Source organism: Podarcis tiliguerta, assembly GCF_965153285.1.
Source record: "Podarcis tiliguerta genome assembly, chromosome: 4".
Taxonomy (NCBI): Eukaryota; Metazoa; Chordata; class Lepidosauria; order Squamata; family Lacertidae; genus Podarcis; species Podarcis tiliguerta.
The window spans coordinates 3,394,202-3,464,975 of record NC_139537.1 but is presented as its reverse complement, the minus strand read 5'-3'; the positions used below and the strand labels follow the sequence as shown (position 1 = coordinate 3,464,975).

Below are 70,774 nucleotides of genomic sequence, written 5' to 3'. Positions count from 1 at the left end.
TTTTTTTTGGGGGGGGGGGCTAGTCCACCTCCTCGTGCAGCTTTGGAAAACCATTTGCACATTTTTCCTCTGTTGTGCAATGAGGCTGAGCGACGTCACACAGAGTTAAAGTCCCAGGGACTCCTTTGTTTGAAGAAGGGAGATTTCGTGGGAGTCAGGGATCCTCTGATCTGCAGGAAGGAGAGCGTGGCAGACCTGGCCCCTCCCTGGCAGGACCCTCTCCTCCCTGACTTGGGGTCCCCCCCCGCAGGAGCAGATCAGGCCCCCCAGGCCTCCTCCCCTGCTGCAGCCCTGGGACCCCCGTCTCCCCACTGCACCCTTGGGGGGCGGGGAGAGAGAGAGGAGACTCACCCATAGCTGGCAATCTTCCCTTTTTTTGCGGGAAATTCCCTTATTGCAGCGCCGTTTCCCGCTGCTTCCTGCTGCTATCCCGGATTGGTAGATATCCCGTAGACTGTCCCCGGGATCAGGCTGCTGATCCCTTATTTTCAAATCTGAAAGTTGACAGCTATGGACTCACCAGATCCCAGGAGGGGGAAGCGATTTGGCCCTTGCAGCAGAGACACCAAAGCAACACCCCCCCCCCTTCCTTGCAGAAAAGGACTGGGGAGGGAGGGGCCTTGGCTCTGGAGGACCTCCCCCCCCCCCCCCCGTGCTTCCTGGCCTCTCTAGGAAGGCAGCTCACTTCCCTTTAACCCTTGCCAAGCCGAGTCCTCCTTCGCTCAACCCTCTCTCAGATTCCTATTATTCCTTATGCATTTAGGGGGGCAGCTGCCCCCCTGGTTACGCCAATGCCCAGATATCCTTTTGGGGGTGAGGCTCTTGGCTGGACTCTGAGCATCTCCCTCCCTTGGCCAGAAACCAGAGGAAGAGCCTGCAGGGAAAAGGGCTTTGCAGGAGGCAAGGAAGCTCCTCCTAGAATTCAGGAGTGGAGAGACAGGAGGGGATCCCAGGGTCATCTAGTCCAACCCAAAGCAAGAGGGGGCCGGGTCTAGTTCCCTAAACAGGCAGCCCTGTTTAGGGAAGCTTTTAATGTTTAATAGGTTATTGTATTTTAGTGTTTTATTGGAAGCCGCCCAGAGTGGCTGGGGAAACCCAGGCATATGAGTGGGGTATCAATAATAAATTATTATTATTGTTGTTGTTGTTGTTGTTATTATTATTATTACTATTATTATTACAACCCCCAGCAATGCAGGAATCTCAGCTAAAGCATCCATGGCAGATGGCCGTCCGATCTCTGTTTAGAAACCTGCAAGGAAGGAGAGTCCACCACCTCCCAAGGGAGACCTTTCCCCTGCCAAACTGCTCTTGGATGTCCCTCAAGGCAGCGGGTCCTGAGTTCTAGCCCTGCTGAAACAACCGCACTGGGTTCCTGAATCGTCCGTGGGCTGGATTGAGAAGCCAATTGGGCCACATCCGGCCCCCAGGCCTTAGCTTGCCTACCCCTGGCCTGGGGAGCCACATTTTGGTTAAAGGAGGCCAGGATTAGCCCCAAGGCCTGGGATGTCCCTCCTCCCCTGCAGTAGGACTTGGAATCCAGGAGAAAAATCTTGGAACAGCCTTTCCAGGTGCTCAGGGACGGACTCACCTGTCCCCACGTCCTTCTCTTTGCAGATGTGCTGCAGTTGCACATCCCTCCCCCAGGGGTGAGTATTGGGGAGAACCAGAGCAGGGACTCAGACCTGCCCTCCTTGCCCCCCACTCTGCCCTCTCCGATGTGGAGAAGCCCTCCCTTCGTGAGGAACTGACAGACTGACTTTTGTCTTTCAGCTGCTGGAGGAAGACCAGCTGTACCTGCCGGAGGTGATTCAGAACTGGCAGACAGCTCAGCTCAGGGGGCTCTGAACCCTGAAGTGCTCCAAGCAGGAGACGGCCAAAGCCATCCTGGTGAGTGATGGGTGGTGTGGGGGACCCCCATGGGGAAGTGGGGGAGGGAGGGGCTTTGGAAAAGGGGTTGTATGTCTGCCGGAGAGGAGGACCCTACTGGCCTAGGTTCACGTATCCTGTTTGAAAGGGGAATCATCTTAGGGACTTCCTGTGAACATCTGGGTCAGGAATGCTGTTCCTGGAATGGACAAACACAAGACGTTCATCCATAAAGACCAAATGTCGGCTAGTTTCTGTTCCACATATGTTCATAAAGTCCAAATTGGGGACTACTACGAGAGTTTGTGGGGAGGGCTCTTCCCCCTGCAAGCCCATTCTCCATCTTGGGCCTGGGGACGGGCCCCATACTCCACCTCAGCATATAAGGCTCCAAGGAGGCCTCGGGACACTGCTGCTGCCACTTCGCCGTGAGTTGTGGGGTGGGCTCTTCCCCCTGCAAGCCCACTTCACCAGGCCAGGGGGCGGGGCCCACACTCACCATCGCCACAACTTCAAGGACACTGGTGCTGCTGCAGCAAATGTTTAAAATATTTTTATATATCTTAAAGTGTTTTAAAAGGGTTTTTACTTTTTACTTTGTTATACCACTATAAACGGTGGTTTTTATCCATGTATTTTGTTTTGTTTTGTTTTGTTTTGTTTTGTTTTGTTTTGTTTTGTATTGGGGTGGGGTGGGGATTGGTTTTGTTTTAGTGTAACTGTTTTGCCTGTTTGCTTGCTTTTATATTTTGTAAATCGAGGAGAGTATGAGGCTTGGGATTGCTACCGTGGTGGGGCGAGGGAGGTATGGCGGTGGGGGCAGATGTTATAGGCGAAGGGGATCGAGATACGGATATGCTTGTACCCCTTCCAATCTGCGCCCCATCCCGAGGGACGAGGGTAGGGTGAACAAGGATTACTCACCTCCGTCACTGGTGTTGTGCAATGCCAGGTCTATAGGCAACAAAACCGCCACCCTGCGAGATTTCTTCATCTCGCAGGGGGTCGACCTGGCTTGTGTGACGGAGACCTGGGTGCGCGAAGGCGATACTGTTACCTTACGACAGATGGCGCCCCCGGGTTTCTCCGTCCTCCACCAGTCGCGGACTGTGGGCCGGGGGGGAGGGGTGGCATTATTAATCCGGGAAGATTGTTCTTTCAGGGCTCTACCATCGCCATCGATCCCCGGCATTGAATGTGTTGGCCTAGTGTTGGGCTCCGAGGTGAGCTTGGCTGTCTGGCTGGTGTACCGGCCACCTAGCGCACCAGCAGCCACCCTGTCAGGCCTGCTGGAGGCTGTGGCCGGCTGGGCCTTGGAGTTCCCTAACCTATTGGTATTGGGGGACTTCAACATCCATGCTGATGCCACTCCCTCCTCACAGGCTCTGGACCTGGTGTCTTCCATGGCGACACTAGGGCTCTCCCAGTTTGTTTCAGGCCCCACACATCAAGCAGGTCACACGCTGGATTTGATCTTTGGCGTCGGTATAGATGTGATCATGTTTCCTTCGATGAAGGTGCCATGGTCTGATCACTACGCTCTGAAAGCCAGGATTGATGTTCCACCCCCACCCTGCTTAGGTGGCGAGCCGATTTGGGCTCGCCCGCAGAGGCTGATGGACCCTGATAGATTCCGCCAAGCCTTGCGGGACCTTGCTCCCCCTGGCGACTCATTGACTGAGCTTGTTGAGGGCTGGAATACCCAGCTCCTGGCAGCCATCGATGAGATCGCACCTAAGCGCCCTCTGCGACCCCGCAGAAACCGGGCTCCCTGGTTTACCGAGGAGCTCCGGAGAATGAAGCGGGACCTCAGATGGCTAGAGCGAGTATGGCGGGGGGCCCGTGACGGAGCTTCAAGAACATCTTATAGGGTTTTTATGAAAACCTACGAGATGGCAGTGAAGGCCGCTAAGAAGTCCTACTTCTCGGCCTCCATTGCATCCGCTAGCTCTCGCCCGGCGCAATTATTTAGTATAATTCGGTCTTTAACGTCCCTTGAAGGACAGCCAAATTTAAATAACAATTTGACACATAGCTGTGAGGCATTTGCAAGCTTTTTTGCGGAGAAGGTCCTGTTGCTCCGCCATGACCTCCCTACCAATTTGGATACAATAAAGGAACTGGAGGCCCCTCGACTGTCCTCGGGTCCAGTATTGGACCACTTTGACTGGATATCCCCAGCCGATGTGGACAGACTCCTCCGAGCTGGGAAGCCCACCACTTGTCCTCTAGACCCGTGCCCGTCCTGGCTGATTAGAGCGTGTCCAGACGAGGTGCGGGCCCCCCTGGGGGATATCATCAATTTGTCCCTTGGCACCGGGACATTCCCAGGGGAACTGAAGGAGGCAGTGGTGCGTCCGCTTTTAAAGAAAACATCATTAGATCCCTTAGATCTATCCAATTACCGCCCGGTTTCAAATCTTCCATTCCTGGGTAAGGTGATTGAGAGAGCGGTTGCTGAACAGCTTGGTAGGTTTCTGGATGAAACATCAGCTCTGGATCCATTCCAGTCCGGCTTCTGCGCTGGTCATGGGACCGAGACGGCTCTGGTCGCCCTAACAGATGATCTCCGCAGGCAGCTGGATCAAGGCGGGTCGGGGCTGCTGATTCTTCTAGACCTGTCAGCAGCCTTCGACATGGTCGATCACGAACTCCTGGACCACCGCCTTGCCGACGTGGGGATTCAGGGCACAGTCCTTCAATGGCTGCTCTCGTTTCTCTCTGGTCGGGAACAGAGGGTGGCGCTTGGGGGGGAATTGTCATCGCGCCACTCCTTGGTGTGTGGAGTGCCCCAGGGTGCGATACTCTCCCCGATGCTTTTTAACATCTTTATGCGCCCCCTCGCCCAGCTTGTCCGGAGTTTTGGGCTGGGCTGCCATCAGTATGCTGATGACACCGAACTCTATCTGCTGATGGATGGCCATCCTGACTTGGCCCCAGACACACTGATCAGATGCTTGGAAGCTGTGGCTGGATGGTTACGTGGGAGCCGGTTGAAGTTAAATCTTTCAAAGACAGAGGTCCTCTGGCTGGGACGGGACGATATGGGATTGAGGGGGCAACTCCCATCTCTAGCGGGGGTGCAATTAGTGCCAGCACCATCCGTTAAGAGTTTGGGTGTAATCTTCGATACCTCCCTCTCCATGGAGGCGCAGATTGCAGCTACAATAAAGGCGGCATTTTTTCATCTCCGCCAAGCTAAGCAGTTGGCTCCTTACCTCTCTCGCCCTGACCTAGCCACTGTGATCCACGCGACGGTCACCTCCAGACTGGATTATTGCAACTCGCTCTACGTGGGGCTGCCCTTGAGACTGACCCAGAAACTCCAGCGGGTGCAGAATGCCGCAGCGAGACCCCTTACGGGGTCTTCGCTGCGAGATCACATTCACCCGGTGCTATACCAGCTGCACTGGCTCCCGGTGGAGTACAGGATCAGGTTTAAGGTGCTGGTTTTAACCTTAAAAGCCCTATACGGCCTAGGACCCTCGTACCTACGGGACCGCCTCTCCTGGTATGCCCCACAGAGGAACTTACAGTCTTCAAATAAAAACATCTTGAAGGTCCCAGGCCTCAGAGAGGTTAGGCTGGCCTCAACTAGAGCCAAGGCTTTTTCAGCTGCGGCTCCAATCTGGTGGAACGCTCTGTCACAAGAGACTAGGGCCCTGCAAGACTTGACATCTTTCCGCAGGGCCTGCAAGACAGAGCTGTTCCACCAGGCCTTTGGGCAGGGTGCACTCCCTCCTTTGGCAATCTTTACAAAACTTTAGTTATTTATGGTTGCCATCAATTTTCAATTTGATCTTAATTAATTTTTTATAATGTTTTATAATGTTGCACTATTTTAGTGTTGTTAGCCGCCCTGAGCCCGGCTTCGGCTGGGGAGGGCGGGATATAAATAAAATTTATTATTATTATTATTATTATTACTACAGTTCCACTATAATGACAAGGTGTGATGGCCTGGGATTCAGACGTGGATGCTGAACCTGAGGGATTCCAGCCTGCACAGGATTCCCCACCACCATAACCAGCTGAGCCAGGGCTGGGGCATGAGCCTGAAGGGCCCTCACCTCTGCTGGATCCACAGGTGTGGGCACCAGCTGAGTCTGCTCTGCCTCCTGAGGTGATGGAGGACCCATTGCCTGCAGGTGCTCCACTCTCAGCCCCGTCAGAGAAAGCTGAGGTTGCCTCTGGGTCCGGTAACCCTCCAGCCACTCCTGAGCTGCAGAGGCTCAGGGTTAGAGAGGCGAGTCACCAGAGGATCGGGGCCGCTCGATGCCTCAGGGGAGATAAAAACCGGCCAGCCCCAGTCCCAAGTTGCGGGAGCAACATTGTTGGTTGCTAGTTCCTGCCTGAGCTCCTGACCCGTCCTGGCTCCCTACTTGCAAGCCTGTTCCCGACTTCACCCAACTCCCTCCCCTGCACCCAGCTCCAGCTACTACGGACGGCCTCCACGTTGCACATTTGACCACGGACCGGACTTGGATCTAGCCTCTCGGGTAACCCACGGGACCAGCACAGTTTGCTCCTGCCACAACCACATCCCCCCTTCGTTGGGGTGCGTTCGGGAGGAACCAGAAGCCATGGCTGACCAGGCGGCTGCGTTGGTGGCATTGGCTCAGGAAAACCAGGTCATGACCCACACCGTTCAGCAGCTAAGCAATGCAGCTACAGCGCTTCAGCAGTGTTTGGACGCCTTACCAGCTTCTGGTGCCGACACCCCAGCTTCTGACAAGTACCCAGTAGTCCTACCAGAGAATTTCAATGGGTCCCCGGCCAGCTTTCCCATGTTTCCTGCCCAGGCCAAGCTGTATATTCAGGGGTGAGCCCGGAATTTCCCCGATGACTGCAGTAAGGTGCACTTCCTGAACAGCTTGCTGAAGGACCGGGCGGCCAAGTGGGCATTGCCGCTGCTCCAGCAAGACTCTCCCTTGCTGACAGACTATACAACATTTTGCAACCATCTGAAAACCGCATTCTGCAACCCTCAGAAGGGGAGTCAAGCCAATCGGGCGATTCGGCAAGTCCATAGTGGCTGCCTACGCCACAGAATTTCGGCTGTTGGCACAGGACTTGTCCTGGAATGACTCCACCCTTCAGGACCAGTACCTCGAGGGGCTCTGGGATGAGTTACTGGAGCAGCTGGCCATGATGGATCGCCCCACCACGCTGGACACCCTCAGTCAATGGAGCCTGCAGATAGACAATCGGTTGGAGGACCGTCGCCAGGCTCAGGGCCGCCAGCACTCCCGGCTCCCGTCCTTCCCAGCAGTTCCACGGCCACAGCCAAGTCGCAGGAGGAGCCAATGCAGCTCGGGGCAGTGCGACCTTGCCTCTCTCCCTCGGAGAAGACTCGGAGTCTGGAGGGGAACCTGTGTCTCTACTGCGGCGGGAGTGGACACTATGCCCAATCCTGTCCCAAGAAAACGCCAGCCACAAGAAAATGGCCAACCCCAGTAGCCAATGGCCCAGGCTACCTGGGGTCCCAGACATCGCATGATGGGCCCTCACTGGTGGAATTGCCACACCTCATGGTTTGGGTGCATCTATACCCCCCCTGGCAGGCCCTGGTTTCTCACCCACGCTCTGGTAGATTCAGGGGCAACCCGCTCCTATATGGACTCTGCCTTCGATGCCCATCATCAGGTGCCACTCCAGGACAAGCCAGAACTGGAACTGGTGGAGGCAATTGCCGAACGGCTCCTGGGCTCGGCTGCCGTTACTCAGGAGACTCAGCCCTTGGTCCTGTGTCACCAGCAGCACCGGGAGGTGCGCACCTTGGACATTGCCACCATGCCCCGGTTTCCCCTGGTGCTAGGGATGGACTGGCTGGAGTCTCACAATCTTCAAATCGACTGGGTCAATCAGACTGTGCGCTTCCCAGACCCGTGTCCCCATGCTCGGTCCGAGATGCTGGTGGCCGCCCCCATGGCGGAAGCTGTGTCAACGCTCCCCGCTGCTTACCAGGAGTACCAAGAAGTGTTTGAGGAACAGGGGGAAGAGCAGCTGCCGCCTCTGTAGTAAAGTTAGTACTTTCCTAGTAGCTGTTATTTGGTCAAGTGGAGAGTGAGGCCTTGTGAGAAACCAGTAAGGATTATGAGAGCCGTCCTGTTGCTTTAATTTGTGGGCCCGTTGGCTCCAAGGGCGTGAGAGGGCTTCTATGTGAAAGGAATTGTCGGGCTAAATTGAAGGTTTAACACCTGTGTTCAAAGCTATGAACATACCCTCTGTAATGCTATCTATCCTTGATTGCTTGGGAATGTGCATCTGCCTAAGCACCACCAGTCTCCATGGGAAGGGAGGAAACACCTTGATCTAGGTTCTGAAGGCTTAATTGGCTCAGCTGCCACAAGTTAGAATTATTAGCCCACAAGCTGGTCATTGGAGAATTCAAATGTAATCAAGGGATTTTGATTGGTCCTGGGGTTTCTGATTCCACGTGCAAATTATGGATAAAAGATCTAGAGAATGGTTTGAAAGCGCGCTCTCTGCAATTCGCAAAGAATCGCCCGGCTGCTGACGTCCACCAAGCAGCCGTCCTTTCGTCCTTTTGTGCTTTTGCATTGAAGATTTTCTGAGACCTTTGGATGCGGATTTCTGAAAGACTAACCTATCTTTGCTTTAGAGTATAGAAGTAAGTACTAGCTAGCTATATTTTACAACGTTCTTATTTTTCTCTGTACTTGTAATTCACAAAAAGTTGTGCCTGCTTATTAGCATGTTCTTTATGCTTTTTAAATAAATTTTAAGAAAGAACATTGTTTTGTCTTGTGTGTGCCTATCCAGGGGAAGGGCTAATTCCAACGCCTAGACTTCTTGGTCGCGCTGTATCAAAGGATTTCTGCCTGCAAGCTTGTGGAAGCAACTTGTAGTTTGGGAGTTAGCCGGTAATAAAGGAGCACCCTGGGACGAGGGAGTGGTGGCAGCCCTACCAGTTCTATTATGTCCTGTTTCTGAAAAGTAAATGGGTTTGCCAGCCTTGCCCAAGAAACCTGATCTGGCCGGAGAGCAAAGACAGGTGAGGGAGGGGCAAGACACTGGGCGTCCGTTTACCACAGCCTCATTGGTCTTTCGACTGTGGCATAGACCTCCAGCCCTGGGTGCCCCTGCCTGTGAGCCGCCTATACTTTCTTACGGAGCCAGATCGCTAAGCCTTGCAGGACTTCCTTCGCAATAACCTGGAGCGCGGGTTCATTTGGCCCTCTACCTCGCTCACCGCTTCTCCAGTACTCTTCCTTAAGAAGTGTGGGGAGCTACGTCCCTGCCATGATTACCAGGCTGTGAATAAGATTCCACCAGCGGTCAGTGGACTTCCTCAGTCACCAACTCTCCCCTGATGGGGTGCAGATGGATCCCAGGAATGTGGTAGCAGTTCAGGAGTGGGCAGCACCCCGGAATCGCAAGGACCTACAGCGATTCCTGAAATTCACCAACTATTACTGGACCTTCATTGTGGACTATGCTCCACCCCGCTGACCCGACTGCTGTGCCCCAAGATACCGTTCTCCTGGGACAAGGAGGCAGAGGTGGCGTTTCAGGGGTTGAAAGCCTGTCTCCAGAGGGCGCCGCTTTTAGAGCATCCTAATCCCTCTTGTCCCTTCATGGTGGAGACAGACGCCTCCAGTGTGGCTCTTGGTGCCGTCTTGTCCCAGCAGCACGGTCCTGATGCGCTGCTGTTACTCTGCGCCTACTATTCCTGCCAGCTTCTTCTGGCAGAGTGTAACTATACCATGTGGGAGCAGGAACTACTGGCCATCAAGGTGGCCTTTGAGGTCTGGAGCCATCATCTTGAGGGGGCAAGACACCTGGTGGATGTGAGAACCGACCACCGGAACCTGGAGTACCTCCAGACTGGGTTGACCACTTGGCATTGGAGGCGTTCGCTTACAACAGTGCGGTGAACACCTCCACCCAGCAGACCCTGTTCCAGGCCATGTACGGTTACCATCCGTGTTTGTTCCCGGACGTGCTGCCAGCATCTGTGGTCCCCACGGTGACAGATTGGCTCCAGGAGCTCCAGTCTCAGCACCAACTATTGATGGAGCAACTGCGCCAGGCCAAGAATGCGTACAAGGTCCAGGCCAACCACCACCGCCAGGTGGGGCCGGAACTCTGCGTCGGCGAACCATGGGGCTATATAAATTCTAATTGGACTCTGTTTGAATTGGGCAAGTGTATCCAGGCTGCAATTAGCTTTTTGGTCACTTAGGAACAACCGAGCAACTTCCTTAGAGTGGAAGACCAGAGCCTATAATGATAAAAATCCCATAAAAAGGCCAAGGCAAAGACATCTCTCTCAAGAAATGTCCCAACCTGCGCCACTACAAGGTGACATGGTCAATATGAAAGCCCTACGGGGATTCACCAGGGATTGTTGCTGCTGTGATATGATGGAGGTGTGAGATCACAGGAGAGCTAGCTTTGACACCTGGGAACACACAAAAAAGGCAGAAACAAAACAAACTGCATTTTTCACTCATTATTTGACCTTCCCGCTAAGTGTAAAGCAGAGACCAGTATTGAGAATGTTTCTCCCAAACTGCTAGAATGCCACAAGTAATTTAGTACAAAATGCAACATGTGTTATTTTTTATGTGATATCCTATGTCCAGCTATGTGCACTGCAACACCTGCAAATAGCCTTAAGAGGCCTGACATGCAAGTCTCTTAAGATTTACATGAAGCCATCCATTTACAATATACCAGGTTATGATTTGTGGGGCAACAATATTTTAGAAAAAAAGTATATCCCCAAAGGGGGGAATTGTTATAAGAAATACACACACACACACACACACACACACCCCCCAAGCAAACACATATATAAATATATAAACCACATGTCCAAAACCCACAAGAAAAGTGTACGAACGGAAGTCAGTCTTTTCTCTTCCGCTCTGCTGTGCTTTTGCACTGTTCTTTGTCTCCCTGTCTGTTGCTGAAGAAGAGAGAGGGTGCTATTATGATCCGTTTGGTGTCGTCTGCAGATGTGATGAGCATCCCCTCAGTTCCTTCATCCATGTCATTTATAAAGACATTGTTCAACAACGGGCCCAGGACAGAACCCTGCAGCACCCCTCTTGTCACTTTTCACCAGGATGAGGAGGACCCATGAAGGAATCCTCTTTGGGTTTGGTCCGTCAAATCCACCTAACAGTTACCTCATTCAGTCTCCTTTTACCAGCATCCTCACATAAATATCACAGAGGACTTTGTCAAAAGCCTTACTGAAATCAAAATACACAATTTCCACAGCAGTCCACTGATCAACAAAGTTTATAACTCCATCCAAAAAAAGAAAAGCAGAGATTTCTCTGGCTTGGCTTGTTTTTGAGAAAGCCATGCTTTCATCCTGTATGTTTAGAATGTAAAATCTTCAAATGGAGGGCAAACAAATTTTAAAAAGGATAAATGAGGATATAGATGTGCAAAGGGAGGCGATTTATGTATTTATTTAATTTGTAAACCGCCCGACCCAGTGCGGCCAACTTGAATAAAATATTGGTGGGGGCCAGGTAAGGCCCGCCTTGCACTATCAACCACAAGGTGCATGCACACCATTTGAATGGCAATGCCTATAAACACGACTTTTTAAAAAAGTAATATTTTGAGCCCGTAGCTCAATTTCCCAGCAGCTCCCCTTGCCCCGGAGAACACTTCTAGCATTCCATCTCCTCTACCTGTGGCATTGTTCAGCAGTGGGGAAAGTGACCTCTTCACACCGGATGTCCATTTGGTATGGCCCTTTCCAGGTTTGTCTTTCCTTTTTTCTATGTGTGTTGCCAGTAGAAGCCAAAATTCTGTGGGTACTCTAGGTGGTGCAGAAAGCTGTTTTTGGACTACAACTCCCATCATCCCTAGCTAGCAGGACCAATGGGGAGGGATGATGGAAACTATAGTCCCAGGAGCTGCTGGGGACCCAAGTTTGGGGAAGCCTCCTTTAAAGCAACTGTTGTGTTTGGCCCCCCAAAGATGGGACCTGTCCACATTTGTATTTTCTTGTATTTTGTTTTTCTCATGACCTTTGTGCGGTTTTTAAAAATTTCTTAAAAGGGCAAATTGATAGCGAAATTGTATGGCAAGTTGTGGAAGAATAAAAGGCTGCATTTGAAAAAAACACAAAGAAAACCTGGGGGGTGGCCTCCTCAAATATTTTATGGGGGGGCAAAGACCCGTAGGAATTTAAGAGTGGTTGTATTCCCTACACCCACACGTCTCAGGATGCTTAGAACATAAAAACACAACATAAAATCACAAAACATCACATGTTAAAATAGCATTAGATGTCAATAAGAAAAAGGCCTGGTTAAAAAGGTGGGGATTTGCCTGGCTCCTAAAGCTGTATAATGGGTTTTCCGACCTTTGTATGGATTCTTTGATGTGAAGTGAGTTTAGAGCGAACAGTGAAGCTCTTTCCACATTCCACACACTGATAGGGTTTCTCCCCTGTATGAAGTCTCTGATGCCTAGTGAAATCGGAGCTCTGAGTGAAGCTTTTTCTACATTCTACGCACTGATAAGGTTTCTCCCCTGTATGAATTCTGTGATGGGAAGTGAGAGAGGAGCTATGAGTGAAGCGCTTTCCACATTTCACACACTGATATGGTTTCTCCCCTGTATGAATTCTTTGATGGGAAGTGAGATGGGAGCTATGAGTGAAGCTCTTTCCACATTCCACACACTGATAGGGTGACGAGGCCTGCTCGTCTTTTTGGGATGAGACAGTCTCTCACACCAGGTTAGCTTGAAAAGATCTCACACACCAAGATGGATTTTTGAAGGGCTCTCTCTCTGCCTCAAGAGCTGCTGCCCGCCTTTATTGTAGAGTTCAACAGAAACATACAACAATGTATCGGAAACTAAGAAAGTACAGTACATCACACCACCTCAGACCATGTTACGTGGACCAATCACTGCAGGGCATGAGCTGTTCACGCGTTGTCCATGCTCTTAAGCAGTGTCTTGCTTTGCCCTGCAATAAACTTTCTTTCCATGCCAGTATGCATAAGCAACCATTTTCCTACATGCATAAGCAACCATTTTCCTACATGCCCTCTTTCTTTATATATTTAAGCGCAAATGAAAACAACTTTAATCAGCATCATACACGGAATTTGCTAAACGTTTATATTGTGCCACATAAATCCTTCTAGTCAGCCCAGAGGCTGGACGTGGTTTATTCCACCAGGCACTGCATTGAGCAAGCAAAGAAGGTAAGCATTGAATGCAACAACAGAGAATTATAAATCCAATAATTAATGCAATTATAATCAACAAAATTTTTCTTAACCATTCACCATTAGGTAACCAAGAGAATAGCCATTCCCATGGGTCAAAACCCTCAGGTGGATTCAAAGGATTATGAGCTATCATTTGTTCCATGTGATCAATTGTTGCAGAAATATTAGCTGATTGATCAGATATATACATACAAAAATGAAAATGAATTAAAGCACAAACTCCAAAAACATATGGATAATAACCTAAAATTTTTTTTCTGTTGTGATTAAAACGAAAGCAATGAGACGCTGTTTCTACAAGCGACAAAAACACAGGAGATAAACTTGTACGACCATCATCCTTCATATTATTACTAATCTTATATGAAGCATTTACTGGAATACCATGCAATAATATGCCAGACCTCTGCATACATACCCAACAATCAGAAAAATTAAGCATAAAAGCAAAATGATTTATGTCCTTAACATAGATATTATTACTCCAAATCTGATGATATAGCTCAGGTTTTCTTGCTTTTTGTAAGGGAGCATCACGGAAGCTGATGCCAAACTGATTGTTCAGGGAGGCAATAAGGATCAGAATGGTAAATCACTCCAATGGCTGCTTCAGAGCAACCTGCGTGATATTTCGTGGCTCGATGATTGGCATGTAAAAACCACAATCCAGAAGGAGGAACACAACCATTTTTGCAGACACAGAAGCCCATTTGCTGTAAATAGGCTGCATTCACTGTTCCTTGTACTGAATCAAAATTCCACCCTCAGTTGTAGGTAGCAACACAAATGGGGTAGTCATTATTGGGGAGTAAAACCCAAGCAATTCCCCAGGCAAGATGCAGCAAAACTGTACTGGTACTTGGTAATCAAAGTGGCCTCCCAGGGAGTAGGAGGGCCAATGCGATAAGGACGAAGATGGCCCTTCAGCATGCCAGGAAACACTGGAACAGCTATAGAAGACACATTGGAAGGAACGTGGCGATGTCTCCAGCTGCAATGTGGGTTGAGGTCAGATGGCAGATCTCCACCGGCAGACAGCGTGAAGAATGGTTTCAAGACGCTGGTGTCCCAGGAAATCAGGGAAGTTGGACCTTTCCACTCCGGGTCTGGAAGCAACCTGTAAGACACTAAAGGGTGCTGCAACACTTCTTCCCTCCTGAAGTGAAGCTCAGCAGGTGTAAAATTCCTGTTGTGAGGATACAACAGATGATTTAAGGTGAATAACACTTGATGCACAATGTTAGGTATTTCAGGGACAGGAGCTGAACGACCTCCCAATTGCTTGTTAAGAAGGGTCTTAAAAGTCAAATGGGCTCGCTCAATGATTGCTTGTCCTGTAGAGTTGAAGGGGATACCATGAGTCAACTTAATATCCCACAAAGAGCAAAAGTCAGAAAAAGCCTGAGAAGTATATGCAGGGCCGTTGTCAGTCTTCAAGGCATGGGGTTTTCCCATAACAGCAAACATTTTAAAAACTGCTTTTCCTCTAAGACAAAAAAAACACGAACCAAGCCATCCTCTTGCAACAAAAAAAAAAAAATCGCTGTAAGAAACCAGAGCCGAAAACAAAGACGCTTTCGTTTCTCAGATTCAAGGCGACCTTGTCTGGGTACATAGATTTGCAACATACTTCTGGGAACAGAGCCAAAAAGTGAAAAGCAACATTTTATGTGAGAGTCTGTGCAGGGGGAGAGGAAAAAAGATTGTAAAATGTTTTCGGTGCGGCTTGTCTTTTGTGAACTGAATCACACAGGTGCCTCTGCCCCCCCCCCCCCCATGGCAGAAGAAAAACCACTTCAAGCTTTTCTCAGGTTTTGTCCTTAGCAGGAGTTTGAAATCCAGTGGAGGACAAAGCAGTGGCCAGTATTTCAGTGGTCACAGATTGGCAGGCCTTGAGCATATCTGCAATGGCTATATTAGGAGTTGTCATCAAAGAGCGTAGCACTTGTTTACAGTCCTTATTGGCATTGTCAATTGGCATTGTCGCAAGCTGACGCACAATCACTTCTTGGGCTGCCACATCCTGAACTTGCCTTTTAAGAGTGCCCCAACGACCCCCTCTCTTGTTTTTGTCATCTGGGACTGAAGCCAAAGCGTCCTGAGCGACGGCAGCGGTGGTAGCTTCCCAATACTGAGGATCCAGGGGGCAATTGCTGAGCAATGGTAAGGAAACTTCCCCCTCCCTTCAGTCCATCGAGAATCTCAGCCTGTGTAAGCATGACAGGGGCTGGAGGAGATGGCACAACGCCAACAGCAGCGGCAACAGAAGAAGATAACTCTTTTATAAATTGCAAGTCAAATTGTTCATGTCTGTGAAGCCCGCCACCGGGAGCAGCTGGAGCAAGCACAGGGAAAAGATTAGGTGTAGCACAATCAAATTCCAGCAACGGTACGGCTGTTCGGAGAGCTTCTTGAAAAGGAGTGGACGAAGGGGTGGAGGGGGCGCCGGGTGGCTGTGAAAGCGAAGGCGAAGGTGGGAGGGCAGGTGGAGGAGCAGTGGATAAGGGAGGATCAGGAGCTTTCGAAGAGACAGAAGCCGGCAGGTCCAGAATTTGTGCCGTTGGCAGGCAGGGACACAAAAACACGGAAGGTGCAGGAGGCTTTACTGCAAGGAGAATATATGCAGGAGTCAAAGGGGACATAGCCTTGTGAACTTGGCACCAAGCATGTAAAATTCTGACATCAATCTCTGCGTGATTTTGAAATAAATGTCCTATTTTCTCCCATTCCTTCAAATCCCACGTACCATCTTGGGGGTGCCAGGGAAAATAGGTGTCAAGAGCTTCAATTAAGGCTTTGAGATCAGCATCATTCACAACAAGATTGTTGCTGGCAAGAAGAAACTTAAGTTCATCAAAAAACTTCTTTTGTGGTGGTGAAAGAGACTGCCCCATGATAGCAGAACGTAAGGGAGCGCTCACCTGGGATCCAAAGAAGAATGGATGAAGGACGCATCTGAAACCCTTGCAGGGTGAGGTGAGCTCTGAGAAGCAACGTGAAGTCCGAAGTCAGTCACACGGGGCGCCAAATGACGAGGCCTGCTCGTCTTTTTGGGATGAGACAGTCTCTCACACCAGGTTAGCTTGAAAAGATCTCACACACCAAGATGGATTTTTGAAGGGCTCTCTCTCTGCCTCAAGAGCTGCTGCCCGCCTTTATTGTAGAGTTCAACAGAAACATACAACAGTGTATCGGAAACTAAGAAAGTACAGTACATCACACCACCTCAGACCATGTTACGTGGACCAATCACTGCAGGGCATGAGCTGTTCACGCGTTGTCCATGCTCTTAAGCAGTGTCTTGCTTTGCCCTGCAATAAACTTTCTTTCCATGCCAGTATGCATAAGCAACCATTTTCCTACATGCATAAGCAACCATTTTCCTACATGCATAAGCAACCATTTTCCTACATGCATAAGCAACCATTTTCCTACAATAGGGTTTCTCCCCTGTATGAATTCTTTGATGCTTAGTGAAACTGGAGCTATTCCTGAAGCTCTTTTCACATTCCACACACTGATAGGGTTTCTCCCCTGTATGAATTCTTTGATGGGAGGTGAGAGAGGAGCTATCAGTGAAGCTTTTTCCACATTCCACACACTGATAGGGTTTTCCCCCTGTATGAATTCTTTGATGGAAAGTGAAACTGTGGCTGTGAATGAAGCCCTTTTCACATTCCGCCTCTCCTGGTATGCCCCACAGAGAAACCTACGGTCTGCAAATAAAAACTTCCTGAAGGTCCCAGGCCTCAGAGAGGTTAGGCTGGCCTCAACTAGAGCCAGAGCTTTCTCGGCTGTGGCACCAATCTGGTGGAACGCTCTGTCACAAGAGAGTAGGGCCCTGCGGGACTTGACATCTTTCCGCAGGGCCTGTAAGACAGAGCTGTTCCACCAGGCCTTTGGTCAGGGCGCAGCCTGACCCCCTCCTCTGGCAATCTGCACAGGGTCTTGCTTGCTGGTTGCCATCAATTTGTTTTTGATTGATTTTATGGTGAAAAGTTTTTAGAATGTTGGATTGTTTTGACTGTTGTTAGCCTCCCTGAGCCCAGCTTTGGCTGGGGAGGGCGGGGTATAAATAAAATTTATTATTATTATTATTATTATTATTACTATTATTCCACACACTGATATGGTTTCTCCCCTTTATGAATTCTTTTATGGGAAGTGAAAGAGGAGCTACATGCGAAGCTCTTGCCACATTCCACACACTGATAGGGTTTCTCACCTGTATCAATTCTTTGATGGGAGGTGAGAGAGGAGCTATGAGTGAAGCTTTTTCCACATTTAAAGTTACAGCTTCGGTCAGCGGTAACTGCTTTCACTTTCTCTTCAGCGGAAAGGGATCGATCTCTGTGTTTAAATCCCTTCCAGTCCAATTTAATGTCCGAATGCAAACCCTTTTTACTCACAGTTTTCCAATCTTAATTTAGTCCGAGAAATTGGTCGCTCACGATCACCGGGCTTTGGAGCTTTGCGCAACGAAGGAAGCGAGTCGATTCCACAGTACTGTCTCCAGTCTCGCTCGCTCTCCCACGGAGCTCTTACTAGCGCTTACTGGGGAGCAGGGGAGTTGCTAAGGGTACCTGCCGGAGCACCAGGTTCTCAGAATGCTCAATCTGAGGTATTTTTCGGGTTTCCGCAACGCTCTCACGGTCACCCCAATCTTGAAAGTGCCGGGGCTCTTTCAGCCGAAAGAGCTTTCGTCCGCCATAAATCGGGCGGCCAACTGGAAGTTCTCCTCAAATATCTTATTGGGGGGGGAGACCCCCAGACCTTTAATAGTTGGCACCTATTCCCTACACCCACAGGTCTGAGGAATGTTACAACATAAAAACACAAAAAACCCACATGTTAAAACGGCAGTAGATGTCAATCAGCTAAAGGCCTGGTTATAAAGATGTGGATTTGCCAGGCTCCAAAAGCTGTATAATGTTTTTTCTGACCTTTGTATGGATTATTTTATGGGAAGTGAGATTGTATTTCTGATTGAAGTTTTTTCCACATTTCACACACTGATAAGGTTTCTCCCCTGTATGAATTCTTTGATGAGAAGTGAGATTGGAGCTCTTAGTGAAGCTCTTTCCACATTCCACACACTGATAGGGTTTCTCCCCTGTATGAATTCTTTGATGGGAGGTGAGAGAGGAGCTATCAGTGAAGCTCTTTCCACATTCCACACACTGATAGGGTTTTGCCCCTGTATGTATTCTTTGATGGGAAGTGAGATGGGAGCTCTGACTGAAGCTCTTTCCACATTCCACACACTGATAGGGTTTCTCCCCTGTATGAATTCTTTGATGGTAAGTGAGATACGACCTCTTACTGAAGCTCTTTCCACATTCCACACACTGATAGGGTTTCTCCCCTGTATGAATTCTTTGATGGGGGGTGAGAGAGGAGCTATGAGTGAAACTCTTTCCACATTCCACACACTGATAGGGTTTCTCCCCTGTATGAATTCTTTGATGGGAAGTGAGAGAGGAGCTATCAGTGAAGCTCTTTCCACATTCCACACACTGATAGGGTTTCTCTCCTGTATGAATTCTTTGATGGGAAGTGAGAGAGGAGCTATCAGTGAAGCTCTTTCCACATTCCATACACTGATATGGTTTCTCCCCTTTATGAATTCTTTTATGGGAAGTGAGATCGCAGCTCCTCCTGAAGCTCTTTCCACATTCCACACACTGATAGGGTTTCTCACCTGTATGAATTCTTTGATGGGAGGTGAGAGAGGAGCTATGAGTGAAGTTTTTTCCACATTCCACACACTGATAGGGTTTTTCCCCTGTATGAATTCTTTGATGGAAAGTGAGACTGTTGCTGTGAATGAAGCTCTTTCCACATTCCACACACTGATAGGGTTTCTCCCCTGTATGAATCCTTTGATGGGAAGTGACAGAGGAGCTACATGTGAAGCTCTTTCCACATTCCACACACTGATACGGTTTCTCCCCTGTATGAATTCTTTGATGGGAGGTGAGATAGGACCTCTTCCTGAAACTCTTTCCACATTCCACACACTGATAGGGTTTCTCCCCTGTATGAATTCTTTGATGGGAAGTGAGATCGGATTTCTGACTGAAGCTCTTTCCACATTCCACGCACTGATAGGGTTTCTCCCCTGTGTGAAGTCTCTGATGCCTAGTGAAAGTGGAGCGATCAGTGAAGCTCTTTCCACATTCTACACACTGATACGGTTTCTTTCCTGTATGAATTCTTTGATGGGAAATGAGATGGGATTTCTGACGGAAGCTCTTTCCACATTCCATGCACTGATAGAGTTTCTTTCCGATGACATTTTGTTGATGGGAAGTGGAATGGGAGCTCTGACTGCAGCTTTCTCCACACTCCAAATTTTTGTGTGGCTTCTCCTCTCTGGGGATTTTTTCGTGTTCACCTTTGTTCTCAATTTCCATTTCATCACAATCTGCAATGGAGACAAAAAGGGATTAGAGCCTCAGGAGCAAATGGAGAAGAACTGAAGAGAGTTGGGTGTGTGTTCATTACCTGTATTTTTTGTCATTAACCAACATATTTATTATGAGATTCTGATGTGTCGTTGAATGTTGCTTTGTTTGATATACAGTAGTGGTCAAAATTGCAGAAGCCTTTTGGAAAAAAGTGTATTTCAGAGGTTTGATGGCTCAAAACACCGCTCCTTTTGGAGTAATAATATAAAATTAAATATCAATGGAAAGATAATTTTATCAAGAATGCAATTCAACAAAGTTTGTTTAATAATTTTTTTCAAAAAATAATTTTTATTAATTTACAACAAAACAAAGCAAAACATACATTATTTTCCCATTTCAAATTTCAATTTCCAAGTCTTTGATTTTGGACTTCCTTCAGCTTTTCCGTAAATCTTTCGTAGTCACTATTAGTTTTCGCATTTCTTTCCTTAACCATTGTCATTAATTATATCTTTTTCCCTTCAAGCCTTTTAACAATGTCTCTCATATATTCACAGTGCTCCTTTAAAACCTTCTAGCGTTATTTGACCATCACTTATATTCTCCAGATACTTAACAAATTTCCCCCAGTTTTCTGTAAACTTTTGGTCTCTTAGGTATCTAATCTTTCCAGTCATCTTATCCAGTTCAGCATAATCTAACAACTTGGACCTCCAGTCTTCTATTGTCGGTATTTCCTGTTGTTTCCACTTTTGTGCCAGTAATACTCTTGCTGCAGTCACTGCGTATTGGAGAAACTTACTGTCTTTTCTCTTAATCTCCTTTCCTAAAATACCTGATAGAAAGATCTCTGGCTTCTTTGTAAAAGTATACTTCAAAATCTTCTTCAACTCATTATATATCATTTCCCAGAAATCTTTCACTCTCCTACATTCCCACCACATATGATAAAATGAACCATCTTTTTCTTTACATTTCCAACACTTATTACAAGTCTTGTACATTTTTGCCAATTTTACCGGTGTAATGTACCACCTATAAAACATTTTCATCACATTCTCTTTCAATGCCATACATGCTGTAAATTTTAGATTCTCCTTCCATAGTTTTTCCCAATCTTCAAGCTGTATATTATATCCAATATCTCTGGCCCAATGAATCATAACCGACTTTACTTCTTCATCTTTTAAATTCCATTCTAGTAACAAATTATACATTTGTGACAAATTTTTAACCTCCTTATTTACTATCTCTGACTGGAATGTTGAGTCTTTATCTATGTAACCCCATTCTTTAACATCTTTCCTGAACATTTCATTCACCTGAGAATAATGTAACCAAACATATACATGCTTTTTAACTTGTTCATATGGTCTCATCTTCCATTTTCCTCCTTCTTTCATTAACAGTTGGCTATATGTTGCCCAGTCTCCTCTCATATTGATTTTCTTTACACTCATGACTTCTAGTGGTGATAACCAGTGTGGTACTTTAGGTTCCATTAGGTTTTTATACCTATCCCAAACTTCAATTAGTGGACCTCGGAAGATGTGGTCCCCAAAACCTTTATGTACCTTTTTTTTGTCTTTCCACAGAGACGCGTGCCAACCAAATCTATTATCATATCCTTCCAAGTAGCAGTTCCTTGTTCTCTAGCTTTATCCAATCTCTCAACCAGCAAAGGCATGATGCCTCGTAGTATAATTTCAAGTCCGGCAGGGCAAAGCCTCCTCTTTCTCTTGTATCCGTTAAAAGTTTAAATTGTATTCTCGGCTTTTTGCCCTGCCATATATATCTTGAAATCGCTCTTTGCCACTCTTTAAAAAGACTACTCCCCTTAATTATGGGGATAGTCTGGAACAGGAACAACATTCGTGGCAACACGTTCATCTTAATTGTAGATATTCTTCCCCAGAATGAAAATTTCATTCTTCCCCATACTTCCAGGTCCTTCTTTATTGCTTTCCACACTGGTACATAATTGTTTTGAAATAAATCAATATTCTTCGGAGTTAGCCATTTTCCCAAATATTTCACTTTTTTAACCGCTTCTATTTCAATTTGTTGTTGCATTGTTTCGATTACACTTTGGTCCATATTCTTCACAATCATTTTAGTTTTTTTCCTATTTAGCTTGAAACCTGCCACTTCTCCAAACTTATCCATTTCCTCTATAACTTCTTTGGCCGTTACTGTTGGTTCTTCTATTGTTACCACCAGGTCATCTGCAAATGCCTTAATTTTATATTCATTTTGTCCTATCGTCACCCCTCTTATATTTCCATTTTGTCTAATTGAATTCAGAAGGACCTCTAGCACCGTTATAAATAATAATGGCGAAAGTGGACATCCTTGTCTTGTTCCTTTAGAGATTTTCAATTCTTCTGTGATAACGTTATTTATTATAAGCTTCGCTCTCTGTTCCGTATAGATTGCCTTGATTCCATTGAAGAACTCTTCCCCAATTTCCATATGTTCTAGATTTCTCAACATAAAGTCCCAAGCTATATTATCAAATGCCTTTTCTGCATCCACAAACATCATCATAGCTTGTTTATCAATCCTGACGGACAGATATTCCATTATATTAATTACATTTCTTATATTGTCTTTCATCTGCCTGCCTGGAAGGAAACCAGCCTGATCCTTATGAATATAATCTTGTAAGATTCTTTTCAACCTCCTTGCAAGTATTCCTGCAAATATTTTATAGTTTGTGTTCAACAGTGAAATCGGTCTGTAATTTTTAACTTGGGTTAGATCTGAATCTTGTTTTGGTAGAAATGTGATATATGCTTCTTTCCAAGTTTCTGGGATGTCTCTTTCTTTTAAAATGTTGTTCATAACCTCCTTCAACGGTGTTAGCACAATAGATTTCATTTCTTTATAGTATCCTGCGGTGAACCCATCTGGCCCCGGAGCTTTTCCCCTTTTCAGATCTTTAATAGCTTCTTTTACTTCCTCAATTTCTATTGGGGTGTTTAACAACAGTTTTTTCTCAGTCGGGATCTTTTGCACCTTTTTCTCCTTTAGATATCTCTCTATTTTCCTCAGATTATTTCTTTCTTTTTTCTTATATAATCCTCTATAGTAATCCAAGAACCCTTTTCTTATCTCTTTCAGGTTGACTATCTCTTCTCCTTCAACCATAATTTTATTTATAGTACTTTGTTCTTTCCTCTTTTTAATTTGCCAGGCCAACCATTTTCCGGATTTGTTCACATGTTCAAAATTATTTTGTCTCAATCTTTTAATATTCCACTCGACCTCCTTGTTGATCATCATTGCAAATTGGCTCTGTAATATTCTAATATTTTCTTTTGCCTTTTGATTGTTCGGATGCTTGATCAATTTTTGTTCATTGTCCATTATTTGTTTCAAAATTTCTTTTTTTTCCTTTTTCTCTATTTTTGTTCTTAATTGAATTCTGTTGGATGAAGAATCCTCTCATTACTGCTTTGCTTGCGTCCCAAACTACATTTATTTTTGTGCCTTTATTACAGTTGTCCACAAAGTATTCCGTCAATTTCTTCTGTGCTTTTTCTACAACTTCCTGGTCGTCTAACAGATAGTCATTCATCCTCCATCTGAAGGTTCTTTCCTCATATCCCTTCAATTCAAATTTTATTGGGTTGTGGTCTGAAATCACCTTCGGTTGAATTTCTATTTGTTGGGTTCTTGGTGTGAGTTCCGTTGAAATCCAAATTTGATCTATTCTAGACATTGACTGGTTAGGTTCCGAATAATAAGTGAACTGTTTGTCCAATGGGTGTCTAAGTCTCCAAATGTCTATCAGATTCAAATTCTTTGTCATTGAGAAAAAGGATTTTGGTAATTTCCCTTCTTTATTTACTCCATCTCTGAGTCTATCCATCTCCATTGAGACTACACCATTCATATCTCCCATTATTATTATTTTCTGATCCATATATTCAAATAATTTTTCTTCCAAAGTTTTGTAGAACTCAGTCTTATTTCCATTAGGCGCGTAGATCCCGACTATGATTAGATTTTCTCCTTGCCATTTGATTCGAACCGCAATTATCCTTCCGTCTTCATCTTTAAATATTTGTTGGGCTTCGATTTTGTTGTTTATATAGATGACCACTCCTCTTTTCTTTTGCTTATCTGAAGATACAAATTCATTCCCCAATCTTTTGTTAATCAATATCTTTTTCTGTCTTCTTGCCACATGTGTTTCTTGTAAACAAATTATATCTAAATGCTTCTTCTTTAGAAATTGTTCAATTCTGTTTCTCTTCTTTTTATCATTCATTCCATTGATGTTCCAATTCCAAATTTTTAGCGCCATATCTTCCAAATTTTAATTTTAATAATTTTTATTAAATAATTTTATAATTTGGCTTCTTCTTCTTCCTCCTCTTCTTCCTCATCTTTCTTCTTCTCCTTTTCTTCTTCTTCCTCTTCTTCTGATCCTCCTGATGCTCCTCCATCAACTCCTTTGTCTTCTTCTTTTTCCGATTTTAATTCCTTATACTTTCTCAGGAATTTCCCTATCTCTTCCAAACTTGTCAATCTGTGTCTCTTACCTCTGTATGCAAACGCTATCCCTTCCGGGAACTCCCATCTGAAGTCGATCTTATTTTTCTTCAGCGTCTGGACAAGAGGTTTATAGGGATCTCTTCGTTTAAGTAGTCTAATCGGAAGATCTTTAAATATAATTATGTAATTCCCATTTATGTTCAATCTTTTCTCTCTGTTCTTCTGCAGAATTGTGTTCCTCATTTCCCTATCTTTGAATGTAATCAAACAGTCTCCCATAAATTTCCTTGCTTTTGTTGATTTTACTCTCATTCTAAATGCGCTTTGCACTGTTTTTGCCATTTCCTCGACTGGAATCTCTAACCACTGTGCTAATTCCGCAATCAGCTTCTCTTTGATATTTTCTCCCTGTGTCTCTGGTACCGCTCTGAGTCTTAAATTCACTTCTCTCTGTCTGAGTTCATTCATAGCTATAAGATCTTTCATATCTTCTTGTGCTTTGCTTAACTCTTTCATCTCCATTTTCATTTTTTCTTCTTCCTTTCTCACATCTTTCATCTCTGATCTTGTCTTCTTCATTCCCTCTTCCAACGATTGTGTTCTTTTAGCCACCTCCTTCAATTGCCCTTTCAGTTCATTTACTGTTTCATCAAATTTTTTGTCCATTTTTCCAATTTTATTGTCCACTTGCTCTAGTTTTGATTCTAAATTTTTCTCACTCTGCTTAATTTCAGCAAACATTTTTAAAATCTCTGCTTTAAATTCTGTTTCCTGCTTGGACCCCTTTCTTTCTGATGGTGTCCCCTCTGCCCCTTTTTCCCCCAGATTAGACATTTTACTTCAACAGTTTCACACCTTTCTCCTTATTTTTAAATATTTTTTAAAGATTCCCACCGACCTCCCTCTTATACCTTTCTTAATTTTTCCAACTCAAATATTTAACAAAACAACCATAAAGTTATTTTAGTTCATCAATAGTTCCTCAATGGTCGGTCCTCTTCTTGCCTCCAATCAGGCTAATCCATTTTGTATAGATCGTCCTCTTCTTGCCTCCAATCAGGCTAATCCACTTTTGGGGTTAGTCAAATTAAGTTGTTTCCAAATCCCAGGGCCCCCTCCCAATGCAGTTTCAGTTGAAGACAAAAGCAGAGATGTCAGATTGGTCCCGTAACACAGAGAGCTTCAGGGTAGAGAACCAATCCACCATCTAGCCCCCCTCCAAATAGGGGGGATTTCCAAAGATTGTGTCCAATAAATTTGTGGCTGAGAACAGAAAAATAAGTTGTAGTTTCCTTGTCCACCGCTAGGGGGCTATCTTAGTGATGTGGCGTAGTTACAAAAATCAGCAATCGGAAGTTTTCACTCCAGGTTTCTAAAGCTGTATTAATTCAGTCCCAAAAAATGAAAAGTGCAATGCAAAAGTCCAAAAGTCATATACAATTGCAGTCCCAACTTCCAGAGTTATTTTAGTTTTTTGACTTCTTTAATTAAGTTGTAGAGAATGCTCGGTAGTTAATAATGGCGGCGAGGGCTTCACTTCCGTTCCATAGTCTTTTGTTCTTTCCAAAAGTGAAAGTAAGGAAGCACCTCTTACTTAAATAAAAACCCTCAGTTAAACAGAAAAGCCTCCTTTTAAACAGTCTTTATCTTCTGTCTCCCCCTTATTTTAAACAGGCTTGAGCTATTGCTTCAAGCAAATCACTTAGTAACTTTAAAGTATCTTATGGGGGAAAAGAAACAGTAACCGCCGGTAACTCACTTTCCTTTGATGTCGCTCTGCCTGTGGTGCTGCGTCTTCGCCGATTTCGGCAGCCGGCTGAACTCGAGAGAGGTTTCTTCACTTCCCGGGACTTCCTTTTTTTTAATTCCAAAATTGTCCGAATTACTCCCTTTCAAATTTGGTGCCGGGTTTAAATATTTTGAGAGCAAAGCGCTTCCTCGGCAAGCTCGGGGCTTCGCTATTCGGAGGTAGATAATGGCGTCCCTCGACCCGCTGCTCCGCCCCGCCGTTCTCTTCACTTCTACGAAGCTACCTGATGACCGGGCGAACCGCTTCTGGTGCCGCCGGGAACCTGACCTTCTGGACTCCCACCAGAGGTATTTTTGGGGGCTACTGCGCCCTGTAGCACCTCTGATTCTTCCGAAATAGCCCGGGATTCGCCTCCTGGCAAAATCCCCGCTTGCGACGAGATCGCGCTCCACCGGAAGTCCCAAAGTTGGTTTAATTATACCGTATTCTATCAAACATTATAGCCAAATAACCAGAAAAATGAAGCACAATTTGCTTACGTTGTAAAACATAATAAAATTATAGAAATAGCACAAAACGTTGACTGGTCACCCAGAAAGCGATGTAAGATTGTACTATTAAGTGAACAAGGCCACACTTATGAAGAAATAAGAAGAGAGATTTGGGGGGGAAGTGTATTTCAAAGGTTTGATGGCTTATAACACCACTTCATTTGGAGTAATGTCATAAAATTATATATCAATGGAAAGATAATTCGATCAAGAATGCAATCAAGATTGCAATCCAACAAAGTTTGTTCAATTACCCGTATTCTATCAAACATTATAGCCAAATAACCAGAAAAAGAAAGCACAACTTGCTTTGGTTGACTTTTGTCAGTGTGTTATGTGATTGCTATCAAGTAGGTTGGTTTTTTGTGTTCTTTCATTTAGTGAGGGTGTAAAACATAATAAAATTATAGAAATAGCACAAAGAGTTGAATGGTCCCCAGAAAGTAATGTAAGATTGTACTATTAAGTGAACAAGGCTACAGTTATGAAGAAATTAGTAGAAGAGAGATTGGGGAAAACTTAACCAAAGTTGGCCTTTCTATATTTTGGAAGAGGTATCAGGAGACTCAGTCACTACAAAATCAGACTTGTTAAGGCAGGGAAAGGTGCACAAAGGCAAGTGACGATGGACGAGTAGAGAGACTGTGCCTACATGACAGAAGAAAATCTTCTGGGTGTATACAAGATGACATGGCACAATGTAATGGGAAGTTGAGTGCAAGGACTGATCTAAATGTTAGAGTTCTAAGGAAAAAGCCATTGTTATCTCTCAAGCAAGGGATGAAAAGATTAAACCCACGTTAACTGGAAAGTGGAACAATGGGGCGGTGTTATTTGGAGCGATGAGACCCAAATCTCCTTGCTTGGTAGTGATGGCATGAAATACCCGAGGAGAAGAATCAGAGAAGATTTACATGCTACTTGCATTACACCGACCGTGAAACAACAAGACAGTGTGATGATCTGGGGTTGGATGGCAGGAAAAGGTGTGGGCAGAATTTGCATCATTAATGGGAATGTAAATGCCCCCAAATACATAAAACGAAATACTTCAGCCCAAACTGAAGTGTTCCGCAGGTGATCTTTTCCCAGATACGGAAGCATTTATATATTTTCAACAGGATTCAGCTCCATGTCGTGTTGCTGCTGTGTGCAAAAGGTGCACTCAAGATAATCCTATTTCACTGCCGGAATGTCCTGGGGATAGCTCAAACTTTAATCCAATCGGAAATCTATGGGGCCGACTAAAGAAAATTGTTAATCAAAGGCAACCCAGCAATAAAGCCCAATTAACAGAGGCAATAATTCAGTCTTGGTTTCACATTATTAGAGCTGCAGAACTAAAAACTTCATGGGAAGGCGTTGTAAGGCCGTAATTAAAGCTAAAGGTTACCAATGGTTACCAAAGGTTACTAAAGATTACCAATGGCTATATAATTTTATGGCATTACACCATGCAAAAGTGGTGTTATGAGCCATCAAACCTCAGAAATACACTTTTCACAAAAGGTTTCAAAAATTCTGGCCACCAGTAGAAGACGTTCATTTTAAAGTTAATGTTCTTTTTATATGGAATCAGATTAGTGTTATTTATGTTTCATGATTATATATGTGTTGAAAGCCACCCAGAGTAGCTGGGGCAGGGTAGAAATAAAAATTATTATTATTACTACAGTGGTACTTTGATTTAATAACAGTCCTTTTCCGGAAAAGATTAAGTTTGTAAACCGAGGTACCACTGTATCATCCTCATCCTCATCACTGCTACTACAACCTTAGATTCCATAAGCCTAGCTCTTCTCTGGGATGGATTTTGTTTGGCCCAGTCATGGCATCCCCTCCATCTCCAATGTCAGTCCTTGTTATGGCTTGGTCTCTCCCACAAACGTGAGACGACTCTGGCTGTTAATAATTTCAGATTTATTGCTAAAACAACAAACTTGGACGGAGCTCCTCTACTCATCGTCCTCCCCACAAGATGGAGTTGCCCGGACTGAGCTCCTCCCCCTTCCCCAGCACGGAAGCCCCCACCTTCTCTTCCAGTATCTTTTTGGCAGAGAATGCTTCCTGCATTCCAGCGTCTGACTCACTCCTGTAGCTCTCACACAGCTGTCACTCTGTCTCTCTTTTTCTTCTCCCCTTTGTTCAGAGCTCAGATGACAGATCCTCTCCCCCTCCTCTCTGCCTTCCGCTGCTAGTTCTCCTCTCCCCAGGCCTGCTTCTTCTCTGGCTGGCAGCACCTGAGCTTCGCTGCCAGTCGGCTCTTTGGTCAACCCAAGACTGACAAGAGCAAAAACAAAAACCTGAAGATACTCAGGTTTCCTAACAATTCTGAAGCTGACATTTAAGTGTTAGTTTCTGTTTCCCTCACTGAGCAGCAGCTGCAAGTCATGGGACTATGTTTCCATTCCACAGTCAAGTTACTGTTGGGTTCCCACAGGAAAGGGAGACTGGATGTGACGTTCACTGGTTTCCTGTTTCTTTGTTCTGTCGTTTCGTTGAGAGTAGCTCTCTGCTTCTCACAGAGACAAGATGTATATTTGTATGCTCTCAGCATAGTTTAGGAATAAAGCTTTTCGCAATGTTTGCGGACTCTGGGATTTTACTCTGCTGCGCTCAAGGCAAGATGAGCTGTATCAGCTCAAGGGCCAGAGCTGAACAATAAAAGCTGACATTGAAGATGGCCTGGGAAGTTCAGACCAGCCCAATCTGTTGGGATTTGTCCAAGGGAAACGGGGGCATTTGGCAGGCCCCCAGCTGGCTCCAGCACACCGGCCAGTAACCGGGCAAACTCTGGTCCTCGGAACAGCATCAAACAGCGAGCCGCAGCTTCAGAACTCTTCAGAAGCTGGATCACCCTCTAATCAGCAGAGTAATTAACTCTTCACGACAGAAGGGTGGACACAGGCATATGTAAAGCATATTTACAAGCAGTTTATTCAGCATAGATCAAGACAAAGAAAACCATGTCTGCTCTCCTTCATGTCTAAGAGCACGAAGCATGAGGCAAAAGCTATACACAAACGGAAGTTCCCAGCAAGCTGTGCTGGAATGTAAACAGACATGTGACATACAATAGCTCCACACATCTGTTTAGGTGGAACGGAACATCAATATCTGTCAGAGAACTGGCTTTCACGCAGAGAGAGTAGAAGGAGACTAGGCGTCAAAGAGCTTCTTTGCTGGAAGAAGTTTAAGTAACGCCCACTGATGGATTCTGCCAGCGATTGAGACAGCCACGGGTGAGTGGCTGTCCGGACAGAAAAGGTTCACTCAGGCAATCTATACGGCATTTTGGCAATGGAGACATCTATTGATAGGGGCGCGGCACAAGATCCAAGTCCGAACTGACCACAAGAACTTGGAATACTGGCGGACCGTGCAAGTGCTCAACCAGACAGATCAGATGGTCTCAGGAGTTCGCCAAGTTTTTCTTCGAGATCTGATACGTGCCGGGAGAGGAAAACATAAGGGCAGATGCTCTCTCCCGGAAACCGGAGTACATGGAAGGAGAGGGGCCACCAGAGACCAGGGACGTGTTCCCCGAGGACCGGTGGGTGTGGGGGGGAGCGCTGGTTGGGAAACGAGAACTGGCAGGGCTCACCAGAGACGATGAGTTTGCTCAGACAAAAATCAGGGAACTCAGGGACAGAAAGGAAGTCAATGGAGGGTTTGAGGAAAAGGAAGGACTACTGTACTATAAGGGGGCGCTGTATGTACCAGGGGAGACTTTGAGGGGGAAGGTACTTAGACAACTCCATGACAACCCAACAGCTGGGCACTTTGGACAGCACAAGACCATGCTACTTGTCACCAGGCAGTTCTGGTGGCCAAAGGTGAGGGAAGACGTAAGAGAATATGTACTAGGGTGCGACCGATGCCAGAGGGCAAAGGGGGAAAGGGCTGCCTCCGCGGGGCTACTGGAACCCTTACCTACACCAGAAAGGCCCTGGGAGGTGGTGTCCATTGATTTTATGACAGATCTTCCCAAGTCAAGGGGAAAGACAGCGGTCATGGTAGTGGTCGATCTACTGACTAAAATGTGCCATTTCGTAGCTTGCTCACCTGCAGCAACGGCAGAGGAGACAGCCAGGCTGTTAGTGGATCACATTTTTAGACTGCATGGAGCTCCATTGAGGGTAATCTCAGATCGCGGGAAACAATTTACTTCCCGGTTCTGGCGGAGACTTGTGAGCTTGCTACAGGTCGAGGTGAGCTTCTCGACGGCGAGGCATCCAGAAACCAACGGACAAGCCGAAAGAGCGAACGGCATACTCCAGCAGTATCTACGCTGCTATGTCAGTGAGAGACAGAACGATTGGGTAGAGAAATAGCTTTGGCTAAATTTGTGTACAATAACGCTGAACACGTGTCCACGGGAATGAGCCCTTTCATGGCCAATTATGGGTGTCACCCTAGGGCCTTCCCGGGGCGGGAGGAGGAAGGATGGAGTGTACCTGCGGCTGAGCAATTTGTGGAGGAAATGGAGGCCTTACACCAGCAACTCAGGCTGAACTTGGAGCGGGCCAAGGAAGTCTACAAGAGGCAGGCAGACAGGCACCGTCAGGAGGGGGAGGCCATACGGGTGGGGGACAGGGTGTGGTTGTCGTCCCAAGGGTTGCCCCTAAAGGGGGGGGTGCAAGAAGTTGCAGCCTAGGCGGCTGGGGCCGTTTGAGGTAATACAGCAGGTTAACCCCATGGCATTTAAACTCAAGTTGCCTGACAGCATGAAGATACATCCGGTGTTCCATAGGTCACTACTTTCACCTTACAGGGAGGGGTGGGAATTCCTGGGACGGGAGGGAGGGGTTACCACCCACCCACGGGTAGAGGAGAGGGAACACTGTAACGAAGCCACGGAAATACTCGATTCAAGGTGGCGAGGTCGTCAGGTAGAGTACTTGGTAGCCTTGGAGGGGGAACCTAGGTCTGAAAACACTTGGGTCCCGGCTGAATCAATCACTGACAGGTATCTGGTGGAAGAATTCTACGGTTTCTTCCCGGAGAAGCCCAAACCATTAGCTAGATTCTGGGAGGAAGAATTTGGACCCATAGACAACGAAGGGGACTTTGTGGGTTTCCCTGCCTCGGAAGAGGCAGGGCTGCATCAATAGGAGTATAGCATCTAGATCAAGGGAAGTAATAGTGCCACTGTATTCTGCTCTGGTCAGACCTCATCTGGAGTACTGTGTCCAGTTCTGGGCACCACAGTTCAAGAAGGACACTGACAAACTGGAACGTGTCCAGAGGAGGGCAACCAAAATGGTCAAAGGCCTGGAAACGATGCCTTATGAGGAATGGCTAAGGGAGCTGGGCATGTTTAGCCTGGAGAAGAGGAGGTTAAGGGGTGATATGATAGCCATGTTCAAATATATGAGGGAATGTCACATGGAGGAGGGAGAAAGGTTGTTTTCTGCTGCTCCAGAGAAGCAGACACGGAGCAATGGATCCAAACTACAAGAAAGAAGATTCCACCTAAACATTAGGAAGAACTTCCTGACAGTAAGAGCTGTTCGACAGTGGAATTTGCTGCCAAGGAGTGTGGTGGAGTCTCCTTCTTTGGAGGTCTTTAAGCAGAGGCTTGACAACCATATGTCAGGAGTGCTCTGAGGGTGTTTCCTGCTTGGCAGGGGGTTGGACTCGATGGCCCTTGTGGTCTCTTCCAACTCTATGATTCTATGATTCTATGATTCTATGAAGAGGAGGGAGGGGAGGTGTCCGAAGAAGAAGGATCAGACTGGGAGGTTCAACCAGCGGGGAGAAGTCCGAGCGGATGGGAGGCTGGTTTTGAATCCTCAGAAGATGATGACAGTTCCTTCAGGTGATTCCCCGCATCGTTAACCAAGGAGAGAGAGGAGGTTGTGCTGGAAAATCGCACCAGGGGTGGGGGTGGGGGGTCCTGAGGAGGAGGTGGATGTCAGGGAACTGCCATCAGTGCCGGAGGGAGAGAGCAAAATCCAGAGGGATTCCGGAGAGCGTCCCGGGATTGGGAGAGGCAGTCCATTTTCTGGGGAAGAGAATCAGCGTAGCTCCAGTGGAGAGGGGGGGGGGGAAGATGGGGGAATCGGCGAGGCGATCCCATGACTCTTTGCCAGGGAGCAGCGGGGAGAGTAGAGGTCCTCCACTGCCTACGCCCTCCTTGCACAGAAGGCTTTCGCGCAGAGAGAGTAGGAGAAGACTAGGCGTCAAAGAGCTTCTTTGCTGAAAGAAGTTTAAGAAATGCCCACTGATGGATTCTGCCAGCAATTGAGACAGCCACGGGTGAGTGGCTGTACGGACAGAAAAAGTTCACTCAGGCAATCCAGCCAAGTGTTTGCACCGGCTTACGCACGAGCAACCCCTAGAACCATTACAATATCCTAACACAATCATGGTAGAAAAAGGAATAATTTGAGAAAGATTGTTCAAAGAAAAAACTGTAATTTACTGTTTATTGTGGGGGTGTTAGGTTCCCAGGTGTTATAGGGGGCGCTGTTGAGCTCTGTGAAAATATATGAGGTTGGTCCATAGACATATTTTTTGAATTTCCAGGCAGATATGACGATCCCACAGGGAGCCTTACCAAGAGAGGCCACGATCCCACGATTCTCCTCCATGACGTCCTTATGCAGAGCTCTCTGGTCAGGATCCAGCAACGCCCACTCCTCATCCGTGAAACGAACAGCAACATCTTCAAAGCACACTGGACCCTAAAAGAAAAAGGGAAATGTCCTCCTCTGAGACAGCAGAAATATGATCTGCTCCACAATGCTCTGTGGTTTCCTTCATGTTAATTGCAGTGTTGTTTCAATAGGATTGTTTTGTGCCCATTTTATTTATGCATGCTTATTTTATTCTGCGTTTTAATTATGGGTATTCGTCTTTGTGCAAATAGGTGGTACTCCACCTTGTGTTTTCAGGCCACTATTTGTTCTCATCTGTCCACTGCTTAGAAACCAATTTTTGCATTCAGTTATCAATCTATAAATAAAATAAGCCTCTTTTGGTCTTGGATTATTTAGCAGAGATTCCTGCATTGCAGGGGGTCTCCTGGCTCTGAGAGACAAGCAGGGAGGGTGGCTTCCGGCAAAAGGAGAGGGAGCCACCGGTGGCTCCTCCTTCTCCTGACTCACATCAGCCTCTCAACCTTCCTCTCCCACTCACCTCCTTCCTCTTCTGCCTCTGATTCTGCACTGCATTCTGCCACAGAGTATCCCAGCTCACTAAGCCCTGTTTCCCCTTCAGCTTCTGACACCTCCTCTTCCCAGGCTTCTCCCTCTGCTTCCTCTGACCGCTCATCCTTCCTCCACCTCCAATCCTTGGGCTCTGAGCCGTCTTCCTTTCCTGGTTCCCTGGCTGCTTCCTCCCACCATTCCTCTGTGCCCAACCAGTCCACGACATTGCTCCATCCCTCGGCCTCTGTCCCCACAAGGCAGCTTCCCCTGACCTGATCTGGTTCCACAGCCGCTGCTTCCCTTCTGCCCTCATGAAAAGGCGGATCAGGAGGTCTTGCCGGCATCCTTCTGCCACCTGCAAGAGAAAAAAGGTAAACAGGATGCCAGGAGTGCCTGCTTCTCTCACAGGTGAAACAGGGCATCTCTAACTACAGATGGGCCTTTGAGAAGGACTTACCTACTGAGAGTATTTGGACGTTTGTGCCTATTTCATATGTTTGTTTGTGCAGAAATACATCTCCCCTCTTCTGGACCCCTATTCCCAACTGTCTCCCCCCAAAACAAGATGAGAAGAACCCTCAGATGTGTTGGAAAACCAACAGAATGAGACCAAACAGAGAAAAACCACCTTCCTCCTTACCCAGTGGCCTCTCTCTGGTGTCCAACGGAGGCCTCTCTGCCTCACAGGAATCCAGGTCCATTTCTGCAAAGAGAGCCTTTCCCTGAGAAAGAAACAAGGATTCAAAACAGAGAATGGGGAGAAATACTAGAAAGAGAATGACAAAGACTTGAAGGGTGTTAGATCTCATTCCATGGATGCTTTCCCAGAAAATGGATGGGCCATCAGCAGACCATTATGGGATGTTCTCTGTCCTGTTTGGAGCCCCTTGGGAGTATCCAGAGGGAAGTCTCTCTCACCTGCTTTCTCTCCTCTGCCTGACTCAGGAGGAAACCTTCGGCCAGGGCCACCGCCTGGGAACTGGTCTCCGCTCCACAGTCCCTCACCCAACTCTCCATCTCCAGGGGAAGGACAGCCAGGAACTGCTCCAAGATCACCAGGTCCAGCATCTCAGCTTTCGTGTGCCTTTCTGGCTTCAGGGACTGATGGTCAAGGTGGTAGAGTCGGCTGCAAACCTCTCGGGGTCCTTTGGCCTCCTGGCAGCAGAACTGCTTCACCTGCTGGCTCTGCACCTCTGAGCGGAGGGTGTCCTCCTCACCCAGGATCTTCTGCACAGAGTTTTCCCAGAACCCCCCACTGCTCCCAGTTTGGTTGGCATGGCCTCTTCCTGCTTCAGGGCCAGCTGAGTCTTGCTCATCCATCTGTGCTCTCAGGAAGCCTCTGAGAGATCGGAAGGAACCCTTTGGTCTTCTGCCAAGTTCTAGCAAATCCTACAAAGCAAATACATTGTTCTGTTACAGAATTTGTAGGACGGGGGGGGGGGGAGAAATGGTTCCCTAAGCAAGCATGGATGAGTCTTGCTGGGAACTAGGGCTGGACTGCGCTAGATCCCAGACCATGAGATATCTTTTTGAAAAGAAAGAGGAAGAGGAGAAGAAATAAGTCTCTAGCCTTCAAGCAATGCAAAATGTGGAGGCAACTGAAGGGATTTCTGTCAGATTAATCAACCTGGTTTCTGCTGCCTTCCAGTCAATGCATGAAGTCAGAACCGAATGACAAGGGAGTCAGTTGTATCTTGTGATAAATGGACGCTTTTCTCTGGTGGGGGTCCTCACCTGGGGGTCCTCTGGAGTTGCTTCCCAGCCCCACCCTCACCCCACCTCCACTCCCTGCTTCTGTCTCCTTTTCTGCAATCTCTGCCGCTGTCCAGACAGATTCGTGGGGTGAGGTCTCTTTTTCTCTCTTCTGAGGGCCAGGAATGTATCTGGCCAACCCCCTGAGGGCCAAGTGGGCGGGGCCAAAGACATCTCCCTTGATTTTGTTATTATTCTATTAGATAGCTTAACACAAACCGGTTTGCAATGCAGCAGCCAGACTATGGGCTGGGATCCCTCTCTTTATTCCTGGCCTCTCTTTCCTACTTTTCCTTCCTTTCCACCCGTTGTTTTTTTTTTGGGGGGGGGGGCTAGTCCACCTCCTCGTCCAGCTTTGGAAAACCATTTGCACATGTTTCCTCTGTTGTGCAATGAGGCTGAGCGATGTCACACAGAGTTAAAGTCCTTAAAAATGGAGATTTCGTGGGAGTCAGGGATCCTCTGATCTGCAGGAAGGAGAGCGTGGCAGACCTGGCCCCTCCCTGGCAGGACCCTCTCCTCCCTGACTTGGGATCCCCGCCTGCAGGACCAGATCAGGCCCCCCAGGCACCCTCCCCTGCTGCAGCCCTGGCACCCTCCCCGTCTCCCCACTGCACCCTGGGGGGGGGGGAGAGAGAGGAGACTCACCCATAGCTGGCAATCTTCCCTTTTTTTGCGGGAAATTCCCTTATTGCAGCACCGTTTCCCGCTGATTCCTGCTGCTATCCCGGATTGGTAGATAGGTGAGGCTGCTGATCCCTTGTTTTCAAATCTGAAAGTTGACAGCTATGCACTCACCAGATCCCAGGAGGGGGAAGCGATTTGGCCCTTGCAGCAGAGACACCAAAGCAACACCCCCCTCTTCCTTGCAGGAAAGGACTGGGGAGGGAGGGGCCTTGGCTCTGGAGGACCTGCCCCCCCTTACTTCCTGGCCTCTCTAGGAAGGCTGCTCGGTCCCCGTTAACCCTTGCCAAGCCGAGCCCCCCACCTCAGCCCTCTCTCGCTTGGCAGAACCTCAGATTCTTATTATTCCTTATGCATTTAGGGGGGCAGCTGCCCCCCCTGGCTACGCCAATGCCCAGACCTCCTTTTGGGGGTGAGGCTCTTGGCTGGACTCTGAGCATCTCCCTCCCTTGGTCAGAAACCAGAGGAAGAGCTTGCAGGGAAAAGGGCTTTGCAGGAGGCAAGGAAGCTCCTCCTAGAATTCCGGAGTGGAGAGATAGGAGGGGATCCCAGGGTCATCTAGTCCAACTCCCAGCCATGCAGGAATCTCAGCTAAAGCATCCATGGCAGATGGCCGTCCGACCTCTCCTGGGAAACCTCCAAGGAAGGAGAGTCCACCACCTCCCCAGGGAGACCTTTCCCTGCCAAACTGCTCTTAGATGTCCCTCAAGGCAGCGGGTCCTGAGTTCTAGCCCTGCTGAAACAACCGCACTGGGTTCCCGAATCGTCCGTGGGCTGGATTGAGAAGCCAATTGGGCCACATCCGGCCCCCGGGCCTTCGTTTGCCTACCCCTGGCCTGGGGAGCCACATTCTGGTTGAAGGAGGCCAGGATTGGCCCCCAAGGCTTGGAATGTCCCTCCTCCCCAGCAGTAGGACTTGGAATCCAGGAGAAAAATCTTGTAATAGCCTTTCCAGGTGCTCAGGGATGGACTCACCTGTCCCCATGTCCTTCTCTTTGCAGATGTGCTGCGGTTGCACATCCCTCCCCCAGAGGTGAGTATTGGAGAGAACCAGATCAGGGACTCAGACCTGCCCTCCTTGCCCCCCACTCTGCACTCTGGGATGTGGAGAAGCCCTCCCTTCGTGAGGAACTGACTTTTGCCTTTCAGCTGCTGGAGGAAGACCAGCTGTACCTGCCGGAGGTGATTCAGAAGTGCCAGGCAGCTCAGCTCAGGGGGCTTTGAACCCTGAAGTGCTCCAAGCAGGAGACGGCCAAAGCCATCCTGGTGAGTGATGGGGAAGTGGGGGAGGGAGGGGCTTTGGAGAAGGGGTTGTCCATCTGCCGGAGAGGAGGACCCTACTGGCCTAGGTTCACGTATCCTGTTTGAAAGGGGAATCATCTTAGGGACTTCCTGTAAACATCTGGATCAGGAATGCTGTTCCTGGAATGGACAAACACAGGACGTTCATCCATAAAGACCAAATGTCGGCTAGTTTCTGTTCTACATATGTTCATAAAGTCCAAATTGGGGACTACTACAGTTCCACAATGATGACAAGGTGTGATGGCCTGGGATTCAGACGTGGATGCTGAACCTGAGGGATTCCAGCCTGCACAGGATTCCCCGCCTCCAGAACCAGCTGAGCCAGGGCTGGGGCATGAGCCTGAAGGGTCCTCACCTGTGCTGGATCCTCAGGTGCGGGCACCAGCTGAGTCTGCTCTGGCTCCTGAGGTGATGGAGGACCCATTGCCTGCAGGTGCTCCACTCTCAGCCCCGTCAGAAGAAGAGGAGGTTGCCTCTGGGTCCAGTGACCCTCCAGCCACTCCTGAGCTGGAGAGGCTCAGGGTTAGAGAGGCAAGTCACCAGAGGATCGGGGCCGCCCTATGCCTCAGGGCAGATAAAAGCTGGCCAGCCCCAGTCCCAAGTTGCCGCAGCAACATTGTTGGTTGCTAGTTCCTGCCTGAGCTCCTGACCCGCCCTGGCTCCCTGCTTGCAAGCCTCTTCCTGACTTCACCCAACTCCCTGCCCTGCACCCAGCTTCAGCTACAACAGATTGCCTCCACGTTGCACCTTTGACCACGGACCGGACTTGGAGCTCACCTCTCGGGTAACCCACAGGACTGTAGCCTTATTGGACTTTACCGACTTGTGGAGTCTGTGTTGCTCTCGGACGGGTGGAAGGAAGTCAAATGACACCGAGGTTGATTCAAAGAAAGAGTTTATTCTGCTCTCCGGATAGCAGAAGGCACTTGCGTGGTCAGTCCACAGCAAGTCCAAAGAAATGAGAGATTCCATGCAGTATATATATCCTCCAGGCACCCTCTCCCCCTTCCCCAGCCACGTCAGCTTGTACACGCAGGTTGACATCACAGATGTTCCTGCTCCGGTACTCTTAACCATAAAAGGGTTTACCTTCCTGTACTCCTGACCATAAAAAGGTATTCCTGTTCCTATACTCTTATCTAAGAACACACTCTGGCGCTGTTCCCGGACTAGGTCTGTGCGTCAGAGTGTGGTCAGGATGTAAGATAAGACCCAGACGTGCCATCCCTGCTCCACTGGAACAGCCAAGGCCATCCTTGCCGTCATGGACTGATAAAGGAGGGGCTATGAGCACTTGTTTATACAGCCGGGTTTTTGTTTATACATTGACTCAAAGCTCAAGCTAAGGAGAAATAGGGATTTTGGTGCCCGCTTCAAACTGCCTGCACAGTCAGTTGGGAAACCCATTCCTTCAGGACCAGCACAGTTTGCTCCTGCCACACCCACATTCCCCCTTCGTTGGGGTGCGTTCAGGAGGAACCAGAAGCCATGTCTGACCAGGCATGCTACGCTGGTGGCATTGGCTCAGGGGAACCAGGTCTTGACCCACACCGTTCAGCAGCTAAGCAATGCAGTTACAGTGCTTCAGCAGTGTTTGGATGCCTTACCAGCTCCTGGGACCGATGCCCCAGCTTCTGGCAAGTACCCAGTGGCCCTACCAGAGAAATTTGATGGGTCCCCAGCCAGCTTTCCCATGTTAAGCTGTATATTCAGGGGCGGGCCCAGAATTTCCCCGATGACCGCACCAAGGTGCACTTCCTTAACAGCTTGCTGAAGGACCGGGCGGCCAAGGTGGCATTGCCGCTGCTCCAGCAAGACTCTCCCTTGCTGACAGACTATACAGGGTTTTGCAACCATCTGGAAACCACGTTCGGCAACCCTCAGAAGGGGAGTCAAGCCAATCAGGCGATTCGGCAGTTGAAACAGGACAAGTCCACAGCGGCCGCTTATGCCACAGAATTTCAGCTGTTGGCACAGGACTTGTCCTGGAATGACTCCGCCCTTCAGGACCAGCATCTCGAGGGGCTTTCAGATGAGATACTGGACCAGCTGGCCGTGATGGATCACCCCGCCACGCTGGACACCCTCATTCAGCGGAGACTGCAGATAGACGATCGGTTGGAGGACCATCGCCAGGCTCATGGCCTCCAGCACTCCCGGGTCCGGCTCCGGTCCTTCCCAGCAGTTCCACGGCCACAGCCAAGTCACTGGAGGAGCCAATGCAGCTTGGGCAGCGCGGCCTCGCCTCTCCCCCTCGGAGAAGACTCAGAGTCTGGAAGGGAACCTGTGTCTCTACTGCGGCGGGAGTGGACACTATGCCCAATCTTGTTCTGAGAAAACGCCAGCCACAGGAAAATGGCCAACCCCAGTAGCCGGTGGCCCAGGCTACCTGGGGTCCCAGACATCGCATGATGGGCCCTCACCGGTGGAATTACAACACTTCATAGTTCTGGTGCGTCTATATTCCCCTGGTGGGCCCTGGATTCTCACCCACGCTCTGGTAGATTCAGGGGCAACCCGCTCCTATATGGACTCTGCCTTCGCCGCCCATCATCAGGTGCCACTCCAGGACAAGCCAGAACCGGTACAGGTGGAGGCAATTGACGGACGGCTCCTGCGCTTGGGGGCCGTTACTCAGGAGACTCAGCCCTTGGTCCTGTGTCACCAGCAGCACCGGGAGGTGCGCACCTTGGACATTGCCACCATGCCCCGGTTTCCCCTGGTGCTAGGGTTGGACTGGCTGGAGTCTCACAATGTTCAGATCGACTGGGTCAATCAGACTGTGCGCTTCCCAGACCCGTGTCCCCGTGCTCAGTCTGAGATGCTAGTGGCCGCCCCCATGGGGGAAGCGGTGTCAATGCTCCCCACTGTTTACCAGGACTACCAAGAAGTGTTTGAAGAACAGGGGGCAGACCAGCTGCCGCCTCATTGGTCTTTCGACTGCGGCATAGACCTCCAGCACGGAGTGACACTGCCTGTGAGCCGCCTGTACTCTCTTACGGAGCCAGAGCACTAAGCCTTCCGTCGCAAGAACCTGGAGCGCGGATTCATTTGGCCCTCTACCTCGCCCACTGCTGCTCCAGTACTCTTCGTTAAGAAGTGTGGGGAGCTTCGTCCCTGCCATGATTACTGGGCCCTGGATAAGATTACCATTCCAGACCTGTATCCCTTGCCCCTTATTGCAGAGTTGCTGGAGCGTGTGCAAGGGGCGCAGATGTTCACCAAGCTGCACCTTCGGGGAGCCTACAATTTGATTCGGATCCGAGCCAGGGATGAGTGGAAGACAGCATTTGGGACACGGTATGGGCAGTTCGAATACCTGGTAATGCCTTTTGTGTTGTGCAATGTGCCTCCCGTGTTCCAACGGTACATCAACCACGTTTTCCAGGTCTTGCTAGACAAGTACGTGGTGGTGTACTTAGATGACATTCTGATTTACTCACATGACCCTACTTGCCACGAGGGTCATGTCCGGTCCATGTTACAACGCTTGCGAGAGCAACGCCTGTATGCTGAGCTCAGCAAGTGAAAGTTCCACGAGTGGTCGGTGGACTTCCTCGGTCACCAACTCTCCCCCTGATGGGGTGCAGATGGGTCCCGGGAAGGTGGCAGCAGTTCAGGAGTGGGCGGCACCCCAGAAGAGCAAGGACCTACAGCAGTTCCTGGGGTTCGCCAACTATTACTGGACCTTCATTGTGGACTATGTTCACCGCGCCACCCCGCTGACCCGACTGCTGTGCCCCAAGACACCATTCTCTTGGGACAAGGAGGCAGCGGTGGCGTTTGAGGGGTTGAAAGCCTGTCTCCAGAGGGCGCCGCTTTTACAGCATCCTAATCCCTCTTGCCCCTTCGTGGTGGAGACCGATGCCTCCAGTACGGCTCTCGGTGCCGTCTTGTCCCAGCAGCACGCTCCTGATGCGCTGCTGTTACTCTGCGCCTACTATTCCTGCCAGCTTCTTCTGGCAGAATTTAACTATACCGTGTGGGAGCGGGAACTACTGGCCATCAAGGTGGCCTTTGAGGTCTGGGGCAATCATCTTGCGGGGGCAAGACACCTGGTGGATGTGAGAACCGACCACCAGAACCTGGAGTACCTCCAGACTGGGTCGATCACTTGTCATTGGAGGAGTTCGCTTACAACAGCACGGTGAACACCTCCACCCAGCAGACCCTGTTCCAGGCCATGTACTGTTACCATCCGCGTTTGTTCCCGGACGTGCTGCCAGCATCTGCTGACAGATTGGCTCCAGGAGCTCCAGTCTCAGCACCAACTATTGATGGAGCAACTGCACCACACCAAGGATGCGTACAAGGCCCAAGCGAACCGCCGCCACCAAGTGGGGCCGGAACTCCACATCGGCGAGCCATGGGGCTATATAAATTCTAATTGGACTCCGCTGGAATTGGGCAAATGTATCCAGGCTGCAATTCGCTTTTTGGTCCCTTAGGAACAACTGAGCAACTTCCCTAGAGTGGAAGACCAGAGCCTGTTATAATAAAAATCCCATAGAAAGGCCAAGACAAAGACATCTCTCTCAAGAAATGTCCAAACCTGTGCCACTACAAGGTGACATGGTCAATATGAAAGCCCTACAGGGATTCACCAGGGTTTGTTGCTGCTGTGATATGATGGAGGTGTGAGACCCAACGAGAGCTAGCTTTGACACCTGGGAACACACACAAAAGGCAGAAACAAAACAAACTGCATTTTTCACTCATTATTTGACCTTCTCGCTAAGTGTAAAGCATAGACCACTATTGAGAATGTTTCTCCCAAACTGCAAGTATGCCACAAGTAATTTAGTACAAAATGCAACATGTGTTATTTTTTATGTGATATCCTATGTCCAGCTATGTGCACTGCTACACTTGCAAATAGCCTTAAGAGGCCTGACATGCAAGTCTCTTAAGATTTACACGAAGGCATATACCGTATTTTTCGCCCTATAGGATGCACTTTTCCCCCTCCAAAAATGAAGGGGAAATGTGGGTGTGTCCTATGGGGCGAATACAGGCTTTCGCTGAAGCCTGGAGAACGAGAGGCTCTTGCTCTCCAGGCTTCAGGAAGCTCTGTGCGACCCTCCCGGGGTCCGTGCAGCTCTGTGCAACCCTCCAGAGCCCGGTGCCAAGGCGCGCCGGCCTCCAGAGGGTCACGGAGAACTGCTTGCCCTCCCGGGCTCCGTGCAGCTCTACGCATCGGAGGGTTGTGCAGAGCTGCACGGACCCCGGGAGGAAGCCTCAGTGCGCCCGGGCTTCGCACAGCTGTCCCCAAGCCTGGGGAGACCGGCGCGGCTCCCTAGGCTTGCGGACAGCAGGCTCTTCTGGGGGCTGGGGTCAGGGGAAGCTCAGGCTTCCCCCGCACCAGCCCCGTGTTTTTCTTTACTTCCCGTCCAAAAAACTAGGTGCGTCCTATAGGGCGGTGCGTCCTATGGGGCGAAAAATACAGTAAATGTACCAAGCAAACACATATATTTTATGGGGGGGCAAAGACCCCTAGGAATTTAAGAGTGGCTGTATTCCCTACATCCACAAGTCTCAGAATGCTTAAAACATAAAAACACAAAACATCACGTGTTAAAATAGCATTAGATGTCAATAAGAAAAAGGCCTGGTTAAAAAGGTGTGGATTTGCCTGGCTCCTAAAGCTGTATAATGGTTTTTCCGACGTTTGTATGGATTTTTTGGTGGGAAGTGAGTTTAGAGCTAACAGTGAAGCTCTTTTCACATTCCACACACTGATAGGGTTTCTCCCCTGTATGAATTCTTTGATGAGAAGTGAGATTGGAGCTGTTCCTGAAGCTCTTTCCACATTCCACACACTAATAGGGTTTCTCTCCTGTATGAAGTCTCTGATGCCTAGTGAAACTGGAGCTGTCAGTGAAGCTCTTTCCACATTCTACGCACTGATAGGGTTTCTCCCCTGTATGAATTCTCTGATGGGAAGTGAGATCGGAGTTTCTAATGAAGCTCTTTCCACATTCCACACACTGATAGGGTTTCTCCCCTGTATGAATTCTTTGATGGGATGTGAGATGGGAGCTCAGAGTGAAGCTCTTTCCACATTCCAGACACTGATAGGGTTTCTCCTTTGTATGATTTCTGTGATGGGAAGTGAGAGAGGAGCTATGAGTGAAGCTTTTTCCACATTCCGCACACTGATAGGGTTTCTCCCCTGTATGAATTCTTTGATGGGAGGTGAGAGAGGAGCTATGAGTGAAGCTTTTTCCACATTCCGCACACTGATAGGGTTTCTCCCCTGTATGAATTCTTTGATGGGAAGTGAGACTGTGGCTGAGAGTGAAGCTCTTTCAACATTCCACACACTGATAGGGTTTGTCTCCTGTATGAATTCTTTGATGAGAAGTGAGAGAGGAGCTCTGAGTGAAGCTCTTTCCACATTCTACGCACGGATAGGGTTTCTCCCCTGTATGAATTCTTTGATGGGAAGTGAGATGGGAGCTATGAATGAAGCTCTTTCCACATTCCACACACTGATAGGGTTTCTCCCCTGTATGAATTCTTTGATGGGAATTGAGATCAGAGCTCTTCCTGAAGCTCTTTCCACATTCCACACACTGATAGGGTTTCTCCCCTGTATGAATTCTTTGATGGGAAGTGAGATTGGCGCTCTGACTGAAGCTCTTTCCACATTCCACACACTGATAGGGTTTCTCCCCTGTATGAATTCTTTGATGGTAAGTGAGAGAGGAGCTATGAGTGAAGCTCTTTCCACATTCCACACACAGATAAGGTTTCTCCCCTGTATGAATTCTTTGATGAGAAATGAGATCGGAGCTCCTTCTGAAGCTCTTTCCACATTCCACACACTGATAGGGTTTCTCCCCTGTATGAATTCTTTGATGGGAAGTGAGAGTGGAGCTATCAGTGAAGCTCTTTCCACATTCCACACACAGATAAGGTTTCTCCCCTGTATGAATTCTTTGATGGGAAGTGAGAGAAGAGCTATGAGTGAAGCTCTTTCCACATTCCACACACTGATAGGGTTTCTCCCCTGTATGAATTCTTTGATGGGAAATGAGATGGGATTTCTGACTGAAGCTCTTTCCACATCCCATGCACTGATAGAGTTTCTTTCCAATGAGATTTCGTTGATGGGAAGTGGAATTGGAGCTCTGACTGCAGCTTTCTCCACACTCCAAATTTTTTTGTGGCTTCTCTCTGGGGATTTTTTCGTGGTCACCTTTGTTCTCGATTTCCAATTCATCACAATCTGCATTGGGGACAAAAAGGGATTAGAGCCTCAGGAGCCAATGGAGAAGAACTGAAGGGAGTTGGGTGTGTGTTCATTACCTGTGTTGTTTGTTTAATATGAGATTCGGATGAGTTGTTGAATGTGGTCAAAATTGTGAAAGACTTTTGGAAAAAAGTGTATTTCAGAGTTTTGATGGCTTATAACACCACTTCATTTGGAGTAATGACATAAAATTATATATCAGTGGAAAGATAATTCGATCAAGATTGCAATCAAGATTGCAATCCAACAAAGTTTGTTCAATTACTCGTATTCTATCAAATGTTATGGCCAAATAACCAGAAAAAGAAAGCACAACTTGCTTTGGTTGACTTTTGTCAGTGTGTTATGTGATTGCTATCAAGTTGGTTGGTTTTTTGTGTTCTTTCATTTAGTGAGGGTGTAAGACATAATAAAATTATAGAAATGGCACAAGGAGTTGAGTGGTCCCCAGAAAGTGATGTAAGATTGTACTATTAAGTGAGCAAGGCTACAGTCATGAAGAAATTAGAAGAGAGATTGGGGAAAACTTAACCAAAGTTGGCCTTTCTATATTTTTGAAGAGGTATAAGGAGACTCAGTCACTACAAAAGTGACGATGGACGAGTGGAGAGACTGTGCCTACATGACAGAAGAAAATCATCTGGGTGTATACAAGATGACATGGCGCAATGTAATGAGAAGTTGAGTGCAAGGACTGGTCTAACTTAGATTTCTAAGAAAAAGCCATTGTTATTTCTCAAGCAAAGGTTGAAAAGATGAAACCCATGTTAACTGGACAGTGGAACAATGGGGCGGTGTTATTTGGAGCGATGAGACCCAAATCTCCTTGCTTGGTAGTGATGGCATGAAATACCCGAGGAGAAGAATCAGATAAGATTTACATCCTACTTGCATTACACTGACCGTGAAACACCCAGACAGTGTGATGATCTGCGGTTGTATGGCAGCAAAAGGTGTGGGCAGAATTTGCGTCATTAATGGGAATATAAATGCGGAAAAATGCATAAACGAAATACGTGAGCCCAAACTGAAGTGTTCCGCAGGTGATCTTTTCCCAGATACCGAAGCATTTATATATTTTCAACAGTATTCAGCTCTATGTTGTTGTTGTTGTTGTTATATATATTTATATATTTTTATTTATTATTTCAGCAGGATTCAGCTCCATGTCATGTTGCTGCTGTGTGCAAAAGGTGCTTTCAAGGTAATCCTATTCCACTGCTGGAATGGCCTGGGAATAGCCCACACTTTAACCCAATCAGAAATCTTTGGAGCCGACTAAAGAAACTTGTTAGTCAGAAGCAACCCAGCAATAAAGCCCAATTAACAGAGGCAATAATTCAGTTTTGGTTTCACATTATTACAGCTGCAGAACTAAAAACTTGGTTCACTTCATGGGAAGGCATTGTAAGGCCGTAATTAAGGTTACTAAAGGTTACCAATGGTTACCAAAGGTTTCACGTTTTTTCTTTCTGACTGCTGTTCTAATAAATACTCCTTCATAAAATTCATTGCATTACATCCTTCATTAAATTATCTTTCCATTGCTATATAATTTAATGGTATTACTCCACACAAAAGTGGTGTTATGAGCCATCAAACCTCAGAAATACACTTTTCACAAAAGGTTAAGGAAGATTCTTCAAAGAAAAAACTGTAAGTTACTCTTTATTGTGGGGGTGTTAGGTTCCCAGGTGTTATAGGGGCCACTATTGAGCTCTGTGAAAATATATGAGGTTGGTCCATAGAGGTATTTTTTGAATTTCCAGGCAGATATGACGATCCCACAGGGAGCCTTACCAAGAGAGGCCACGATCCCACGATTCTCCTCCATGACATCCTTATGCAGAGCTCTCTGGTCAGGATCCAGCAACGCCCACTCCTCGTCCGTGAAACGAACAGCAACGTCTTCAAAGCACACTGGACCCTAAAAGAAAAAGGGAAATGTCCTCTGAGACAGCAGAAATATGATCTGCTCCACAATGCTCTGTTGTTTCCTTCCTGTAAATTGCGGTGTTCTTTCAATAGGATTGCTTTGCTGCACATTTTAATTATGGGTGCTTATTTTATTCTAAGTTTAAATTATGGGTATTCGTTTTTGTGCAAATAGGTGGTACTCTACCTGATGTTATTCAAGTCATTCTGCCTAGGCAAGCATCCCAGTTTCCCCAATGGAAGGATCCACTTTCTCCTCTCCTCCTGAGCTCTTCTGGGGAGTTCCCTCCCAATGCCGTAAAGCCAAAATCAAGGGGTTCATGGGAGCATGGAGAGGGGGAGGGGGAGGATTGGGGGGCAGGCCCCATTTTGCAGCCGATGGGGCTGGTTAGGTGAATCCAGGCCGCAATTTGTTCTCACTTGTCCACTGCTTAGAAACCTATTTTTGCATTCAGTTATCAATCTAGAAATAAAATAAGCCTATTTTGAATGGCCATCTGTCTTGGATGATCTAGCAGAGATTACTGCATTGCAGGGGGTCTCCTGACTCTGAGAGACAAGCAGGGAGGGTGGCTTCTGGCAAAAGGAGAGGGAGACACCGGTGGCTCCTCCTTATCCTGACTCACCTCAGCCTCTTGACCTTCCTCTCCCACTCGCCTCCTTCCTCTTCTGCCTCTGATTCTGCGCTGCATTCTGCCACAGAGTCTCCCAGCTCACTAAGCCCTGTTTCCCCTTCAGCTTCTGACACCTCCTCTTCCCAGGCTTCTCCCTCTTCCCCCTCTGACCGCTCATCCTTCCTCCACCTCCAATCGTTCGGTTCTGAGCCATCTTCACTTCCTGCTTCCCCGGCTGCTTCCTCCCACCATTCCTCTGTGCCCAACCAGTCCATGACATTGCTCCATCCCTCGGCCTCTGTCCCCACAAGGCAGCTTCCCCTGACCTGATCTGGTTCCACAGCCACTGCTTCCCTTCTGCCCCCATGAAAAGGCGGATCAGGAGGTCTTGCCGGCATCCTTCTGCCACCTGCAAGAGAAAAAAGGTAAGCAGGATGCCAGGAGTGCCTGCATCTCTCACAGGTGAAACACGGCATCTCTAACTACAGATGGGCCTTTCAGAAAGACTTACCTACTGAGAGCATTTGGAGGTTTGTGCCCATTTCATATGTTAGTTGTGCAGAAATTCATCTCCCCTCCTCTGGACCCCTATTCCCAACTGTCTCCCCCAAAACAAGATGAAAAGAACCCACAGATGAGTTGGAAACCAACAGAATGAGACCAAATGGAGACAAACCACCTTCCTCCTTACCCAGTGGCCTCTCTCTGGTGTCCAACGGAGGCCTCTCTGCCTCACAGGAATCCAGGTCCATTTCTGCAAAGAGATCCTTTCCCTGAAAAAGAAACAAGGATTCAAAACAGAGAATGGGGAGAAATACTAGAAAGAGAATGACAAAGACTTGAAGGGTGCGAGATCTCATTCCATGGATGCCTTCCCAGAAAAAGGATGGGCCATCAGCAGACCATTATGGGATGTTCTCTGTCCTGTTTGGAGCCCCTTGGGAGTATCCAGAGGAAAGTCTCACCTGCTTTCTGTCCTCTGCCTGACTCAGGAGGAAACCTTCGGCCAGGGCCACTGCCTGGGAACTGTTCTCCGCTCCACATTCCCTCACCCAGCTCTCCATCTCCAGGGGAAGGACAGCCAGGAACTGCTCCAAGATCACCAGGTCCAGCATCTCAGCTTTCGTGTGCCTTTCTGGCTTCAGCCACTGATGGTCAAGGTGGTAGAGTCGGCTGCAAACCTCTCGGGGTCCTTTGGCCTCCTGGCAGCAGAACTGCCTCACCTGCTGGCTCTGCACCTCTGAGCGGAGGGTGTCCACCTCACCATGGATCTTCTGCACAGAGTTTTCCCAGAACCCCCCACGGCTCCCAGTTTGGTTGGCATGGCCTCTTCCTGCTTCAGGGCCAACTGAGTCTCGCTCATCCATCTGTGCTCTCAGGAAGCCTCTGAGAGATCGGAGGGAACGCTTTGGCCTTCCGCTAAGTTCTAGCAAATCCTACAAAGCAAATACATTGTTCTATTACAGAATTTGTAGGACGGGGGGGGGGGGGGAATGGTTCCCTGAGCAAGCATGATGCTCATTGCTAGGAACAAGGGCTGGACTGCACCAGATCCCAGACCATGAGATATCTTTTTGAAAAGAAAGAGGAAAAGGAGAAGAAATAAGTATCTAGCCTTCAAGCAGTGCAGAATGTGGAGGCAACTGAAGGGATTTCTGTCAGATTAATCAACCTGGTTTCTCCATCCTTCCAGTCAATGCATGAAGTCAGAACCGAATGACAAGGGAGTCAGTTGTATCTTGTGATAAATGGACGCTTTTCTCTGGTGGGGGTCCTCACCTGGGGGTCCTCAGGAGTTGCTCCCCAGCCCCACCCTCACCCCACCTCCACTCCCTGCTTCTGTCTCCTTTTCTGCAATCTCTGCCGCTGTCCAGACAGATTCGTGGGGTGAGGTCTCTTTTTCTCTCTTCTGAGGGCCAGGAATGTATCTGGCCAACCCCCTGAGGGCCAAGTGGGCGGGGCCAAAGACATCTCCCTTGATTTTGTTATTATTCTATTAGATAGCTTAACACAAACTGGTTTGCAATGCAGCAGCCACACTGTGGGCTGGGATCCCTCTCTTTATTCCTGGCCTCTCTTTCCTACTTTTCCTTCCTTTCTCCCCGTTGTTTTTTTTTGGGGGGGGGGCTAGTCCACCTCCTCGTCCAGCTTTCGAAAACCATTTGCACATGTTTCCTCTGTTGTGCAATGAGGCTGAGGGATGTCACACAGAGTTAAAGTCCCAGGGACTCCTTTGTTTGAAGAAGGGAGATTTCGTGGGAGTCAGGGATCCTCTGATCTGCAGGAAGGAGAGCGTGGCAGACCTGGCCCCTCCCTGGCAGGACCCTCTCCTCCCTGACTTGGGGTCCCCCCCCCCGCAGGAGCAGATCAGGCCCCCCAGGCACCGTCCCCTGCTGCAGCCCTGGCACCCTCCCCGTCTCCCCACTGCACCCTCTGGGGGGGGGGGGGAGAGAGAGGAGACTCACCCATAGCTGGCAATCTTCCCTTTTTTTGCGGGAAATTCCCTTATTCCAGCGCCGTTTCCCGCTGCTTCCTGCTGCTATCCCGGATTGGTAGCTAGGTGAGGCTGCTGATCCCTTATTCTCAAATCTGAAAGTTGACAGCTATGGACTCACCAGATCCCAGGAGGGGGAAGCGATTTGGCCCTTGCAGCAGAGACACCAAAGCAACACCCCCCCCCCTTCCTTGCAGAAAAGGACTGGGGAGGGAGGGGCCTTGGCTCTGGAGGACCTGCCCCCCCTTGCTTCCTGGCCTCTCTAGGAAGGCAGCTCACTTCACTTTAACCCTTGCCAAGCCGAGTCCTCCTTCGCTCAACCCTCTCTCAGATTCCTATTATTCCTTATGCATTTAGGGGGGCAGCTGCCCCCCTGGCTCCACCAATGCCCAGACATCCTTTGGGGGGTGAGGCTCTTGGCTGGACTCTGAGCATCTCCCTCCCTTGGCCAGAAACCAGAGGAAGAGCCTGCAGGGAAAAGGGCTTTGCAGGAGGCAAGGAAGCTCCTCCTAGAATTCAGGAGTGGAGAGATAGGAGGGGATCCCAGGGTCATCTAGTCCAACCCGAAGCAAGAGGGGGGGCGGGTCTAGTTCCAGGGCTGCCTGTTTAGGGAAGCTTTTAATGTTTAATAGGTTATTGTATTTTAGTGTTTTATTGGAAGCCTCCCAGAGTGGCTGGGGAAACCCAGCCAGATGGGCAGGGTATAAATAATGATAATAATAATATAATAATAATTTATTATTTGTACCCCGTCCATCTGGCTGGGTTTCTCCAGCCACTCTGGGAGGCTTCGATAGATACCAAAAATACACTAAAATATCACAGATTAAAAACGTCCCTGAACAGGGCTGCCTTAAGATGTCTTCTGAATGTCAGGTAGTTATTTATCGCTTTGACATCTGATGGGAGGGCGTTCCACAGGGTGGGCGCCACTACCGAGAAGGCCCTCTGCCTGGTTCGCTGTTGCTTTTGTAGCAGGAAACACCCCCCCCCCATCATTCAGTTTGTACAGACTTCACACACACTCACACTCACACATTACATACACTACACTTCTGTTATAAATTCATAGAAAATCAACCATACATCAGATTTGCACTCTTGCACACCATTGTTCTGGGTCTTTCCTCTCTCCTGCGAGTGAGGGGAACACCCTGCTGCAACAGTACAATAAAGGCCAAGCCTACAGGCTGCTGATTTGCTCCAATTTACTCTGGTTGGTGTCTTTACTTTTTGTCCAAGGGAGCCCTCGGATTTTTCCGGCAACACTTTGCTTCTCGCAATGAGGGAACCGCCAGAAGGCCCTCGGCGCTGGACCTCAGCGTCCGGGCAGAACGATGGGGGTGGAGACGCTCCTTCAGGTATACTGGGCCGACGCCATTTAGGGCTTTAAAGGTCAACACCAGCACTTTGAATTGTGCTCGGAAACGTACTGGGAGCTAATGTAGGTCTTTCAAGACCGGTGTTATGTGGTCTCAGCGGCCAGTCCCAGTCACCAGTCTAGCTGCCGCATTCTGGATTAGTTGTAGTTTCCAGGTCACCTTCAAAGGTAGCCCCACGTAGAGCACATTGCAGTAGTCCAAACGAGAGATAACCAGAGCATGCACCACCCTGGCGAGACAGTCCGCGGGCAGGAAGGGTCTCAGCCTGCGTACCAGGTGGAGTTGGTAGACAGTTGCCCTGGATACAGAATTGACCTGCGCCTCCATGGACAGCTGTGAGTCCAAAATGACTCCCAGGCTGTGCACCTAGTCCTTCAGAGGCACAGTTACGCCATTCAAGACCAGGGAGTCCTTCACACCAGCTCACCCCCTGTCCCCCCAAAACAGTACTTCTGTCTTGTCAGGATTCAACCTCAATCCATTAGCCGCCATCCATCCTCCAACCGCCTCCAGGCACTCACACAGGACCTTCACTGCCTTCACTGAATTTTTTTTTTTTAATTATTATTATTATTATTATTATTATTATTATTATTACAACCCCCAGCTATGCAGGAATCTCAGCTAAAGCATCCATGGCAGATGGCCGTCCGATCTCTGCTGAGAAACCTCCAAGGAAGGAGAGTCCACCACCTCCCAAGGGAGACCTTTCCCTGCCCAACTGCTCTTAGATGTCCCTCAAGGCAGCGGGTCCTGAGTTCTAGCCCTGCTGAAACCATTGCACTGGCCACCAAGGAGGAACCAAGCAAAGTTCAAAATAAATAAATCCTATTCTCATCATAAATGAGTAATACTTTCTTATGCATGCTTTTTATTCTAATATACAAAAGTATGCTATTTCCCTTTCCAGAAATGGATGGTTGTTGTTATTGTGTTTAGGGAAGCTTTTAATATTTGTTGGACTATTGTATTTTAATATTTTGTTGGACACCGCCCAGAGTGGCTGTGGAACCCAGCTGGATGGGTGGGGTATAAATAATAATAATAATAATAATAATAATAATAATAATAATCACTATTACTATTGATCAGGTGAGTGTTCTCCTTTCAAAGAGGCAGGTGGAATCTCCATGGTTGCTAATAGCATAACGTTGAAAGTGCAAGGAAATATGGGGAGCCCTAGAGCATCTGCTTGGCATGCAGAATGTCCCAGGGTCAACCCCTGACATCTCCTGCAAGGGCTGGATGAAATCCCTGCCTGAAACTCTGGGGAGCTGCTGCCAGTCAGTGTAGACCAGGGGTCCTCAAACTATGTCCCACGGGCCGAATCCAGCCCTCCAGGGTCGTGAATCTGGCCTGCATGGCCATTTCAGAACCCGCCAAGTGTTCGAGGCTGAAAGCATCTCGTCACCCGCTCAGTCAGCCCCTGCGCCGTGCTGAGGTATACCACCGGTCTTGAAAGACCTACATTGGCTCCCACTACGTTTCCGAGCACAATTCAAAGTGCTGGTGTTGACCTTTAAAGCCCTAAATGGCGTCGGCCCAATATACCCAAAAGAGCGTCTCCACCCCCATTGTTCTGCCCGACACTGAGGTCCAGCTCCAAGGGCCTTTAGGCGGTTCCCTCATTGCGAGAAGCGAAGCTACAGGGAACCAGGCAGAGGGCCTTCTCGGTAATGGCGCCCACCCTGCGGAATGCCCTCCCATCAGATGTCAAAGTGATAAACAACTACCTGACATTCAGAAGAAATCTTAAGGCAGCCCTGTTCAGGGACATTTTTAATCTGTGATATTTTTGTGTATTTTTGGTCACTGTGGAAGCCGCTTAGAGCAGCTGGGGAAACCCAGCCAGATGGGCGGGGTACAAATAAATTATTATTATTCTTATTATTATTAGGTAAACGCCACCAGTGTAGTGGCGGTTCTACCAATGAAAGGCCAGGGGTTTTGCCCGGGGACGGGGAAGGGTTGTCTTTTGGCTTGAAGCGTGAAGTTGAGTTCGGAGTTAACCACGCAGAAACCTTAGCCTTAAATTAACTCCCTTTGCATAAGAACCAATTAAAGTAAGGAATTGACCGCAGAAAAACCTAACCCTCAGGGACAAAAAATCAATTAAATCCCTGCTGATCACAACTAAATTCCTAGCACTTTTGTAACTCCACAGAGAAAGAGCCCTTATAACAACCCCCCTGAGCAGCCGCGTGGTAAGCAAGCACCCCCCCCCCCCCGGGACCGCAGTTGAACCAAAAAATTGCGCTTGCCAGAACCTAATTAAATCAAATGCCGTATGCTGAAACAGTCTCCGCTGACTTTCGTTCCAAGGAAACCGAAGATGGGGAAGCGCCTGGGACCCCTGGAATCTCCCCCCTCAGAGACTGGGGTAGTTTGCAAATACAAACACACACACAATAATTTGTGCCTGTGCTCCTAATAGATAACTAAGTGTGAAGAGCATGTCATGTGCTTTAGCAACAGCCCTCCTGGTCTTTTAACAAAGGTTATCTTACACATTTTTTTCATTTCATTATAGATCATCTCCCAATAGGTGGACCCAGGTGAGCCCAGGTCCAGTTGGGAGGGGGTTGCCATGGTGACAAGGACCGGGGGGGGGGAGGGAGCCACAGACTTGCAGGCGGCCATTTTGGGTTAGTAGTTAGTGAGGCGAGTGGAGGAGAGAGCAGTTGGTGGCAGTTGATGGAGGACAAGGCGAGGCAATCAGTGGATTCTTATTGTCTCAGTTTATTATTTCATTTATTACTTGTTTTTCTCTTCTTGAAGATGTGCCACAGGCTTTCTTCATCCAGCAATGGTGAGTATTGGAGGAAACAAGAGTAGGGAGAGGATCCCTCAGACCTGCTCTCCGCTGCCAGGTCTCTCACTTGTGAGGAACTGACAGCCTGACTTCTGCTGGAGCCAGATCAAGGCCTCTTGCTCCAGGTGATGCAGAGCTGCCAGGCAGCTGCCCTGAGAGGCCTCCACACCCTTCAGGTGTCCAAGCACCGGACAGCAGAGCTCCAATCTCACTTCCCATCAAAGAATTCATACAGGGGAGAAACCCTATCAGTGTGTGGAATGTGGGAAGAGCTTCAGTCAGAGTGCCAATCTTACTTCCCATCAAAGAATCCATACAATGGCCGGAAAAACCATTATACAGCTTTAGGAACCAGGCAGACGGACCTTTTTAACCAGGCTTTTGGCTGATTGACATCTAATGCCCTTTTAATATGTGGTGTTTATTTTTTTATGTTTTGTTGTTGTTGTTGTTGTTGTAACCATCCTGAGACCTCTGGGTGTAGGGAATAGGCTCCAACTCTTAAAGGCCTAGTGGTCTTTGCCCCACCCCCAATAAAATATTTAAGGATGCCACCCCCCCAGTTTTTGGTGTGTTTTTTCAAACACAACCTTTTATTCTTCTGCAACTTGCCATACAATTTCTCTTTCAATTTGCCCTCTTAAAAAAATAAAAAAATAAACGCACAAAGGTCATGAGGAAAACAAAATACAAGAAGATACAAACATGGACAGGTCCCATCATTGCGGGCAAAATGGAAAAGTTGCTTTGAAGGAGGCTTTCCCAAACTTGGGTCCCCAGCAGCTTCTGGACTACAGTTCCCATCATCCCTTCCCACTGGTTCTGCTAGCTAGTAATGATGGGAGTTGTAGTCTAAAAACAGCTGGAGACGCAAGTTTGCTTTAAAGGGAAGTAGGCTGGCCCTTTGACACCCTCTGCTGGCCAAAAGCACTGCCCCAGAATCTGAACCACCCCCAGTACTGCTAATTGGAATTAATAGAGCGCAAAACTGAAGTTTGATCGGCGCTTCAACCTCAAGGGAGCTTCTAGGTGTTTTCTGCACCACCTAGAGTACCCACAGAATTGTGGCTTCTACTGGCAACACACATATAAGAAAACAAATGAAAGACCAACACAAGGGGCAGGGAAAAATCTGGAAAGGGCCATACCAAATGGACATCGGGTGTGAAGAGGTCACTTTCCCCACTGCTGAACAATGCCACAGGTAGAGGAGATGGAATGCTAGAAGTGTCTCTGGGGCAAGGGGAGCTGCTGGGAAATTGAACTACGGGCTCAAAATATTACTTTTTTAAAAAGTTCCTGCCATTATAGGCATTGCCATTCAAATGGCATGCATGCATCATGTGATTGATTGTGCAAGGTGGGCCTTACCTGGCCCTCCACCAATATTTTATTCAAGTTGGCACCACTGGGTCGGGTGGTTTCCAAATTAAATAAAGACATAAATCGCCTTGCTTTGCACATGTCAATATCCTTATTTATTCTTTTTAAAATTTATTTGCCCTTCATCTAAAGATTTTACAACATGCAGGATGAAAGCATGGCTTTCTCACAAACAAGTCAACCCTTTTCTTCTTTTCTTTTTTTGGATGGAGTTACAAACTTTGTTGATCAGGGGACTGTTGTGGAAATTGTGCATCTTGATTTCAGTGATGCTTTTGACAGAGTCCTCTGTGAGATTTATGTGAGGAAGCTGGTAAAATGTGGGCTGAATGTGGTATATGTCTTAGAACATCAAACTGGGAAAGTGGATTTTAAACTGACTGAAGAGGTTTTATGCCCTTGGGAATTTGGTCTCTTAAATCTACCTCTTCGCCTTCCGTTTCTGTGCGCTGCTCTGGTTCGCCAGAAGCAGCTTAGACATGCTGGCCACATGACCCGGAAGCTGTACACCGGCTCCCTCAGCCAATAAAGCGAGATGAGTTCCGCAACCCCAGCGTCGTCCACGACTGGACCTAATGGTGAGGGGTCCCTTTACCTTTACCTATGCAATATAGCAGGGATGTCCAACTTCCAAGATGCTGAGATCTACTCCCAGTAATAAAAAACCTGCCAGTCATCTACCCATTGTCTTTGCCCAGAGTTGTTGAGCTTTTCTCAGAGAGCATTGACCAGAGTTGTGGATCGACCAGTAGATCGCGATTGACCTGTTGCACATGCCTCCATTCTAGGAATTTGCAAGACAGCATCTTGTTATTACAGGAAATACATTCGACAAACGCAAGACGTAACCGGCTGTGGATTCACATAAACAATACTCTTCTATATATTCTTATCACAACATGAAATGTTTATCTTGCACATAAACAACACATAAAGTGCAATAATATAGACGGAAGTCCCAATAAATCAGTTCATTCATAAAGACCAAGTGTCTGCTAGTTTCTGTTCCACATAAATTGGGGACTACTACAGTTCCACAATGATGACAAGGTGTGATGGCCTGGGATTCAGACGTGGATGCTGAACCTGAGGGATCCCAGCCTGCACAGGATTCCCCGCCTCCAGAACCAGCTGAGCCAGGGCTGGGGCATGAGCCTGAAGGGTCCTCACCTGTGCTGGATCCTCAGGTGCGGGCACCAGCTGAATCTGCTCTGTCTCCTGAGGTGATGGAGGACCCATTGCGTGCAGGTGCTCCACTCTCAGCCCCGTCAGAGAAAGCTGAGGTTGCCTCTGGGTCCGGTAACCCTCCAGCCACTCCTGAGCTGCAGAGGCTCAGGGTTAGAGAGGCGAGTCACCAGAGGATCGGGGCCGCCCTATGCCTTAGGGCAGATAAAAGCCAGCCAGCCCCAGTCCCAAGTTGCGGGAGCAACATTGTTGGTTGCTAGTTCCTGCCTGAGCTCCTGACCCGCCCTGGCTCCCTGCTTGCAAGCCTGTTCCTGACTTCACCCAACTCCCTGCCCTGCACCCAGCTTCAGCTACTACGTACTGCCTCCACGTTGCACATTTGACCACGGACTGGACTTGGACCTAGCCTCTCGGGTAACCCACGGGACCAGCACAGTTTGCTCCCACCACACCTGCACTCCCCTTTCGTTGGGGTGCGTTCGGGAGGAACCAGAAGCCATGGCTGACCAGGCGGCTGTGCTGGTGCCATTGGCTCAGGAAAACCAGGTCATGACCCACACCGTTCAGCAGCTAAGCAATGCAGCTACAGCGCTTCAGCAGTGTTTGGACGCCTTACCAGCTCCTGGGGCCGACACCCCAGCTTCTGACAAGTACCCAGTGGTCCTGCCAGAGAAATTCAATGGGTCCCTGGCCACCTTTCCATGTTTCTTGCCCAGGCCAAGTTGTATATTCAGGGGCGAGCCCGGAATTTCCCCGATGACCGCAGTAAGGTGCACCTCCCGAACAGCTTGCTGAAGGACCGGGCAGCCAAGGTGGCATTGCCGCTGCTCCAGCAAGACTCTCCCTTGCTGACAGACTATACAGGGTTTTGCAACCATCTGGAAACCGCGTTCGGCAACCCTCAGAAGGGCAGTCAAGGGGAGCCAAGCCAATCAGGCAATTTGGCAGTTGAAACAGGACAAGTCCACAGTGGCCGCCTACGCCACAGAATTTCGGCTGTTGGCACAGGACTTGTCCTGGAATGACTCCACCCTTCAGGACCAGTACCTCGAGGGGCTTTCAGATGAGATACTGGACCAGCTGGCCATGATGGATCACCCCACCACGCTGGACACCCTCATTCAATGGAGCCTGCAGATAGATGATCGGTTGGAATACCGTAGCCAGGCTCAGGGCCGCCATCATTCCCGGCTCCTGGCTCCGGTCATTCCTAGCAGTTCCACGGCCACAGCCAAGTCGCTGGAGGAGCCAATGCAGCTTCGGGCAGCGCAGCCTCGCCTCTCCCCCTTGAAGAAGACTCAGCGTCTGGAGGGGAACCTGTGTCTCTACTGCGGCGGGAGTGGACACTATGCGTTTCTTCCTGCTTCCATTTCTGGGCCATCAAAATTCTTGCTGCTGTCACTGCATAACTAAATAATTTCACATCATTCCTTCTAATATCATTCCCTATTATTCCTAATAGAAATGCTTCTGGTTTCTTAATAAAGGTATATTTCAACATTTTCTTCATCTCATTATAAATCATTTCCCAGAAGCATTTCACTTTCTTACATTCCCACCACATATGGTAAGATGTTCCCTCTTTTTCTTTACATTTCCAACATTTATTACTAAGTTTATACATCTTACCAAGTTTCACTGGTGTTACATACCATCTATACATCATTTTCATTACATTTTCTTTTATTGTAGTGCATGCAGTGAATTTCATTCCTGGCGGGCCCTGGATTTTCACCCACACTCTGGTAGATTCAGGGGCAACCCGCTCCTCTATGGACTCTGCCTTCGCTGCCCATCATCAGGTGCAGTTCCACGGCCACAGCCAAGTCGCTGGAGGAGCCAATGCAGCTTGGGGCAGCGCGGCCTCGCCTCTCCCCCTTGAAGAAGACTCGGCGTTTTGAGGGGAACCTGTGTCTCTACTGCGGCGGGAGTGGACACTATGCGTAATCCTGTCCCGAGAAAACGCCGGCCACAGGGAAATGGCCAACCCCAGTAGCCGATGGCCCAGGCTACCTGGGGTCCCAGACATCGCATGATGGGTCCTCACCGGTGGAATTGCAACAACTCGTGGTTCTGGTGCGTCTATACCCCCCTGGCGGGCCCTGGATTCTCACCCACGCTCTGGGAGATTCAGGGGCAACCCGCCCTTATATGGACTCTGCCTTCGCTGCCCATCATCAGGTGCCACTCCAGGACAAGCCAGAACCGGTACAGGTGGAGGCAATTGATGGACGGCTCCTGCGCTCTTACAGAGCCAAAGCACTAAGCCTTGTAGGACTTCCGTCGCAAGAAACTGGAGGGCGGGTTCATTCGGCCTCTACCACGCCCACTACCGCTCCAGTACTCTTCGTTAAGAAGTGTAGGGAGCTTTGTCCCTGCTATGATTACCGGGCCCTGAATAAGATTACCATCCCTTGCCCCTTATTGCGAAGTTGCCGGAACGGGTGCAAGGGGCGCAGATGTTCACCAAGCTAGACCTTCGGGGGGCCTACAATTTGATTTGGATCCAAGCCGGGGATGAGTGGAAGACAGCATTTGGGACCCGGTATGGGCAGTTAGAATACCTGGTAATGCCTTTCGGGTTGTGCAATGCGCCTGCCGTGTTCCAACGGTACATCAACCACGTGTTCCAGGACTTGCTAGAGAAGTATGTGGTGGTGTACCTAGATGACATTCTGATTTACTCCCATGGCCCAGCTCGACACGAGGGTCATGTCCGGTCCATGTTGCAGCGCTTGTGGGAGCAACGCCTATATGCTAAGCTCAGCAAGTGAAAGTTCCACCAGCAGTCAGTGGACTTCCTCAGTCACCAACTGTCCCCTGATGGGGTGCAGATGGATCCCGGGAAAGTTGCAGCAGTTTGGGAATGGGCAGCACCCCGGAACCGCAAGGGCCTATCATCACCGCAAGGGGCCATCATCCTGAGGGGGCAAGACAACTGGTGGAAGTGAGAACCAACCACCGGAACCTGGAGTACCTCCAGACTGGGTTGACCACTTGTCATTGGAGGAGTTCGCTTACAACAACGCGGTGAACGCCTCCACCCAGCAGACCCTGTTCCAGGCCATATACGGTTACCATCCGCGTTTGTTCCCGGACGTGCTGCCAGCATCTGCGGTCCTCACGGTGACAGACTGGCTCCAGGAGCTCCAGTCTCAGCACCAACTATTGATGGAGCAACTGTGCCAGGCCAAGGATGCGTACAAGGCCCAGGCCGACCGCCACCACCAGGTGGGGCCGGAACTCCACGTCGGCAAACCATGGGGCTATATAAATTCTAATTGGACTCCGTTTGAATTGGGCAAGTGTATCCAGGCTGCAATTAGGTTTTTGGTCCCTTAGGAACAACTGAGCAACTTCCCTAGAGTGGAAGACCAGAGCCTATTATAATAAAAATGCCATAGAAAGGCCAAGGCAAAGACATCTCTCTCAAGAAATGTCCAAACCTGTGCCACTACAAGGTGACATGGTCAATATGAAAGCCCTACAGGGATTCACCAGGGATTGTTGCTGCTGTGATATGATGGAGGTGTGAGATCACAGGAGAGCTAGCTTTGACACCTGGGAACACACAAAAAAGGCAGAAACAAAACAAACTGCATTTTTCACTCATTATTTGACCTTCCCGCTAAGTGTAAAGCATAGACCACTATGGAGAATGTTTCTCCCAAAGTGCTAGAATGCCACAAGTAATTTAGTAACAAAATGCAACATGTGTTATTTTGTATGTGATATCCTATGTCCAGCTATGTGCACTGCTACACCTGCAAATAGCCTTAAGAGGCCTGACATGCAAGTCTCTTAAGATTTACACGAAGGCATCCATTTGCAACATACCAGGTTATTATTTGTGGGGCAACAATTTTTTAGAAAAAAATTGAAGGAATGGGTTTCAGTGCAGTAAGTTTAGAACTGACTCACCCCCCCCCCTTTTTTTGGTCTTTCAAAAGAGAGCACTCTAAAATGCGTAAAATTTGAGCTGTTGAGCAAAAAGCATAACAAGGACACGGCTGCATAAACAAGCTCTTCTTTATCAGTCACGGCTAGGGATGACCCTGGCTCTCTAGGGGAACAGAGAAAACACGTCAGTACTTTATCTTATGTGCTGACCACAAAATACGCGCAGACCGATGTCCAGGAAAAACGCCAGAAGCGTGTTCCCGGAGATGGTGACCTCTGGCTCCAAGATAGGAGTAGGAACAGGAATACCCTTTTATGGTCAGGAGTGCAGGAAGGAAATCCCTTTTATGGTTAAGAGTGCCGGAGCAGGAACATCTGTGATGTCAACCTGCGTGTACAAGCTGACGTGGCTGGGGAAGGGGGAGAGGGTGTCTGGAGGATATAAATACTGCATGAAACTTCTCATTTCTTTGGACTTGCTGTGGACTCACCACGCAAGAGCCTTCTGCTATAAAGAGAGCAGAATAAACTCTTTCTTTGAACCAACCTTGGTGATATATATATAAATGTACCAAGCAAACACATATGTAAATATATAAACCACATGGCCAACACCCACAGGAAAAGTCCTAAAGCCATTTTGACTCTTTCACTCTTTCAGTCACCTCACATATTTCTCAAGGTAAAAATGCACTCAGATTTCTGTTGTAGACTGCCTTTTCTGTGATATATGTATGATGTTTCTTGGGGGTGGTCTTGGACTCCAGGGCGGGCAATTAAAAATGTCTTTATAAGGGCTTTCATGCATGGCTCGGGGTCCTCCTCCTCTGTCCTGCGTGTGGGGGAGAACCCTGTTGCAACAGTTAATAAAGAACAGGCTTACTAGCTGCTTTGCTTCTCAATATTCTTTGGTTGGTCTCTGTTATTTTCTCCTACCAATAGAGAACCTACAAAAAGACTCTATATGGGCCCTTGGGTACCCCAGAAGGAAAAAGCAGGTTTTTTTTTACTTAGCTCACCTGCAGTCATGTCTGCTGTGTTAGCAATTCACTCCTCCCGTTGCTGGATATGTGGCTAGTATGTCACATGCCCCTGTTTACTTTCCTAGGCTTGGGAAGTGTACGAACAGAAGTCAGTCTTACCTCTTCCGCTCTGCTGTGCTTTTGCACTGTTCTTTGTCTCCCTGTCTGTTGCTGAAGAAGAGGGCGCCATTATGATCAGTTTGGTGTTGTCTACAAATGTGATGAGCATCCCCTCAGTTCCTTCATCCATGTCATTTATAAAGACGTTTTTCAACAATGGCCCCAGGACAGAACCCTGCAGCACCCTTCTTGTCACTTTTCCCCAGGATGGGGAGGAACCATGAAGGAGTCCTCTTTGGGTTTGGTCCGTCTAACAGTTACCTCATTCAGTCTCACTTTACCAGCTTCCTCACATAAATACCACAGAGGACTTTGTAAAAAGCCTTACTGAAATCGAGATGCACTATTTCAACAGCAGTCCACTGATCAACAAAGTGTATCACTCCATCCAAAAAAAGAAAAGAAAAGGAGAGATTTCTCTGGCTAGCCTTGTTTTTGAGAAAGCCATGCTTTCATCCTGTATGTTTAGAATGTAAAATCTTCAAATGGAGGGCAAACAAATTTTAAAAAGCATAAATGAGGATATAGACAAGCTGGAATATGTGCAAAGGAAGGAGATTCATGTCTTTATTTAATTTGCATACCACGCGACCCAGTGATGCCGACTTGAATAAAATATTGATGGAGGCCCAGGTAAGGCCCGCCTTGCACTATCAATCACATGATGCATGCACACCATTTGAATGGCAATGCCTATAATGGCAGCGACTTTTTAAAAAAGTAGTATTTTGAGCCTGTAGTTCAATTTCCCAGCAGCTCCCCTTGCCCCGGAGAACATTTCTAGCATTCCATCTCCTCTACCTGTGGCATTGTTCAGCAGTGGGGAAAGTGACCTCTTTACACCGGATGTCCATTTGGTATGGCCCTTTCCAAGTTTGTCTTTCATTTTTTCTGTGTGTGTTGGCAGTAGAAGCCAAAATTCTGTGGGTACTCTAGGTGGTGCAGAAAGCTGTTTTTGGACTACAACTCCCATCATCCCTAGCTAGCAGGACCAATGGGGAGGGATGATGGAAACTATAGTCCCGGGAGCTGCTGGGGACCCAAGTTTGGGGAAGCCTCCTTTAAAGCAACTGTTGTGTTTGGCCCGCAAATATGGGACCTGTCCACATTTGTATTTTCTTGTATTTTGTTTTTCTCATGACCTTTGTGCGGTTTTTAAAAATTTATTAAAATGGCAAATTGAAAGCAAAATTGTATGGCAAGTTGCTTACGAATAAAAGGTTACATTTGAAAAAAAACACAAAGAAAACCTGGGGGGTGGCCTCCTCAAATATTTTATGGGGGGGCAAAGACCCCTAGGAATTTAAGAGTGGCTGTATTCCCTACACTCACAAGTCTCAGGATGCTTAGAACATAAAAACACAACATAAAAACAAAAAATATCACATGTTAAAATAGCATTAGATGTTAATAAGAAAAAGGCCTGGTTAAAAAGGTGCGGATTTGCCTGGCTCATAAAGCTGTATAATGGTTTTTCCGACCTTTGTGTGGATTCTTTGATGGGAAGTGAGTTTAGAGCTAACAGTGAAGCTTTTTCCACATTCCACACACTGATAGGGTTTCTCCCCTGTATGAAATCTCTGGTGCCTAGTGAAACTGGAGCTATTAGTGAAGCTCTTTCCACATTCTACGCACTGATAGGGTTTCTCCCCTGTATGAATTCTTTGATGGGAAGTGAGAGAGGAGCTCTGACTGAAGCTCTTTCCACATTCCACACACTGATAGGGTTTCTCCCCTGTATGAAATCTCTGGTGCCTAGTGAAACTGGAGCTATTAGTGAAGCTCTTTCCACATTCCACACACTGATAGGGTTTCTCCCCTGTATGAATTCTTTGATGGGAAGTGAGAGAGGAGCTCTGACTGAAGCTCTTTCCACATTCCACACACTGATAGGGTTTCTCCCCTGTATGAATTCTGTGATGGGAAGTGAGATGGCAGCTCTTCCAGAAACTCTTTCCACATTCCACACACTGATAGGGTTTCTCCCCTGTATGAATTCTTTGATGGGAAGTGAGAGAGGAGCTCTGAGTGAAGCTCTTTCCACATTCTACGCACTGATAGGGTTTCTCCCCTGTATGAAATCTCTGATGCCTAGTGAAATTGGAGCTGTCAGTGAAGCTCTTTCCACATTCCACACACTGATAGGGTTTCTCCCCTGTATGAAATCTCTGGTGCCTAGTGAAACTGGAGCTGTCAGTGAAGCTCTTTCCACATTCTACGCACTGATAGGGTTTCTCCCCTGTATGAATTCTTTGATGGGAAGTGAGTTTAGAGCTAACAGTGAAGCTCTTTCCACATTCCACACACTTATAGGGTTTCTCCCCTGAATGAAGTCTCTGATGGGAAGTGAGAGAGGAGCAATCAGTGAAGCTCTTTCCACATTCCACGCACTTATAGGGTTTCTCCCCTGTATGAAGTCTCTGATGCCTAGTGAAACTGGAGCTCTGAGTGAAGCTCTTTCCACATTCTACGCACTGATAGGGTTTCTTCCCTGTATGAAGTCTCTGATGCCTAGTGAAATTGGAGCTCTGAATGAAGCTCTTTCCACATTCCACACACTGATAGGGTTTCTCCCCTGAATGAAGTCTCTGATGCCTAGTGAAACTGGAGCTATTAGTGAAGCTGTTTCCACATTCTACGCACTGATAGGGTTTCTCCCCTGTATGAATTCTGTGATGGGAAGTGAGATCGGAGCTCTTCCTGAAGCTCTTTCCACATTCTACGCACTGATAGGGTTTCTCCCCTGTATGAATTCTTTGATGGGAAGTGAGATCGGAGCTCTGACTGAAGCTCTTTCCACATTCCACACACTGATAGGGTTTTTCCCCTGTATGAAGTCTCTGATGCCTAGTGAAATTGGAGCTCTTCCTGAAGCTCTTTCCACATTCTACGCACTGATAGGGTTTCTCCTCTGTATGAATTCTGTGATGGGAAGTGAGATCGGAGCTCTTCCTGAAGCTCTTTCCACATTCTACGCACTGATAGGGTTTCTCCCCTGTATGAATTCTTTGATGGTAAGTGAGAGAGGAGCTCTGACTGAAGCTCTTTCCACATTCCATGCACTGATAGAGTTTCTTTTCAATGAGATTTTGTTGATGGGAAGTGGAATGGGAGCTCTGACTGCAGCTTTCTCCACACTCCAAATTTTTGTGTGGCTTCTCCTCTCTGGGGATTTTTTCGTTGTCACCTTGGCTCTCAATTTCCAATTCATCACAATCTGCAATGGAGACAAAAAGGGATTAGAGCCTCAGGAACAAATGGAGAAGAACTGAAGGGAGTTGGGTGTGTGTTCATTACCTGTATTTTTTGTCATTAACCAACATATTTATTATGAGATTCTGATGCGTTGTTGAATGTTGCTTTGTTTATATAAAGCAGTGGTCAAAATTGTGAAAGACTTTTGGAAAAAAGTGTATTTCAGGGTTTTGATGGCTTATAACACCACTTCATTTGGAGTAATGTCATAAAATTATATATCAGTGGAAAGATAATTCGATCAAGAATGCAATCAAGATTGCAATCCAACAAAGTTTGTTCAATTACCCGTAGTCTATCAAACGTTATAGCCAAATAACCAGAAAAAGAAAGCACAACTTGCTTTGGTTGACTTTTGTCAGTGTGTTATGTGATTGCTATCAAGTTGGTTGGTTTTTTGTGTTCTTTCATTTAGTGAGGGTGTAAAACATAATAAAATTATAGAAATGGCACAAAGAGTTGACTGGTCCCCAGAAAGCGATTTAAGATTGTACTATTAAGTGCACAAGGCTACCGTTATGAAGAAATTAGAAGAGAGATTGGGGAAAACTTAACCAAGGTTGACCTTTCTATATTTTTGAAGAGGTATAAGGAGACTCAGTCACTACAAAAGTGACGATGGACGAGTGGAGAGACTGTGCCTACATGACAGAATAAATTCATCTGGGTGTATACAAGATGACATGGCACAATGTAATGGGAAGTTGAGTGCAAGGACTGGTCTAAATGTTAGAATTCTAAGAAAAAGCCATTGTTATCTCTCAAGCAAAGCTTGAAAAGATTAAACCCATGTTAACTGGACAGTGGAACAATGGGACACTACCTTACTTGACAGGTTGTCTCAAGATATGGCAAAGAGAAATTTCCAAATTCCTGTGGGAAGGGAAGAAACCTAGGATTAAACATCTGATCTTAATAGACATAAAAGAGAGAGGAGGCTTTTCCCTACCCGACCTAAAACTTTACTACGAGGCAGCCTGTTTCACCTGGCTAAAAGATTGGTGCACGTTGCAGGATCCGGACCTCCTGAACCTGGAAGGTTTTGACAATCATTGGGGATGGCACGCCAACCTGATATATGGAAAAGCGAAAATTCATAAAAATTTTACCAACCATATAATAAGAAAGTCACTCTTTGCTGTATGGGAGAAATATAAAGACCTGATGGAGCCTAAAGTCCCGTGGTGGACTTCTCCAGTAGAAGCCATAGCAGTAAAACAGAAAAATACTCAGGAAAGCTGGCCAACATATAAAATACTTCTAAAAAATGAAGATAACCAAATAAAATTTAAAAACTTTGAGGAAATAAGAGACCACATTTCAGACTGGTTCCAATACCATCAGTTATTTGAAAAATTTAAATCTGACAAACAAAAGGGGTTCTCAAGAGAAATTTCCCGATTCCAATCTGATCTTGTAAATTCTAAAAGAAAAACTCTTTCCAAAACTTACCGACTCCTCCTTGACTGGACACTCAAGAAGGAGGAGGTAACAGTGGCAATGGTGAGGTGGTCCCAGGATTTTGGCCACTCAATAACCATGGCCCACTGGGAAAATTTATGGAAGATCAATTGGAAATTCACAAATTGTTACACGATTAAAGAGAACTTTCAAAAAATGCAACATCGATGGTATCTAACACCATGGAAGCTTTCAAAAATGTATAAAAATGTATCAAGTAATTGTTGGAGATGCGAAGACTCAGGAACATTCTACCATATGTGGTGGATATGTAGGAAAATACAGGTATTCTCGGAGAGTATACATGCAGAAGGGACGCGGGTGGCGCTGTGGGTAAAAGCCTCAGCACCTAGGGCTTGCCAATCGAAAGGTCGGCGGTTCGAATCCCCGCGGCGGGGTGCGCTCCCGTTGTTCGGTCCCAGCGCCTGCCAACCTAGCAGTTCGAAAGCACCCCTGGGTGCAAGTAGATAAATACTAGCGGGAAGGTAAACAGCGTTTCCGTGTGCGGCTCTGGCTCGCCAGAGCAGCGATGTCACGCTGGCCACGTGACCCGGAAGTGTCTCCGGACAGCTCTGGCCCCCGGCCTCTTGAGTGAGATGGGCGCACAACCCTAGAGTCTGTCAAGACTGGCCCGTACGGGCAGGGGTACCTTTACCTTTACCTATACATGCAGAACTGCACAAAATGCTGAAGATCTCTTTCAATAAAAAACCAGAGGCCTACCTCCTGGGAATAACACAAAAGAGAAAGGGTATCTTTTTATATGCGACGACGGCAGCAAGAGTTTTGATCGCAGCAAAATGGAAGAGTAATGAAATCTCCTCTATACAAGATTGGATCCAAAAGCTGACAGAATATGCCAAATTAGATGGTTTATCAGAAAAAATAAAGAATAAATCAAAACAGGAATTTGTTTCAAAATGGGAGGTTTTCAAAGAATATCTGAAAAATAAATATAGTAGTCTCAATTCTGTTGCAGCATTCGAGGAACTTCAGTAATAGTTGCAAGGTAGATATAAGAAATTAGATTTATTGAGAATAAGTTTAATTATGATAAAAGTGTGTTTTGGCAATAAGTAATATGAATTTGAAATATGGAATAGACGGGAGGTTGGGTCTTTAGTGTTAAGACCAATAGATGTTTTATTGTTTGCTAAGAAAATTATGTCTCTATGGTTATTTTTGTAATTTGTGTGTAATTTGGTATTTGTGGGTTTTTTTCTTTTTTCTTGTTGTATAAATAAAAAAGGACACTACCTTTCTTGGTAGTGATAGCATGAAATACATGAGTTTCTTTAATCGGATAAGAGGAGAAGAATCAGAGAAGATTTACATCCTACTTGCATTACACCGACCATGAAACACCCAGACAGTGTGATGATCTGGGGTTGTATGGCAGCAAAAGGTGTGGGCAGAATTTGCGTCATTAATGGGAATGTAAATGCGGAAAAATGCATAAACGAAATACGTGAGCCCAAACTGCAGTGTTCCGCAGGTGATCTTTTCCCAGATACTGAAGCATTTATATATTTTCAACAGGAGTCAGCTCTATGTCATGTTGCTGCTGTGTGCAAAAGGTGCTTTTAAGATAATGATATTTCACTGCTGGAATGGCCTGGGAATAGCCCACACTTTAACCCAATCAGAAATCTTTGGAGCCAACTAAAGAAAATTGTTAAACAAAGGCAACCCAGCAATAAAGCCCAATTAACAGAGGCAATAATTCAGTCTTGGTTTCACATTATTACAGCTGCAGAACTAAAAACTTGGTTCACTTCATGGGAAGGCGTTGTAAGGCCGTAATTCAAGCTAAAGGTTACCAATGGTTACCAAAGGTTTCACGTTTTTTCTTTATGACTGCTGTTCTAATAAATACTCCTTCATAAAATTTATTGCATTACATCCTTCATTAAATTATCTTTCGATTGCTATATAATTTTATGGCATTACTCCACACAAAAGTGGTGTTATGAGCCATCAAACCTCAGAAATACACTTTTCACAAAAGGTTTCCACAATTTCGGCCACTAGGAGAAGTTGTTCATTTTAAAGTTAATGTTTTTTTATATGGGATCAGATTATTATTATTTATGTTTCATGTTTATATGTGTGTTGGGAGCTGCCCAGAGTGGCTGGGGGAATGCAGCCAGATGGGCAGGGTAGAAATAAAAATTATTATTATTACTACAGTAGTACATTAATTTAAGAATACTCCTGTTCCGGAAAGTTTGTAAACCGAGGTACCACTGTATCATCATCATCATCATCATCATCACCACCACCACTGCTACTTCTACCTGAAATTCAATAAGCCTAGCTCTTCTCTGGGATGAATTTTATTTGGCCCAGTCATGGCATCCCCTCCATCTCCAATGTCAGTCGTCTCTTTGGTCAACCCAAGACTGACAGGAGCAAAAACAAAAACAGAAAACCTGAAGCTACTTATCTTTCCTAACAATTCTGAAGCTGACATTTAAGATGGCCTGGGCAGTTGAAACCAGCCCAATCGTGGTAGAAAAAGGAATAATTTGAGGAAGATTGTTCAAAGAAAAAACTGTAAGTTACTTTTTATTGTGGGGGTGTTAGGTCCCCAGGTGTTATAGGGGGCGCTGTTGAGCTCTGTGAAAATATATGAGGTTGGTCACATAGAGGTATTTTTTGAATTTCCAGGCAGATATGACGATCCCACAGGGAGCCTTACCAAGAGAGGCCACGATCCCACGATTCTCCTCCATGACATCCTTATGCAGAGCTCTCTGGTCAGGATCCAGCAACGCCCACTCCTCGTCCATGAAACAAACAGCAACATCTTGAAAGCACACTAGACCCTAAAAGAAAAAGGGAAATGTCCTCCTCTGAGACAGCAGAAATATGATCTGCCCCACAATGCTCTGTTGTTTCCTTCCTGTACATTGGGGTGTTGTTTCAATAGGATTGCTATGCTGCCCATTTTATTTATGGATGCTTATTTTATTCTGCATTTTAATTATGGGTATTCGTCTTTGTGCAAATAGGTGGTACTCCACCTTGTGTTTTCAGGCCACTATTTGTTCTCATTTCTCCACTGCTTAGAAACCAATTTTTGCATTCAGTTATCAATCTATAAATAAAATAAGCCTCTTTTGGTCTTGGATTATCTAGCAGAGATTCCTGCACTGCAGGGGGTCTCTTGGCACTGAGAGACAAGCAGGGAGGGTGGCTTCTGGCAAAAGGAGAGGGAGCCACCAGTGGCTCCGCCTTCTCCTGACTCACATCAGCCTCTCGACCTTCCTCCCGCACTCACCTCCTTCCTCTTCTGCCTCTGATTCTGCACTGCATTCTGCCACAGAGTCTCCCAGCTCACTAAGCCCTGTTTCCCCTTTAGCTTCTGACACCTCCTCTTCCCAGACTTCTCCCTCTTCTCCCTCTCACTGCTCATCCTTCTTCCACCTCCAATCCTTGGGCTCTGAGCCGTCTTCCTTTCCTTCGGTTCTGAGCCGTCTTCCCTTCCTGGTTCCCCGGCTGCTTCCTCCCACCATTCCTCTGTGCCCAACCAGTCCATGACATTGTTCCATCCCTCGGCCTCTGTCCCCACAAGGCAGCTTCCCCTGACCTGATCTGGTTCCACAGCCGCTGCTTCCCTTCTGCCCCCATGAAAAGGCGGATCAGGAGGTCTTGCCGGCATCCTTCTGCCACCTGCAAAAGAAAAAAGGTAAGCAGGACGCCAGGAGTGCCTGCTTCTCTCACAGGTGAAACAGGGCAACTCTAACTACAGATGGGCCTTTGAGAAGGACTTTTCTACTGAGAGCATTTAGATGTTTGTGCCCATTTCATATGTTAGTTGTGCAGAAATACATCTCCCCTCTTCTGGACCCCTATTCCCAACCATCTATCCCCAAAACAAGATGAAAAAACCATCAGATGAGTTGGAAAACCAAGAGAATGAGACCAGTGGAGAAAAACCACCTTCCTTCTTACCCAGTGGCCTCTCTCTGGTGTCCAACGGAGGCCTCTCTGCCTCACAGGAATCCAGGTCCATTTCTGCAAAGAGAGCCTTTCCCTGAAAAAGAAACACGGATTAAAAACACAGAATGGGGAGAAATACTAGAAAGAGAATGGCAAAGACTTGAAGGGTGTGAGATCTCATTCCATGGATGCCTTCCCAGAAAAAGGATGTGCCATCAGCAGACCATTATGGGATGTTCTCTGTCCTGTTTGGAGCCCCTTGGGAGTATCCAGAGGAAAGTCTCTCTCACCTGCTTTCTCTCCTCTGCCTGACTCAGGAGGAAACCTTCGGCCAGGGCCACCGCCTGGGAACTGGTCTCCGCTCCGCATTCCCTCACCCAGCTCTCCATCTCCAGGGGAAGGACAGCCAGGAACTGCTCCAAGATCACCAGGTCCAGCATCTCAGCTTTCGTGTGCCTTTCTGGCTTCAGCCACTGATGGTCAAGGTGGTAGAGTCGGCTGCAAACCTCTCGGGGTCCTTTGGCCTCCTGGCAGCAGAACTGCCTCAACGGCTGGCTCTGCACCTCTGAGCAGAGGGTGTCCACCTCACCATGGATCTTCTGCACAGAGTTTTCCCAGAACCCCCCACTGCTCCCAGTTTGGTTGGCATGGCCTCTTCCTGTTCCAGGGCCAGCTGAGTCTCGCTCACCCATCTGTGCTCTCAGGAAGCCTCTGAGAGATCGGAAGGAACCCTTTGGTCTTCTGCCAAGTTCTGTCCGTCTAAATGAGAAGCTCTAGCAAATCCTAAAAA

At 47.5% G+C, this 70,774-nt stretch overlaps 2 protein-coding genes across 8 annotated transcripts in view; both read right to left on the bottom strand.

Annotated features, from left to right (window-relative positions):
* Positions 1-17,811: 17,811 nt before the first annotated feature.
* On the bottom strand, positions 17,812-49,792 carry LOC310675552 (uncharacterized protein). 3 transcript variants are annotated; one of them, XM_083436390.1, is made up of 6 exons: positions 49,491-49,792; positions 47,991-48,411; positions 47,717-47,798; positions 47,352-47,434; positions 32,889-33,015; positions 17,812-19,536 (listed from the first exon to the last, which is right to left on the bottom strand). In XM_083436390.1, the coding sequence occupies exons 2-6, from the start codon at positions 48,390-48,392 to the stop codon at positions 17,999-18,001; spliced, it is 2,232 nt and encodes a 743-aa protein (XP_083292516.1). In that variant the 5' UTR covers positions 48,393-48,411; positions 49,491-49,792; the 3' UTR covers positions 17,812-17,998. The 3 variants fall into 3 exon arrangements, with proteins under 3 accessions (XP_083292516.1, XP_083292517.1, XP_083292518.1); XM_083436391.1 differs by lacking the exon at positions 49,491-49,792 and adding an exon at positions 48,902-49,353 and having other exon boundaries at positions 47,991-48,208; XM_083436392.1 differs by lacking the exons at positions 47,352-47,434; positions 47,717-47,798; positions 47,991-48,411; positions 49,491-49,792 and adding an exon at positions 34,121-34,374.
* An 11,889-nt stretch (positions 49,793-61,681) lies between these two features.
* Positions 61,682-70,774, bottom strand: part of LOC310675531 (uncharacterized protein) — a 122,620-nt gene continuing 113,527 nt past the window's right edge. For 3 of the 5 annotated variants that reach the window (XM_083436333.1, XM_083436332.1, XM_083436330.1), the window contains one exon: positions 61,682-64,540. In XM_083436333.1, coding sequence (XP_083292459.1) covers positions 62,751-64,540 — 1,790 coding nt within the window. In that variant the 3' untranslated portion in view covers positions 61,682-62,750. Of the gene's footprint in view, positions 64,541-68,740; positions 68,868-69,631; positions 69,715-69,996; positions 70,079-70,274; positions 70,768-70,774 lie in introns of all 5 variants that reach the window. The other 2 variants (XM_083436329.1, XM_083436331.1) reach the window with 1 other exon arrangement.

Bases quoted from the DNA above. Each gene is read 5' to 3' on its own strand.
- LOC310675552 (XM_083436390.1), bottom strand. From the start codon at position 48,392: ATGGATGAGCGAGACTCAGTTGGCCCTGAAGCAGGAAGAGGCCATGCC. The intron at 47,799-47,990 runs GTGAGACTTTCC...TTTCTTTTTCAG, and splicing joins AGGCAGAGGACAGAAAGCAG to GGAAAGGATCTCTTTGCAGA. The intron at 19,537-32,888 runs GTAAGGCTCCCT...TCTCCATTGCAG, and splicing joins TGGGATCGTGGCCTCTCTTG to ATTGTGATGAAATGGAAATT.